This window comes from Procambarus clarkii, chromosome 49, assembly GCF_040958095.1.
Source record: "Procambarus clarkii isolate CNS0578487 chromosome 49, FALCON_Pclarkii_2.0, whole genome shotgun sequence".
NCBI classification, from domain to species: domain Eukaryota; kingdom Metazoa; phylum Arthropoda; class Malacostraca; order Decapoda; family Cambaridae; genus Procambarus; species Procambarus clarkii.
This window is the reverse complement of record NC_091198.1, coordinates 37219572-37291182: the sequence shown is the minus strand read 5'-3', so window position 1 is coordinate 37291182 and position 71611 is coordinate 37219572. Positions and strand designations below refer to the sequence as shown.

General features: G+C 45.5%; 5 non-coding genes across 5 annotated transcripts; all 5 read right to left on the bottom strand.

Moving 5' to 3' along the window:
* Positions 1-2755: 2755 nt before the first annotated feature.
* Positions 2756-2874, bottom strand: LOC138351488 (5S ribosomal RNA). Its single transcript, XR_011222463.1, has one exon. It is a non-coding gene; the product is annotated as a 5S ribosomal RNA (ribosomal RNA).
* An 8148-nt stretch (positions 2875-11022) lies between these two features.
* LOC138351487 (5S ribosomal RNA) lies at positions 11023-11141 on the bottom strand. Its single transcript, XR_011222462.1, has one exon. It is a non-coding gene; the product is annotated as a 5S ribosomal RNA (ribosomal RNA).
* A 20095-nt stretch (positions 11142-31236) lies between these two features.
* On the bottom strand, positions 31237-31355 carry LOC123750407 (5S ribosomal RNA). The gene has a single exon (XR_006772001.2). It is a non-coding gene; the product is annotated as a 5S ribosomal RNA (ribosomal RNA).
* Positions 31356-54170: 22815 nt separating this feature from the next.
* On the bottom strand, positions 54171-54289 carry LOC138351486 (5S ribosomal RNA). Its single transcript, XR_011222461.1, has one exon. It is a non-coding gene; the product is annotated as a 5S ribosomal RNA (ribosomal RNA).
* A 13038-nt stretch (positions 54290-67327) lies between these two features.
* LOC123752945 (5S ribosomal RNA) lies at positions 67328-67446 on the bottom strand. Its single transcript, XR_006772247.1, has one exon. It is a non-coding gene; the product is annotated as a 5S ribosomal RNA (ribosomal RNA).
* Between the last annotated feature and the right edge of the window lie 4165 nt (positions 67447-71611).

Here is a 71611-nt window from a genome sequence, read left to right as displayed (position 1 = left end):
AAACCCACAACAGCAGCAGCAATGTCAGGACGCGGCAAGGGAGGCAAGTGAAGGGCAAGTCAAAGTCTCGCTCCAGCAGGGCCGACTTCAGTTCCCCGTGGGCAGAATTCACCGTCTGCTGCGTAAAGGCAACTACGCCGAACGCGTCGGTGCTGGCGCTCCTGTCTACCTGGCAGCCGTCATGGAATACCTCGCTGCCGAAGTTCTGGAGCTCGCCGGTAACGCCGCACGTGACAACAAGAAGACCGTATCATCCCACGTCACTTGCAGTTGGCCATCCGCAACGACGAAGAACTCAACAAACTTCTGTCTGGCGTAACCATTGCACAGGGAGGTGTTCTTCCAAACATTCAGGCAGTTCTTTTGCCAAAGAAGACGAGAAGAAGTAAGCACTTCTGCCACCCACCACGACAAATACCATAACCAGGCTCCATCCGGAGCCACACACACTTTAATAGGAGATTCAAGTAGACAATCAACTTTCAAACATTAATATAACATTTATATTGATTTCATGTGAAATGTGTACATAACAAACAAACAAAACAAAATTATAGGGATATTCAGCATCACTTGAATATTAACCAATCATATAAATCCATATATATTTTATATTTTACTTTAAGCGAGGAATTCATATTCTCAATTTTTAATCATACAATGAACAAATTCTTCATAGACGTAATGAATAAATGTCAAGGTTTTAATGTGTTTCATGAATATATATATATATATATATATATATATATATATATATATATATATATATATATATATATATATATATATATATATATAATATAATATAATATAATATCTAATACTTGTGAACCAGAATATGTTTGAGCAGCAGCGATCGTGCCATTGGCCGAAGTGCAACAATTCAAATAATTTAAAGGGCCTGCTCGGGTATATAAGAGAGGCTGGGAGACTGGGGCCGGTGGTGGGTGATGGGTGATGAGTGATGGTGTGGTGTGGTGTGGTGTTGTTAAGAGTTGATTTACGGCCAGCCAGCCAGCTGCAGCCAAGGCAGGGCAGGGCAAGGCAAGGCAAGGCAAGGCAAGGCAATAACAGGACAGGACAGGCAAGGCAAGGCAAGGCAAGGCAAGGCAAGCAGGCGGGCGGGCGGGCGGGCGGGCGGGCGGCGGCCAGCCAGCCAGCCAGCCAGCCAGCCCCCACTTTGTATTTATATGCATTCAATTTATATTCAAACATTATATATGTTAAGGGCCTAGTTTTAGTGTTTATTTTAAAAATGACAAACATCGAGTCGTTTTACCAGTCCTTTAGCGTTAACGGTGATGCATTTTAAAACTGAACAGAAATCACCTTTTCTGGATATATCAAATATCGAATCCGCTTAATGTGCCTACAATTCAATCATTCAAAAAATACATAATTTACATCATGCCTTTTCATAGAACAGACAATAAGATTTGAGACAATAAGAACTTTAGTTTTATAACTAAAGTTGCACAATTATACCAACTCTATGGTGGCTGGGTGGTAAGGTGTGTGGCTGGTGTTTTGGAAGTCGCGAGTTCAAACGACCCAATGGGAGTACTTTTTTTTTTTTTATGCCATACAATCTTCCTAGTACTATTATGTAGGTGTGTGTGTGTGTTTTATTCATTCTTTGGTTTTATAGATGACATACATATTGACTCCTTTTACCGGTCCTTAATTAGGCTCTGGGGAAGCAATGGTGGTGGTGGTGGTGCATTTAAAACTAAACCAAAAATCACCAGTTCTGGACGCGTCAAATATCATATCCGCTTAATGTGTCTACAACCTAATTACTTAAAACTACACTATTTAATTCATTCATATCATGTGCATATTGGTCATTATGCTCATACAACCGACATAACAATTTATTTTCATTATTAGAATCATACATTTCATCAAGTAATACAGATACAAAGAGATTTTCTTTCTGAGAAGACCGTTAGTATTGGCTGGCTGGCAGGCAGGCAGGCATTTGAGGGTTATTATTTCGCCTGTTGATTGGGGGGAGGGTTGATGTGTTAGGGGGTTTTCGGTTAGGTGTGTGGTGGTGATTGGTGGTGATTGGTGGTGGTGGTGATTGGTGGTGAGTAGTGGTGGTGGTGGTGGTGGTGGTGGTGGTAGTGGTGGTAGTAGTGGGAGGGGGGGGGGGGGGAAGGGGAATGATGGTCTGTGGATTCCTTCTCCGTACCCCCTTACATATAAGCAAAAACATGCCTTCCTGTGGGTATAGAAACATTAACACAAATTATATCAGTAACTGATATTGTAGCCTTTTAAACAGAAAAGATTTGTACATACAAATACTTTTAAATTATCATTTATTTGTGGAAATGGCATTTACGTCATTAAATTGATACCTCAGCATCAAGTGTCCTGCAGTGGTCCAGTGGTAAAGTGTATATAAGTGATGCGTATTCTTGGAGTTGCGAGTTCAAACCCGGATTAAGCTATATATATATATATATATATATATATATATATATATATATATATATATATATATATTATATATATATATATATAATTATATATATATATATTTTGTTTTGTTTTGGTTGTTTGTTTTTGTATAAAGCCTCACACACTATATTAAGCGAGTTTGTTTTAAACATGACATACATATTAATTCATTTTACCAGGCCTTATTCCACACAACTCCGTGAATTTCCCGTGGAGCCAGCCAGCCCCAGCCAGCCATTCAAACAAAAACAAACGAAACAAAACAAAACAAAACAAAAAACATTATTGCCAACAGCATTTGGTGTTCCCAGGCGGTCACCCATCCAAGTACTAACCAAACCCAACGTTGCTTAACTTCGCTGATCGGACGAGAAGCGGTGTTCTCAACGTGGTATGGCCGTTGGCATGAGACTGCCTACACATTGTGGCTAATAACCAACTCTTTTTAGTCATCACGGCAGGATACGGACCTTCTTGTGGTGTCTTAATGGTAATTGTATCCTAACATATTTTTGTCTCCTTGGCATGGATATTTAACATCGTTTATTCAGTCTTGGGTTTATGTTCTTTCGCCATTTACAGACATTTTACATCTACCTACTTCCTCAGCCTACCCTGCCAATTTCTAATGAATTTGTGGATTTTCTTTTGTAATACATACATGTGTGTGCTCATCTGCTCTTCAGTTTTTATGATATTTGTCTCATCTGTCCTGCTTTATGATACTTTTACAAAGAACATGAACAAATGCTTCTATTTTAGAGAAGATATGGGATCCAGGTTTCGGAGCCGTAAAACCAACCGTCGTGATTGGTGGACGAGTTGCCAGGTTGCAGCTTCTGTACCGTGCCGGCACATAAATAGGTTCGGCTCAAGCGGCGGCAGCATCATTCCCCCGTGACTGTCTGAGCGTCTCTCATCACCTTGGTTATCTCATCATCATCATGGTAGAAGCAAAGCCTACCAAGAAGGCTGCGGCTGCTGCTGCTGTGGTGGCCACCACCAGGAAACCTCGCGTCCAGGTTGCTCACCCGAAAACTAGTCAAATGGTTCTAGCCGCGGTCGCAGCACTCAAAGACCGTAAGGGCTCGTCTCTACAAGCAATCAAGAAGTACGTTGTTGCCAACAACAAAGTCGAGGCTGCCAAGATCGCCATTTACATCCGAAGATTTCTCAAGAAAGCAGTGGCTGACGGCATTCTTGTTCAGACCAAGGGAAGTGGAGCTAGTGGATCATTCAAGCTGGCCGTAGCAGAGAAGAGGGCCGTTCTAACTCCCAAGAAAGCCACCACAACCAAGAAACCATCTACAGCAGCAAAGAAGGCCGTGGTAACTCCCAAGAAAGCCGCCACAAGCAACAAACCACCTACAGCCTTGAAAAAGAAGCAGCAGCAGCAGCTTGTTGTTGGGAACAAAAAGCCCAAAATAAAGAGAGCTTCAAAATCTCCCAAACCACCCAAGGCAAAGAAAGCTGTCAAGAAAACAACAAAGGCAAAATAAACGACGACATGCAAGCAGCATGAATACACATGACAATAAACATCCAGGCCTCCCCCCTCAGTGGAGGGGCCTCATATGATTCCAAAAAGAGTTTAGTTTTGTAGACAAATAAATCATTACTTTTGGGGTAGATTTACTCTGTATATTATATATATATATATATATATATATATATATATATATATATATATATATATATATATATATATATATATATATACACATATACATGGGTGAGGTGATATGGTACCAAAGTTTTGGGTGAGGTGATTGACATTTACACAAGATAAAACACGAACCAATGGGAATAAAAACATAAGAATGGAAGTAACTGCAGAAGGCCTATTGGCCCATAACACAAGCACTTCCTCTTGATGCTTCTATATTGGTTCGGAGTCTTGAAGCTATAATATATATATATATATATATATATATATATATATATATATATATATATATATATATATATATATATATATATATATATATATATATATATATATGCACACAAAACTAAATAGTCTTGTTAGACAAATTGCCCCTATTAGAGGCAAGTTGACTAACAAGCCGAATGACTGCAATTGTTTTGAATTTGAGTTAAATCTAACATAGAAATGTAATCAAACCTAACCTAACCTATGCTAACCCAAGCTAAGCTAACCTAACCTAACCTAAGCTAACCCAAGCTAAGCTAAGCTAACCTAACCTAACCTAAGCTAAGCTAACCTAACCTAACCTAACCCAGCAATTCATGATCTTAATATAATACTGTTAATTGGATAAACCAATTTGGAAAGAAATGTTCGAAAATAACAAAATTAACTGTGCTTGTTAGGAAAATTGGGCCTTGCATACTTGTCCCAATAGTGTGGTTCTCGCTTTTAGGTACGACATAAACGTATACCTAAGTTGAGAGAGAAAAAGATTCGCACTCAAACATGCATATCGATTGCCAGTCCTGAATTCTGGGTAGATATTCGTGTCCTCCCTTTTCATTTACCATCATTTGGATACTATCAAAACAGCTCTGAGAAGGATAAAATGAATAAAACGGGTAGCTCACTCATGTAAAAAGGAAGAGTTGGGAAAGATCTCTCTCTCTCTCTCTCTCCCTCACCCCCCCCCCCCCACCACCACCAATGATCCTGCTCTGCTAGTATATAACGGAACAAACCTTCCCCCCCCCCCCCACCCCCCTCCCCAATCAGAGTCCCTTTAAGCATGCGAGGATAAAAAATAGATTTCATAAGACCCAATGTGCTAGCTGATATCAAAACAATTTATGTTATCGTCTATTAAGCCCTTCAGTAAAAAAGTATAGGGACCTAATTAGGTCCCGTTTTGAGGTGGTGGTGGGTGGAATCGATGGATTAGCCAAGCTCTTATCCGCCGAATCCGTAGAGGGTACGACCCTGGCGCTTCAGAGCGTACACCACGTCCATGGCAGTGACGGTCTTCCTCTTGGCGTGTTCCGTGTAGGTTACAGCATCACGGATGACGTTCTCGAGGAACACCTTCAGGACGCCACGGGTCTCTTCGTAGATGAGACCCGAAATACGCTTCACGCCGCCACGACGAGCTAAGCGACGAATAGCGGGCTTGGTGATGCCCTGGATGTTGTCACGTAGCACCTTACGATGACGCTTGGCGCCACCCTTTCCGAGTCCCTTGCCTCCCTTGCCGCGTCCAGTCATGGTGTTGAAGTTGTGTGAATAATAATAAAATTTCGGCACGATTTCCCCAGACTATATCCCGTCAAGCGGACGTACTTGTAGCATGGCAACTCCTAACTCCTGCCTGTCCTTACTTTATGCTTGTACTCGAGCAGAAACACGGCTTTCTCACAACGCTTTCAAAACTGCAGTTGCCTACTCGTCTGTTTCACGTCTCTGTGAAATGACTTTTGCACAAATCCAAAAAATAGAGCAAAATCAGCGATAATAGTGTTTGAGGTGAGCTGCCTGTTGGCTGCAGCCAGAGGAAGGAGGGGAGGGGCAACGGGGTGACGTAGGCGAGTCGAGCAGCCAATGGCGCTCGAGCAAGCGCCTCGAGACGGCGTATATAAGCAAAAATTTTTCGGCGCCGGCCATCACAAACCACAGTTGTTCACCATGGCTCGCACCAAGCAGACTGCTCGCAAGTCCACGGGAGGCAAGGCTCCTCGTAAGCAGCTGGCCACCAAGGCAGCACGCAAGTCTGCTCCTGCCACAGGGGGCGTGAAGAAGCCTCACCGTTACAGGCCCGGAACGGTCGCCCTGCGTGAGATCCGTCGTTACCAGAAGAGCACAGAGTTGCTCATCAGGAAACTTCCCTTCCAGCGTCTGGTGCGCGAGATTGCCCAGGACTTCAAGACCGATCTTCGCTTCCAGTCGTCTGCCGTCATGGCTTTACAGGAGGCATCCGAGGCTTACCTGGTCGGTCTCTTCGAGGACACTAACCTCTGTGCCATCCACGCCAAGCGTGTCACCATCATGCCAAAGGACATTCAGCTTGCTCGCCGTATCCGTGGAGAGCGTGCATAAGCTAAAACGACCACCCTAGTATACACCAAACTCGGCCCTTCTCAGGGCCAAAATATCCTTCTAAGGTTTCAGACATTCCTAGCATCAGTCATATGAATTAACCTTCATCTATACATATAATAAATAAATAAATACAATAATTTAGGTGTCATACATACACTGTACACGTGATATCAATAAATCAAGTCATTTGTAGTACAACCTGTCCTCTTACAAACAAAATGCCGTCGCTTTTCATTCTTATGCACTGCCAAGGATCCTCCCCCCCCCCCCCCCTCCAAAAAAAAAAAAAAAAATTGTCATACTGTACTAGAAATAAAAGCAGCTTGTATAAGTGACATACTGTCCTGTCCTGTTTTATTCTGTTTTTGGTCCTCTGGCTTAATCTGTTAAGTTAGGAGATGACATTTTAAATTAACCGTTTTCTTGACATTTTCAAACCTTAAGAGGGTGGCCTGCATAGTAATCCTAATGTGGAACATAACAATGAATCTCTAATCTCTAGAAAAAAGATACCGAGTGTTTATATGTGTGTTGAGAGAGAGAGAGAGAGAGAGAGAGAGAGAGAGAGAGAGAGAGAGAGAGAGAGAGAGAGAGAGAGAGAGAGAGAGAGAGAGAGAGACATGCAGAGACAGAGACAGAGACAGACAGACAGACAGACAGACAGACAGACAGACAGACAGACAGACAGACAGACAGACAGAGACTGAGAGAGAGAAACACACACAGACAGTTTCATAAATATTCTCATTTTATAGCTATTTGCTTTCAGTGACAGAGGTTTTTGTTATAATAGTATTGGTGTCTAACACTCACAATCTCTTTAGAAATTAAAGTGTGGCTCCAATGGAGCCGAGTTTGTTGGTTTGAGGCCAAGCCACCACCACAGGGCAGTAAGTAAGCCGTTTACTTGGAGGAGGTGTACTTGGTGACGGCCTTAGTGCCCTCAGAGACGGCGTGCTTGGCCAGTTCTCCGGGCAACAGGAGCCTTACAGCCGTCTGGATCTCCCGACTGGTAATGGTGGAACGCTTGTTGTAGTGGGCCAGGCGAGAAGCCTCGGCGGCGATGCGCTCGAAGATGTCGTTCACGAACGAGTTCATGATCGACATGGCTTTGGAAGAGATACCAGTGTCGGGGTGGACCTGCTTCAGCACTTTGTAGATGTAGATGCTGTAGCTCTCCTTCCTCCTGCGCTTCTTTTTCTTATCGCCCTTGGCAATGGCCTTCTGGGCCTTTCCGGCCTTCTTGGCAGCCTTTCCAGATGCCTTGGGTGGCATGATGATGCTCGTGCTGGCTGGCGTTGCGATACAATAATGAACTTTTGCGCGAGTCGAGCTTTCCTTTTATATCCCGCTCGCGACTCAGCTCAGAGCGGGTCGCGTGGCGGAGCGCGCTGATTGGTCAGTGGCGGACTCCCTTGATCCTGAGCGGGGTATATAACACGAAGCTCGATCTGCGGGCCGGCATAAAACACCACAAACCCACAACAGCAGCAGCAATGTCAGGACGCGGCAAGGGAGGCAAAGTGAAGGGCAAGTCAAAGTCTCGCTCCAGCAGGGCCGGACTTCAGTTCCCCGTGGGCAGAATTCACCGTCTGCTGCGTAAAGGCAACTACGCCGAACGCGTCGGTGCTGGCGCTCCTGTCTACCTGGCAGCCGTCATGGAATACCTCGCTGCCGAAGTTCTGGAGCTCGCCGGTAACGCCGCACGTGACAACAAGAAGACCCGTATCATCCCACGTCACTTGCAGTTGGCCATCCGCAACGACGAAGAACTCAACAAACTTCTGTCTGGCGTAACCATTGCACAGGGAGGTGTTCTTCCAAACATTCAGGCAGTTCTTTTGCCAAAGAAGACAGAGAAGAAGTAAGCACTTCTGCCACCCACCACGACAAATACCATAACCAGGCTCCATCCGGAGCCACACACACTTTAATAGAGAGATTCAAGTAGACAATCAACTTTCAAACATTAATAATAACATTTATATTGATTTCATTTGGAATGTGTACATAACAAACAAACAAACAAAACAAAATTATAGGGGATATTCAGCATCACTTGGAATATTAACCAATCATATAAATCCAATATATATTTTATATTTTACTTTAAGCGAGGAATTCATATTCTATCAATTTTTAATCATACAAATGAACAAAAGCAATTCTTCACTAGACGTAACGAATGAATAAATGATCAAGGTTTTAATGTGTTTCATGAATAAATATATATATATATATATATATATATATATATATATATATATATATATATATATATATATATATATATATATATATATATATATATATATATATATATAATATAATATAATATATTATAATACTTGTGAACCAGAATATGTTTGAGCAGCTGCGATCGTGCCATTGGCCGAAGTGCAACAATTCAAATAATTTAAAGGGCCTGCTCGGGTATATAAGAGAGGCTGGGAGACTGGGGCCGGTGGTGGGTGATGGGTGATGAGTGATGGTGTGGTGTGGTGTGGTGTTGTTAAGAGTTGATTTACGGCCAGCCAGCCAGCTGCAGCCAAGGCAGGGCAGGGCAGGGCAGGGCAAGGCAAGGCAAGGCAAGGCAAGGCAAGGCAAGGCAAGGCAATAACAGGACAGGACAGGCAAGGCAAGGCAAGGCAAGGCAAGGCAAGGCAAGCAGGCGGGCGGGCGGGCGGGCGGGCAGCCAGCCAGCCAGCCAGCCAGCCAGCCAGCCAGCGAGCCAGGCAGGCAGGCAGGCAGCCAGGCAGCCAGCCAGCCAGCCAGCCAGCCAGCCAGCCAGCCAGCCAGCCAGCCAGCCAGCCAGCCAGCGAGCCAGGCAGGCAGGCAGGCAGCCAGGCAGCCAGCCAGTCAGCCAGCCAGCCAGCCAGCCAGCCAGCCAGCCAGGCAGGCAGGCAGGCAGGCAGGCAGGCAGGCAGGCAGGCAGCCAGCCAGCCACTCCCACTTTGTATTTATATGCATTCAATTTATATTCAAACATTATATATGTTAAGGGCCTAGTTTTAGTGTTTATTTTAAAAATGACAAACATCGAGTCGTTTTACCAGTCCTTTAGCGTTAACGGTGATGCATTTTAAAACTGAACAGAAATCACCTTTTCTGGATATATCAAATATCGAATCCGCTTAATGTGCCTACAATTCAATCATTCAAAAAATACATAATTTACATCATGCCTTTTCATAGAACAGACAATAAGATTTGAGACAATAAGAACTTTAGTTTTATAACTAAAGTTGCACAATTATACCAACTCTATGGTGGCTGGGTGGTAAGGTGTGTGGCTGGTGTTTTGGAAGTCGCGAGTTCAAACGACCCAATGGGAATAATACTTTTTTTTTTTTGCCATACAATCTTCCTAATACTATTATGTAGGTGTGTGTGTGTGTGTTTTTATTCATTCTTTGGTTTTATAGATGACATACATATTGACTCCTTTTACCGGTCCTTAATTAGGCTCTGGGGAAGCAATGGTGGTGGTGGTGGTGCATTTAAAACTAAACCAAAAATCACCAGTTCTGGACGCGTCAAATATCATATCCGCTTAATGTGTCTACAACCTAATTACTTAAAACTACACTATTTAATTCATTCATATCACGTGCATATTGGTCATTATGCTCATACAACCGACATAACAATTTATTTTCATTATTAGAATCATACATTTCATCAAGTAATACAGATACAAAGAGATTTTCTTTCTGAGAAGACCGTTAGTATTGGTTGGCTGGCAGGCAGGCAGGCAGGCAGGCATTTGAGGGTTATTATTTCGCCTGTTGATTAGGGGGAGGGTTGATGTGTTAGGGGGTTTTCGGTTAGGTGTGGTGGTGGTGATTGGTGGTGATTGGTGGTGGTGGTGATTGGTGGTGAGTAGTGATGGTGGTGGTGGTGGTGGTAGTAGGTGGGAGGGGGGGGGGGGAAGGGGAATGATGGTCTGTGGATTCCTTCTCCGTACCCCTTACATATAAGCAAAAACATGCCTTCCTGTGGGTATAGAAACATTAACACAAATTATATCAGTAACTGATATTGTAGCCTTTTAAACAGAAAAGATTTGTACATACAAATACTTTTAAATTATCATTTATTTGTGGAAATGGCATTTACGTCATTAAATTGATACCTCAGCATCAAGTGTCCTGCAGTGGTCCAGTGGTAAAGTGTATATAAGTGATGCGTATTCTTGGAGTTGCGATTTCAAACCCGGATTAAGCTATATATATATATATATATATATATATATATATATATATATATATATATATATATATATATATATATATATATATATATATATATATATATATATATATACAACATGTTTTGTTTTGGTTGTTTGTTTTTGTATAAAGCCTCACACACTATATTAAGCGAGTTTGTTTTAAACATGACATACATATTAATTCATTTTACCAGGCCTTATTCCACACAACTCCGTGAATTTCCCGTGGAGCCAGCCAGCCAGTCATTCAAACAAAAACAAACGAAACAAAACAAAACAAAACAAAAAACATTATTGCCAACAGCATTTGGTGTTCCCAGGCGGTCACCCATCCAAGTACTAACCAAACCCAACGTTGCTTAACTTCGCTGATCGGACGAGAAGCGGTGTTCTCAACGTGGTATGGCCGTTGGCATGAGACTGCCTACACATTGTGGCTAATAACCAACTCTTTTTAGTCATCACGGCAGGATACGGACCTTCTTGTGGTGTCTTAATGGTAATTGTATCCTAACATATTTTTGTCTCCTTGGCATGGATATTTAACATCGTTTATTCAGTCTTGGGTTTATGTTCTTTCGCCATTTACAGACATTTTACATCTACCTACTTCCTCAGCCTACCCTGCCAATTTCTAATGAATTTGTGGATTTTCTTTTGTAATACATACATGTGTGTGCTCATCTGCTCTTCAGTTTTTATGATATTTGTCTCATCTGTCCTGCTTTATGATACTTTTACAAAGAACATGAACAAATGCTTCTATTTTAGAGAAGATATGGGATCCAGGTTTCGGAGCCGTAAAACCAACCGTCGTGATTGGTGGACGAGTTGCCAGGTTGCAGCTTCTGTACCGTGCCGGCACATAAATAGGTTCGGCTCAAGCGGCGGCAGCATCATTCCCCCGTGACTGTCTGAGCGTCTCTCATCACCTTGGTTATCTCATCATCATCATGGTAGAAGCAAAGCCTACCAAGAAGGCTGCGGCTGCTGCTGCTGTGGTGGCCACCACCAGGAAACCTCGCGTCCAGGTTGCTCACCCGAAAACTAGTCAAATGGTTCTAGCCGCGGTCGCAGCACTCAAAGACCGTAAGGGCTCGTCTCTACAAGCAATCAAGAAGTACGTTGTTGCCAACAACAAAGTCGAGGCTGCCAAGATCGCCATTTACATCCGAAGATTTCTCAAGAAAGCAGTGGCTGACGGCATTCTTGTTCAGACCAAGGGAAGTGGAGCTAGTGGATCATTCAAGCTGGCCGTAGCAGAGAAGAGGGCCGTTCTAACTCCCAAGAAAGCCACCACAACCAAGAAACCATCTACAGCAGCAAAGAAGGCCGTGGTAACTCCCAAGAAAGCCGCCACAAGCAACAAACCACCTACAGCCTTGAAAAAGAAGCAGCAGCAGCAGCTTGTTGTTGGGAACAAAAAGCCCAAAATAAAGAGAGCTTCAAAATCTCCCAAACCACCCAAGGCAAAGAAAGCTGTCAAGAAAACAACAAAGGCAAAATAAACGACGACATGCAAGCAGCATGAATACACATGACAATAAACATCCAGGCCTCCCCCCTCAGTGGAGGGGCCTCATATGATTCCAAAAAGAGTTTAGTTTTGTAGACAAATAAATCATTACTTTTGGGGTAGATTTACTCTGTATATTATATATATATATATATATATATATATATATATATATATATATATATATATATATATATATATATATATATATATATATATATACACACATACATGGGTGAGGTGATATGGTACCAAAGTTTTGGGTGAGGTGATTGACATTTACACAAGATAAAACACGAACCAATGGGAATAAAAACATAAGAATGGAAGTAACTGCAGAAGGCCTATTGGCCCATAACACAAGCACTTCCTCTTGATGCTTCTATATTGGTTCGGAGTCTTGAAGCTATAATATATATATATATATATATATATATATATATATATATATATATATATATATATATATATATATATATATATATATATATATATATATATATATATATATGCACACAAAACTAAATAGTCTTGTTAGACAAATTGCCCCTATTAGAGGCAAGTTGACTAACAAGCCGAATGACTGCAATTGTTTTGAATTTGAGTTAAATCTAACATAGAAATGTAATCAAACCTAACCTAACCTATGCTAACCCAAGCTAAGCTAACCTAACCTAACCTAAGCTAAGCTAACCTAACCTAACCTAACCCAGCAATTCATGATCTTAATATAATACTGTTAATTGGATAAACCAATTTGGAAAGAAATGTTCGAAAATAACAAAATTAACTGTGCTTGTTAGGAAAATTGGGCCTTGCATACTTGTCCCAATAGTGTGGTTCTCGCTTTTAGGTACGACATAAACGTATACCTAAGTTGAGAGAGAAAAAGATTCGCACTCAAACATGCATATCGATTGCCAGTCCTGAATTCTGGGTAGATATTCGTGTCCTCCCTTTTCATTTACCATCATTTGGATACTATCAAAACAGCTCTGAGAAGGATAAAATGAATAAAACGGGTAGCTCACTCATGTAAAAAGGAAGAGTTGGGAAAGATCTCTCTCTCTCTCTCTCTCTCTCTCCCTCACCCCCCCCCCCCCACCACCAATGATCCTGCTCTGCTAGTATATAACGGAACAAACCTTCCCCCCCCACCCCTCCCTCCCCAATCAGAGTCCCTTTAAGCATGCGAGGATAAAAAATAGATTTCATAAGACCCAATGTGCTAGCTGATATCAAAACAATTTATGTTATCGTCTATTAAGCCCTTCAGTAAAAAAGTATAGGGACCTAATTAGGTCCCGTTTTGAGGTGGTGGTGGGTGGAATCGATGGATTAGCCAAGCTCTTATCCGCCGAATCCGTAGAGGGTACGACCCTGGCGCTTCAGAGCGTACACCACGTCCATGGCAGTGACGGTCTTCCTCTTGGCGTGTTCCGTGTAGGTTACAGCATCACGGATGACGTTCTCGAGGAACACCTTCAGGACGCCACGGGTCTCTTCGTAGATGAGACCCGAAATACGCTTCACGCCGCCACGACGAGCTAAGCGACGAATAGCGGGCTTGGTGATGCCCTGGATGTTGTCACGTAGCACCTTACGATGACGCTTGGCGCCACCCTTTCCGAGTCCCTTGCCTCCCTTGCCGCGTCCAGTCATGGTGTTGAAGTTGTGTGAATAATAAAATTTCGGAATCAGAATCAGAATAATACAGGAGAAGATGCCCATGGGGCGAGCTGGGAAGTGGGGACAGAAGAAGATAAGGGGGTGTGAGAGGAAGAAGATTTGTAAGAGAAAAAGTGCCAGGGCTAAACCCAGCTGCGTGTCGTTAGGTTGCGGCTTTCGAGGCAGGGACTCAGTCGGGTGTTTTCAGTGACAACATCGGGACATCACAAACTCACAACATCACAGTGATTGGCTCAAGAGCGTCAGGGCTGAACTTTTTTACGGATTGTTTGTGCTGGTTGTTGAGAGCTGAATATGTAATGATAGTGGATGCTGGGTGTTGAGAGCTAAAGTTTAACGAAATACAGAGTTAGGAAGAGGATCATGGATGGTAGAGAAGAGGTCATGATTGTTTCGTGGTAGTCTGAGAGTGTGTAGGAGAAAATCAATGTGTTGTTCATGATGAGTGAGTAGTCTATCGATTTGTTTGTCTGATAGAGTTTTCCAGTAGGTATTTAGGGCAGGAATGTTAGTACTTTCATGGAGACTTTGACTGGTATTTAACTCTTGCCATCGGGTGTTGAGTACCCATCTTAGTGCTCTGTTCTGTATTCTTTGAAGTTTTATTTTGTTAGTGCGTGCAGATAGAGAAAGAGCTAGTGGAGCGTATGTTAGGAGAGGTCTAATAAGTGCTTTGTAAAGGTGCATTTTTGTGTCAGGTTTTGCAAATCTAAGTCTGTATAGTTTCTTCATGGCTTGAAGAGCTATTGCATGTTTCTGTGTTATGTGTGTGTGAAAGAGTAGTTGTCGATCAAATGTGAGTCCCAGGACTGTGGAGGAGGGAGATACAGAGATATAAGTAGGATTTTGAGTGTATGAATAGAGTTTGAGAGGAATTGGGCGAATAGTTCTTTTACAGAAAAAGTAGGTGATTTTAGATTTGCTGGAGTTGGTTTTTATACGCCATTTGTACTCCCACTCAGTGACAACATCAAGTTCTGTTTGTGCTCTGTTTGTTAGTGTATCAATGGTGTTGCTGGTGACAAGGTGAGAGACATCATCAGCATAACATATGGTTAATGAAGTGTGATGAACAGGGTCAGGAATGTCGTTTATGTATAGGATGTAGAGTGTTGGGGCAAGAACAGAGCCTTGGGGAACACCGGCGTGTAAGTTGAAGTAGTCAGAGTGTTGTTGGAGGAACTTAATTCTCATTGTCCTATTGTCTAAGTAGTTCGAAAGAAGTTTGGTGGTGATAAGAGGAAGATTAAAGTTGTTGCATAGTTTGAATTTTAAGCCGTCATGCCAAACAGTGTCAAAGGCCTTCTCAACGTCCTTAGTGATGAGTGCAGTCTTAAGTCTTTGGTGCTGATTGATACTGAGGTAGTTAGTCATGATGTTTAAGGCGTCGTGAGTGGACCGGTGAGGCCGAAATCCAAACTGTTTGTTAGTGAGTAAGTCATTGTGTTCAAGGTGGGTTCTAAGTCTCTGGTTGATCAGCCTTTCAAAGACTTTGCCAAGTGTCTCTAGAAGGCTGATGGGTCTATAGTTCTTTGGGTCAGTGTGGGGTTTCCCAGGTTTTGGAATAAGAACGGCTGTGGCAGACTTAAAGTTGAGTGGAAAGTACCCAGAGGCAAGGGAGGCGTTGAATAGGTTAGTGATAGCAGTAATGATAGAAGCAGGGAGTTGTCTAAGAAGGATATGTCCAATGCCAGACGCACCAGGGGCTCTACGACGAGTGCCCATGAGAGCTGTCTTGACATCAGCTAGAGTTAGGGGAGTCTGTAGTTCAGTGTTTGAATTGAGATTTTCAAGGTGAATGAGGTCGTCTGGTGTAGTTGCTTGTCTATTTTGGTGTATCCAGTCTTCGACTATTTCAATGTTGGGGCGTGCAAATGGTTCAGGAGGATGTGGGTGAAAGATTTGTTCCCAGTGGTGTTTAAAAATGTTGAGAACTGCTTCAGGATCAGTGATTTTGTTGTTATTATGTAGAAGGTATTTAAACGGTGTGTGAGTTGATCCTTGTAGTCGTTTGATTCGTTTCCAGAATTCTTGAGGTGTCAGTTTTCTGTATTGTTCTGCTTGTTCTATAAGGTGTTTCCAATGTTTTGTGTGATCTTCATCTAGGCTGTTAAGGATATGGTTTTTTAATGCTGTTAGGTCCCATAGTATTTGTCCATGACGATGTATGTTTTGTAAGAATCTAGTGTGATAGCAAGCTAAGAGGCGTTTGGAGCGAATGGAGGGGGTGAAAGTGAAATGTGGTTTGTGTGCTGTTTTAGGAATGGAGATGTTTGCTGCATGAATGATGGTGTCTTGTATGTTGCGTGCTTGTGTGTCGATGTCAGTGTGATGTTTGTCATTGTATTCATAAGTGAGATCAGTGTCATCAATGTGTTGTTTGAACATGTCCCAGTTTGCCCTATGGTATGAGAATTGAGGAGTGCTGGGGATGAGAATAGGATTTGTGGAGACTGTGAGAATTAAGGGAATATGATCAGAGCCCGTAATGGGCCCTGGTGAAATGAAGTGTTGCAAGTTGCTGCCGTGTCTGTTGGTGAATATGATATCAGGCCGGCCAGAACCTGTATGTGTGAAACAAGTAGGGAAATCAGGGCCAAGAAAGAATAGATGTTTTTGGGTGTATATTTGGTGAAGCTGTCTGCCATGCTGATTTGTGGTATTGTGGTGGAATGTAGGGTGTTGTGCATTGAGGTCTGCAAGCAGAAAAACAGGCAAGTGAGAGTTGTTGAAGAGAGTTATGAAATCTTGCATGGGAATGTCGGTGTTAGGACGGGTGTAGGTTGTGCAGATGATGAGAGACCCCATTTGTGTATGAACTTTAATGGCTAGGAAATGTTTGTGAAGCCAATGAGTGTGTAAGAGTTCGTGTTTGTATGAAGAACGAATGAGTATTGCAACTCCTTCATGTGCTTCATCTGGTGACTGGTAAGAGGAGTAGCCATAATGTTTGATTTTATATGAGTTCGTAATGTATGTGCTATTTAATAATAGCACATCAGGTCTCTCGATCTCAATAAAATCTGACACCATGTGTCTAATGTTGAAATATGCCCGCACATTAAACTGTATGATCTTTATGAATTTTTAGGTTTTGATGGGGTGCTGGTGGGGTTTTGTGCATGTACAAGAGCATGAGGGTTGCGTGATTCAATGAGTTGGGCAGTTATTGAGGAGGGTGCATCTTGGAGGATGGTGGTAGGAATTGTAGGATATTTACAGCGGGAGGTGGGAGTAAGACAACGGGTTGCTGAACGGGCTCGGGACGAGACAAGATGAGTTACAGAAGAAATGACTGAAGTTGTTGGGGGATGGAGGGAGACAGAAGGCTTGTTGACAGGGACCGGGTGAGAGGTATCAGAGGTTGTAGTGTTAGTAGTCAGATTGGAAGTGGAGAGGACAATGTTGGGAGAAGAGGTTGAAAGTGCCTTTGACATGGATGCTTCAGTTTGGGATAGTCCAGGATGTGCTGTTTGGTCAGTGGCACCGTTTTCTGTAGCAGTCAGGAGTGGGTTGGTAGGAGATTGTGGGGGAACTGTAGTATTTTCTTCAGCTGAAGTCTTGGTGTTTTGTGGAGTGAGGACTGTAGGCGAGAATGGAGCAGAGCGCAATAGTTGAGTAGGAGGAACAGAGATACTAGGAAGGCCGTTATGAGTGAGAAAGATTGGAAGATAGTCAGCAAAGTCACGGCCATCGTCCTTGGCCTTCAAGTAAGCAGCTTGTACACAGGCAGTGACTCGTTCATATGCAAGGTTCTGAAGAGGAGAATAAGGTGGAGGTGGTGGGTGAGGGAAGAGAGGTGGAGAGGACTGAGTTTGTTGTGCAGTATTATGATGATGTTGCTGGTGAGGTGAAGCATTAAGGACACTGGCATAGGACATTGAGGTGGCTGATGCTGTTTGGTGATGAGATAGGTTATGGGAGGTTGAAGAAGAGGAATGAGGGTGTGCTTGAGTGCGAGGTTGGTTATTGCGAAGAGATTTTAGGGTTTGCTTTCTCAAAGGGCAAGATTTGTCAACTGCTGAATGACCTCCTTGGCAATTGATGCATTTTAAAGTGTTGGCAGAGCACTGAGTGTAAAAATGGCCTTCTGCAGAACATTTTGAACAAATTTGTGGGCTTTTACATTTCCGGGTTTCATGACTGTATTTGTAGCATTTAAAGCATTGCAGCAAAGGAAGATAGTCAACTGGACTAATGAAATAGGGAGGAGTGCTGGTGTTGAGGATTTTAATTCCATGGTGCAAGAGTTTTTGAGCTTCTGTAGGGGAGGAACATTGGATCTTGAGGTGTTTTGTATTGGGCACTGGGTATATCTCCATTACAGTAATAGCATTCCTGTGAGAGATGTCTTGAGAGAGATTGATAGTAGTAGGTGCTGAAAGGACAGAGCTGTCGACATTTCTTACAAGTACAGAGCATTTAGTTTTTTGTTCAATAGTGAGAACAGGAGTAAGTGAAGCTTGTGTGAGTTTTCTGAAAGTAGGTTCCTTGAAACAGGCAAAAAGGTCGTCTTCAGAGGCAATGAGAAATTTGATTGTGTTTGTGTTGGCGTGTTTGATGTGGTTCGTGGCTGGTGTGCCAGTGGCATTGTAGAAGGTGGTGATGCAGTCAATAGTGTCTATGGGTGTATTCCCAGTGTAGGTCATCCGTAGACAGTGAGCCATTGTGACTCACTATCTACTGACAGTCCCGTGTCTTGTGCCAATCACTGTGATTCCATAGCTCAGTGGGGGTCAGTGTGTAGGCCAGGTCTAAGACCTGGCCTAAGGGTCTCACCACGAACAAACACCGTGTTCCGGAAGGTTGCACCCCCAGTTATGGTGGGCTCGCACGATCACGAGATTCCACAACTGGCTCGGCAGTGTCAGAAACGGAAGAATTTTAGGAGAGGAGAAAAAGAATGCACCTATGCCATGACGCAACTGCAAAAGGTGAACTTCCGTCTTCTCACCTGGGCCTGTTCTGGCTCGAAGTGGGGCTGTTCACCTAAATGCAGTCCGACCTGGACACAAGCACATTGGACAACACACAGAAGATGCCACGAGGAAGATGTCACTGCTTAGGACTAGATGCTGGCTGGGAAGCGCCTGGTTCTGCTCCAATAACTGCTGGCTGGAACTGGTTTTTGGCTGCACCGAAGTGCTCGTCGAGGCTGGAGATAACAGCTGCTGTAGTGACAGCGAGACGATGCTGGCTTGCTTTATGGCTGGCGAGCTGATCGATCCGTCCACTCACGCACTCTAAGGAATCAGACGTTGGTAGAGTGAGGTGCGTAGCGCTCAAGCAGAGGGCCGCCTAAGTCACACTGCGAGCGAGACGATGCTACTCTTGCAACGATGCTGATTGGTTTTTGAAAAATTTCGGCACGATTTCCCCAGACTATATCCCGTCAAGCGGACGTACTTGTAGCATGGCAACTCCTAACTCCTGCCTGTCCTTACTTTATGCTTGTACTCGAGCAGAAACACGGCTTTCTCACAACGCTTTCAAAACTGCAGTTGCCTACTCGTCTGTTTCACGTCTCTGTGAAATGACTTTTGCACAAATCCAAAAAATAGAGCAAAATCAGCGATAATAGTGTTTGAGGTGAGCTGCCTGTTGGCTGCAGCCAGAGGAAGGAGGGGAGGGGCAACGGGGTGACGTAGGCGAGTCGAGCAGCCAATGGCGCTCGAGCAAGCGCCTCGAGACGGCGTATATAAGCAAAAATTTTTCGGCGCCGGCCGCTCCACACGCTTCTCCAGCTGCTGCTGTCCCTTCACCCGTCTCAGTGGCGAATTTCGCTGCTATCGACCCTTGGTGTGACCCTATAGAGGGTACCGACTATGCAGCACCTTCTGCTGCAGTACCTACCGCTATTACACACCCTCCGAGAACTCTACCTTCAAGACATCAACCCTCAAGAACCCAACCTTCAAGAAATCTACCCCAGCGTGTCAACACCCCTGCTCCTCACTCATCTGATGAATCGGATGAGGACGTATCTGTCGGTACACCATCACCCCCAAGGAAAGATCACCTTCAAGCATCAACACGAACCGTGACCACCAAGACCGACAAGCCCAAAAAAAGAACAACGATCAAAGTTTGGTGAAATCAACAAGAAAGAAGACTCCTAACGAACTGACTTAACATCATCTGACATCAAACCTCCACTGCCAGCTGCTTGCGTTCCCGGCCTCTGTGTGTATTGCAAATGACACCCCACTCAATTCTACTTTCATCTGATCAAGCTCAAATCCACGGTGGTTGGGCCACCGATCTTTCATCTCCCCTCTTCACCTCATCTCCAGATCCTTGCTCAAGATTTCTGCAACCTCGCCCCGTTCTTCCATCCCCTGCTTGCCAGCTCTATGGACTTTTTAATCCGTTTAATAATCCGGCCATCACAAACCACAGTTGTTCACCATGGCTCGCACCAAGCAGACTGCTCGCAAGTCCACGGGAGGCAAGGCTCCTCGTAAGCAGCTGGCCACCAAGGCAGCACGCAAGTCTGCTCCTGCCACAGGGGGCGTGAAGAAGCCTCACCGTTACAGGCCCGGAACGGTCGCCCTGCGTGAGATCCGTCGTTACCAGAAGAGCACAGAGTTGCTCATCAGGAAACTTCCCTTCCAGCGTCTGGTGCGCGAGATTGCCCAGGACTTCAAGACCGATCTTCGCTTCCAGTCGTCTGCCGTCATGGCTTTACAGGAGGCATCCGAGGCTTACCTGGTCGGTCTCTTCGAGGACACTAACCTCTGTGCCATCCACGCCAAGCGTGTCACCATCATGCCAAAGGACATTCAGCTTGCTCGCCGTATCCGTGGAGAGCGTGCATAAGCTAAAACGACCACCCTAGTATACACCAAACTCGGCCCTTCTCAGGGCCAAAATATCCTTCTAAGGAGATTTCAGACATTCCTAGCATCAGTCATATGAATTAACCTTCATCTATACATATAATAAATAAATAAATACAATAATTTAGGTGTCATACATACACTGTACACGTGATATCAATAAATCAAGTCATTTGTAGTACAACCTGTCCTCTTACAAACAAAACGCCGTCGCTTTTCATTCTTATGCACTGCCAAGGATCCTCCCCCCCCCCCTCCAAAAAAAAAAAAAAAATTGTCATACTGTACTAGAAATAAAAGCAGCTTGTATAAGTGACATACTGTCCTGTCCTGTTTTATTCTGTTTTTGGTCCTCTGGCTTAATCTGTTAAGTTAGGAGATGACATTTTAAATTAACCGTTTTCTTGACATTTTCAAACCTTAAGAGGGTGGCCTGCATAGTAATCCTAATGTGGAACATAACAATGAATCTCTAATCTCTAGAAAAAAGATACCGAGTGTTTATATGTGTGTTGAGAGAGAGAGAGAGAGAGAGAGAGAGAGAGAGAGAGAGAGAGAGAGAGAGAGAGAGAGAGAGAGAGAGAGAGAGAGAGAGAGAGAGAGACATGCAGAGACAGAGACAGAGACAGAGACAGAGACAGACAGACAGAGACTGAGAGAGAGAAACACACACAGACAGTTTCATAAATATTCTCATTTTATAGCTATTTGCTTTCAGTGACAGAGGTTTTTGTTATAATAGTATTGGTGTCTAACACTCACAATCTCTTTAGAAATTAAAGTGTGGCTCCAATGGAGCCGAGTTTGTTGGTTTGAGGCCAAGCCACCACCACAGGGCAGTAAGTAAGCCTTTACTTGGAGGAGGTGTACTTGGTGACGGCCTTAGTGCCCTCAGAGACGGCGTGCTTGGCCAGTTCTCCGGGCAACAGGAGCCTTACAGCCGTCTGGATCTCCCGACTGGTAATGGTGGAACGCTTGTTGTAGTGGGCCAGGCGAGAAGCCTCGGCGGCGATGCGCTCGAAGATGTCGTTCACGAACGAGTTCATGATCGACATGGCTTTGGAAGAGATACCAGTGTCGGGGTGGACCTGCTTCAGCACTTTGTAGATGTAGATGCTGTAGCTCTCCTTCCTCCTGCGCTTCTTTTTCTTATCGCCCTTGGCAATGGCCTTCTGGGCCTTTCCGGCCTTCTTGGCAGCCTTTCCAGATGCCTTGGGTGGCATGATGATGCTCGTGCTGGCTGGCGTTGCGATACAATAATGAACTTTTGCGCGAGTCGAGCTTTCCTTTTATATCCCGCTCGTGACTCAGCTCAGAGCGGGTCGCGTGGCGGAGCGCGCTGATTGGTCAGTGGCGGACTCCCTTGATCCTGAGCGGGGTATATAACACGAAGCTCGATCTGCGGGCACCAACAAGGTCACAAACACTAGCCCCCCCAGCCAATGTACTGACAACCCAACATAACACACACGCAAACAAACAACACATACAAAAATGTCAACCCATGGTGGACAGGCCACCGAACTTTCAAACCTCCTCTCTCTCTACACCCGCATCCTCTTCCTGAATTTCATCTCCCCATCCCTCTACCTCCCCCATCCTTTCCATTCCCTATGGACATCAAAGCAAAGCCGGCACTCGCCAGCCAGCAGCCGCCGTGAGCAGACGTGCTCCCAGGAGCTCCCGCCACCTACAGGAGAAACTGAGCGTTGGCTCCGCCCACCTCACTCAGGATTGGTGCGCCAGCGAGCCAATCACAGCCGGCCGGCCGCGTAGCAGCCAGCCACACTCACTGCCAGTCGACTACAAGCTCTCTCGGCGTCAAGACACGCCGGGGCACCTGTACTGTGTCTCAACCTAGCTCTACTGACGCTTACAGCAGTATGATGTCCTAATAAAATAACTACCCATCCTCATCCTTCATCCCACACCCCCTCCCCCCCCCCCATTCCCCACCCTCTCCTCCCCATTCTCTCCCTGCCTGTACCAAGACACACCACACACACACTCACACAATACACAATGCATAAACTACTAATCATAGAATTAAGGAGTGAATAAGGCTGTCTTTCTAAACTGTTTCTACCTCTTGTATTTCGCCATTCCAAACGATCATTCCCGAGCGGTAGCCAAAACCGGGTTCTTGAAATTCTTGCGGAGGTTTGATCGGGCATCTAACAGCCTTGTAGCAGGCTTAGGCTATCGATAGGTTCAATTACCACCTTGTCTAGTAGCTCTAGTTGCCTAGCAACTAGAAGTTAGAGGCCTCGGCCTAACTAACACCCACCATCCACTTAGTCTACCTGGACACTTCACAGCACCCACCATAGTATAGATTAGATTAGGCTGCCTGGCCCACCAAGCTATGGCGACCAAAGTCAGATTCACAGACGAATCTGGCCGGGGCCGTACCCCAGCCCAACTACTTGAGGTGGTCTACGAGGTCACCCAGATTACCTACAAAAATGTGTTCAAAATAACGAATGGAGCCATCTTGTTGGTGCCCAATGCAAACCTCCCAGACCTCCTTTCGTCAGACACCATGAACAAACTAAGGGAGAAGAATATCACTGTCTACCCCCCTGCCGAATTCCAAGCCCAACGCACCATCTTTGTACATAGGATCCATGACATCATCATGGATCACTCAAATGATGAAATAATTGCAGAAATAGAGAGGAAAAACAGGGATGTCAAAATACTTCAGGCCCACAGATTCACAACCCAACGCAACAACCAAGTACTGAAACTTACTCTGGCTTCACCGGAGCAAGCAATGCAGGTCTGCACACAAGGCCTTTCTGCATTTGGCATCATGGCTGAACCTGACAAAATCAACCCACAGAGGTTTTACAAGCTCAAGCAATGCTTCAAATGCTTTCAGTATGACCATTATTCCAATGCATGTAACAATGGAACCCCCAAGTGCAGCAGGTGCACAGGGGAACACAGCTACAGGGAATGCACAAACCCTACACCCAAATGTGCTCTATGCAATGGTCCACACATTGCAATCTCGCATCTTTGTCCTCGCAGGCAAGAGGCAATCAAGCAATTGCATGAAACGGAGACAGCAGCCCGCCAACAGGCAGCTATTACCATCCCTGCCCCTCCTCCACCAGTAAATGCCTGGGGCATCCCTAACCAACAACAGGCCCAGTCGGTGGCCCAAGGGGGACACCAAAGCACCCAACACCCCCATAACCCCACGGTTATACCAGAGCAAACCCAGAATCAAACACAACAGGCCCCAACACCTAACTCTCTTGCAACAAACCCCGATCCCAAGCCCAGCTTAGGGGCCGAACTCCTAACATTTGCTCAAATCCAATTTCCAGACAACCCAGTGAAGCTCCTAGGTTTCTGGAACTCACTTAGGAAAGACAATGGCCTACCCCCTGTCCATATGTCCGAAGACTCGCTTGCCTACTTGACTCCTAACATCACAACAACCGCCGGCCAGGCCCAAGCACAACCCAACAACCCCAACCCTAGTACTCCTCGCCCCCAGGCCTCTACCAACGCCCATGAGACTCCAAACTCCCTGAACAACCCCGGCCCCTCCACCCCGACATTCTGGGAAACACCTATGTCCACCCTTCCTGGAACACTCCCACATCAGATCGCCCTCCAAGCTCTCACAAACTCCCTTGCCATACGGAACCCCATCCGGGGCACTAGGAAATTTCGCTTCAAACACCGCAGCCCCACAACAATATATTCCACACAACGCTGTACCAAGAGGCCTAGGACCAACACTTACAGCCGAACCCCATCCCCTGTGGACGGAGCAAGGGCAAGCAACCCCCACAACTCTTCACCAGAGAGCGACTCTAGCACCACGGATGTCGACATCATGAACAGCAGTGACACCGAAGACCCCCCAATGGCACAGCAACGTATGGTAAACCCCAACCCCAACCAATCCCCGACCGGAACCAGGAACAAGATACCTGGCTCAACAGCTTTACCCCCCTCCTCCACAAACAGAAGCGACCAAACCGAATGTAACAACATTGGCACTACAGCCAAACAAACACTTCCGTCCCATAGTCAATAATGGGGATCACAATCCTTCAGGTGAACATCAGACATTACTTCAACAACAAATACCTACTCACTCTGGAGGTAGCCAGACTTAACCCAGATGTTGTCTTACTCAATGAAACAGCGGCCAGACAAGACCAGCACATCTCCATCTGGGGTTATTCCACCAGGGAAGTCAACAGGGGTAGGTACAGTGGGGTGGCAATACTAATAAGAAGAGGGCTCTCCTACCGCCCCATCCTCATAGAAGACGACAACTTTCTTGCAATAGAACTCACCACTTCACACGGCCCCCTCATTGTCTGCACCGCATATCTACCACCTAGATTGGCCTACCTCCCCTCCATCCCTCTGAACAAGCTGCTCGACAGGAACCTCCCCACTATCATCGCAGGAGACCTGAATGCCCACCATCAGGCCTTATTCAACGCTCCTGACAGGCCAGACCTCAAGGGCAGGCAGCTCTTCAATCTAATGCAAAACCGGGACCTCTCCTTCCAAGGCCCCCACTTTAAGACGTTCTTTGCGGGCAACCATAGGGGCACCCCTGACATAGTGCTGACCAACAGAGATTGTGACCTGTTCCACTGCAGAGTAACCCCAGGCAAGAACGTGGGGTCGGATCACATCCCTGTGGTCACATCCCTCCAAGCAACCCCCTTCAGATATGTGGCACCATCCAGGCCCAGATTGGAAACCATACGTGCCCGTGACTATGACACCTTCCTTGCTGGCGACCCCATCCTTGAGTTCGACAACCTCCCAACCCAAACAATTGACCAAGCAGTAAACACCATCCACAACCGGATCCAGCTTGCAACCGAGGCCACTTGTGAAATATCCACCACTAGGACTTACCACCAATATAAGCCGACCCGAGAAATCAGAGGCAAAATGAATGTGTACCAGCGAGCCTGCCAAAGCCACTACCAAACTGGCCAGCCACCAGCGTTGACCCTACAAACACTCAGAAGGGAAACCATAGACCTTACGCTGACCCACAAGAGCCACATTTGGAGAACCCTAGTGAGACAGGCCAACCAGTACAAAAGGGAGCCGGGAACTTTCTGGCGCATGATCAGACAGCTCCTGGGATCGGTTAACCCCAGCCTCACCCACCTTGTACACACATTCCTTGACGAAGATGAAGAGGAGCAACAAGAAAAAATAGAAGACCCGCAGGATCAGGCTGACCTCATGGGCGCAGTTTGGAAAAAGACACTCACAGCTTCAAACAGCAGAGCCTTCAACAACACTCACTTTGAACGTGTCAACCAATGGACAACAGAAAATGCCGCCTCCCTTAACAGCACCCCTCTGATTGACCTGACAACCCTAGAAGACGACCACCCTTTAACAAGACCCATAACTATGCTAGAGATGAGAGGAGTCATCAAAAACACCAGAGATAAGGCCCCAGGACCATCAGGGATCAAAGAGCTGCAGATCAAACTTCTACCAGGCAATCTTATGCAATCCATACTCAACCTATTCAACGCTATGCTGGCATCGGGTCACATTCCTGTAGCATTCAAGTCAGCCAAGATGATATTCATTCCCAAACCCAAGAAAGACCCCCACCAACCTGGCAACTACCGACCAATCTCACTCTTAGACTCAATAGGCAAGTGCTTTGAAAAAATCATGTCAAACCGCCTTAACTACTACATGGAGTACAACAACCTCTTCACAGAAAAGCAGTTTGGCTTTCGAGCACATAGATCAACCCAGCACGCAATTAACATCATCTACGACGCCTTAAGCTCAATTCGCAAGCAAAAACAGGTAGCCTTGATTGCGACGAGGGACGTACACAAGGCCTTCGACAGCCTGTGGCACGATGGTCTGGTGTACAAACTAGCAGACTTACCAGCGCAAAACTGGACCCTCCTCAGGCTGATCAGTAATTTCCTTAAGAATAGGCAAGTCACCCCCAGCTTCAAGGCAAACGAGGCCGCAGCCTTCACCCCAACAGCTGGAGTCCCCCAAGGATCATGCTTGAGCCCGGTTCTCTTCAACATCTTTGTAAATGACCTGCCCCAACCAGAGTATAGGGACACCATTATCGTGCAATTTGCGGACGACGTAACGCACGTAATAACATCTAACCCTAGCAGCCAAGCGGCCAAACATGCAACTGCAACCCGTAAGGCAAACGTAGAACTAGCAAGGACTGCTAACTGGGAAAGGAAATGGAGAATCACCACTAACCCAGAAAAGATTCAATTAAGCACGGTCGGCTGTATGGCCTTCTCAATTGAAAATGAGGGGGGAATAAGAATCAGGGGTGAACCCATAGCCATCTCAAACTCCAACACAGTGCTCGGTTACAACTTCAACAGGCTACTCAACTCCTCCCAGTACGTATCCCAGAAGACAGCGATGGCCCGGGGCTCACTGGCGAGGCTCTTCCGTTTCAACCAAGCCCCATCCCACATCAAGCTCCACCTGTACAGAATGATCATAAGGCCTAGCTTGGAATACCCATACGTTCCCCTGAACCTCACCAACAAATCCAACATGTTGAAGATTCAACGAGTACAAAACAAAGCACTTCGCTTTGCAGAGGGCCTGACTCTGAGTGACAGGGTGAGAACCGACCTGATCCATGAGACGCTCAACATGAAGCCAATGAACATTAGGCTCAGCTACCTGGCCAGAAGACAGCTGTACCGTATGAAGAACATGTATGTCCCAGACCCAGAAGATCCCTTCGTAGCAGAAAACACCACCAGCGACTACGAGATCCATGAACCACCACACAGAACCAGAAGAATCACTCTCCAACAAAAAGTGATCAGACATATCCATGATGAGGCCTTCCCAAGCCCTCAGATACTAAGCGGTCTGCCAGACGATCCAGATGAGTGGCCCATCCCGGACCCAATCTACACCATATGAAGAATAAAGAAAGAAAGAAAAAAAAAAAAAATAATAAATATAAAAAAAAAAAAAAAATAAATAAATAAATAATAAAAAAAAAAAAAAAAAAAAAAAAAAAAAAAAAAAAAAAAAAAATATATATATATATATAAATAAAACACCTACAAAAAAAATATAAAACCAAAAAACCATTTGTCGTGGCGTCAGAAGTGTAACTACCCTGATGTTTCTAAGATTAGCCTCCTTCAGCCAACTCCATCGGCTCTAGTGCTTTAGGACACCAACAAGGTCACAAACACTAGCCCCCCCAGCCAATGTACTGACAACCCAACATAACACACACGCAAACAAACAACACATACAAAAATGTCAACCCATGGTGGACAGGCCACCGAACTTTCAAACCTCCTCTCTCTCTACACCCGCATCCTCTTCCTGAATTTCATCTCCCCATCCCTCTACCTCCCCCATCCTTTCCATTCCCTATGGACATCAAAGCAAAAGCCGGCATAAAACACCACAAACCCACAACAGCAGCAGCAATGTCAGGACGCGGCAAGGGAGGCAAAGTGAAGGGCAAGTCAAAGTCTCGCTCCAGCAGGGCCGGACTTCAGTTCCCCGTGGGCAGAATTCACCGTCTGCTGCGTAAAGGCAACTACGCCGAACGCGTCGGTGCTGGCGCTCCTGTCTACCTGGCAGCCGTCATGGAATACCTCGCTGCCGAAGTTCTGGAGCTCGCCGGTAACGCCGCACGTGACAACAAGAAGACCCGTATCATCCCACGTCACTTGCAGTTGGCCATCCGCAACGACGAAGAACTCAACAAACTTCTGTCTGGCGTAACCATTGCACAGGGAGGTGTTCTTCCAAACATTCAGGCAGTTCTTTTGCCAAAGAAGACAGAGAAGAAGTAAGCACTTCTGCCACCCACCACGACAAATACCATAACCAGGCTCCATCCGGAGCCACACACACTTTAATAGAGAGATTCAAGTAGACAATCAACTTTCAAACATTAATAATAACATTTATATTGATTTCATTTGGAATGTGTACATAACAAACAAACAAACAAAACAAAATTATAGGGGATATTCAGCATCACTTGGAATATTAACCAATCATATAAATCCAATATATATTTTATATTTTACTTTAAGCGAGGAATTCATATTCTATCAATTTTTAATCATACAAATGAACAAAAGCAATTCTTCACTAGACGTAACGAATGAATAAATGATCAAGGTTTTAATGTGTTTCATGAATAAATATATATATATATATATATATATATATATATATATATATATATATATATATATATATATATATATATATATATATATATATATATATATATATATATATATATATATATATAATATAATATAATATATTATAATACTTGTGAACCAGAATATGTTTGAGCAGCAGCGATCGTGCCATTGGCCGAAGTGCAACAATTCAAATAATTTAAAGGGCCTGCTCGGGTATATAAGAGAGGCTGGGAGACTGGGGCCGGTGGTGGGTGATGGGTGATGAGTGATGGTGTGGTGTGGTGTGGTGTTGTTAAGAGTTGATTTACGGCCAGCCAGCCAGCTGCAGCCAAGGCAGGGCAGGGCAGGGCAAGGCAAGGCAAGGCAAGGCAAGGCAAGGCAAGGCAATAACAGGACAGGACAGGCAAGGCAAGGCAAGGCAAGGCAAGCAGGCGGGCGGGCGGGCGGGCGGGCAGCCAGCCAGCCAGCCAGCCAGCCAGCCAGCCAGCCAGCCAGCCAGCCAGCCAGCCAGCCAGCCAGCCAGCCAGCCAGCCAGCCAGGCAGGCAGGCAGGCAGCCAGGCAGCCAGCCAGTCAGCCAGCCAGCCAGCCAGCCAGCCAGCCAGGCAGGCAGGCAGGCAGGCAGGCAGGCAGGCAGCCAGCCAGCCACTCCCACTTTGTATTTATATGCATTCAATTTATATTCAAACATTATATATGTTAAGGGCCTAGTTTTAGTGTTTATTTTAAAAATGACAAACATCGAGTCGTTTTACCAGTCCTTTAGCGTTAACGGTGATGCATTTTAAAACTGAACAGAAATCACCTTTTCTGGATATATCAAATATCGAATCCGCTTAATGTGCCTACAATTCAATCATTCAAAAAATACATAATTTACATCATGCCTTTTCATAGAACAGACAATAAGATTTGAGACAATAAGAACTTTAGTTTTATAACTAAAGTTGCACAATTATACCAACTCTATGGTGGCTGGGTGGTAAGGTGTGTGGCTGGTGTTTTGGAAGTCGCGAGTTCAAACGACCCAATGGGAGTACTTTTTTTTTTTTTTATGCCATACAATCTTCCTAGTACTATTATGTAGGTGTGTGTGTGTGTGTTTTTATTCATTCTTTGGTTTTATAGATGACATACATATTGACTCCTTTTACCGGTCCTTAATTAGGCTCTGGGGAAGCAATGGTGGTGGTGGTGGTGGTGCATTTAAAACTAAACCAAAAATCACCAGTTCTGGACGCGTCAAATATCATATCCGCTTAATGTGTCTACAACCTAATTACTTAAAACTACACTATTTAATTCATTCATATCACGTGCATATTGGTCATTATGCTCATACAACCGACATAACAATTTATTTTCATTATTAGAATCATACATTTCATCAAGTAATACAGATACAAAGAGATTTTCTTTCTGAGAAGACCGTTAGTATTGGCTGGCTGGCAGGCAGGCAGGCAGGCAGGCATTTGAGGGTTATTATTTCGCCTGTTGATTGGGGGGAGGGTTGATGTGTTAGGGGGTTTTCGGTTAGGTGTGGTGGTGGTGATTGGTGGTGATTGGTGGTGATTGGTGGTGAGTAGTGATGGTGGTGGTGGTGGTGGTAGTAGGTGGGAGGGGGGGGGGGAAGGGGAATGATGGTCTGTGGATTCCTTCTCCGTACCCCTTACATATAAGCAAAAACATGCCTTCCTGTGGGTATAGAAACATTAACACAAATTATATCAGTAACTGATATTGTAGCCTTTTAAACAGAAAAGATTTGTACATACAAATACTTTTAAATTATCATTTATTTGTGGAAATGGCATTTACGTCATTAAATTCAAGTGTCCTCAGCATCAAGTGTCCTGCAGTGGTCCAGTGGTAAAGTGTATATAAGTGATGCGTATTCTTGGAGTTGCGAGTTCAAACCCGGATTAAGCTATATATATATATATATATATATATATATATATATATATATATATATATATATATATATATATATATATATATATATATATATATATATATATATATATATATATATATATATATATATATATATACAACATGTTTTGTTTTGGTTGTTTGTTTTTGTATAAAGCCTCACACACTATATTAAGCGAGTTTGTTTTAAACATGACATACATATTAATTCATTTTACCAGGCCTTATTCCACACAACTCCGTGAATTTCCCGTGGAGCCAGCCAGCCAGTCATTCAAACAAAAACAAACGAAACAAAACAAAACAAAACAAAAAACATTATTGCCAACAGCATTTGGTGTTCCCAGGCGGTCACCCATCCAAGTACTAACCAAACCCAACGTTGCTTAACTTCGCTGATCGGACGAGAAGCGGTGTTCTCAACGTGGTATGGCCGTTGGAATGAAACTGCCTACACATTGTGGCTAATAACCAACTCTTTTTAGTCATCACGGCAGGATACGGACCTTCTTGTGGTGTCTTAATGGTAATTGTATCCTAACATATTTTTGTCTCCTTGGCATGGATATTTAACATCGTTTATTCAGTCTTGGGTTTATGTTCTTTCGCCATTTACAGACATTTTACATCTACCTACTTCCTCAGCCTACCCTGCCAATTTCTAATGAATTTGTGGATTTTCTTTTGTAATACATACATGTGTGTGCTCATCTGCTCTTCAGTTTTTATGATATTTGTCTCATCTGTCCTGCTTTATGATACTTTTACAAAGAACATGAACAAATGCTTCTATTTTAGAGAAGATATGGGATCCAGGTTTCGGAGCCGTAAAACCAACCGTCGTGATTGGTGGACGAGTTGCCAGGTTGCAGCTTCTGTACCGTGCCGGCACATAAATAGGTTCGGCTCAAGCGGCGGCAGCATCATTCCCCCGTGACTGTCTGAGCGTCTCTCATCACCTTGGTTATCTCATCATCATCATGGTAGAAGCAAAGCCTACCAAGAAGGCTGCGGCTGCTGCTGCTGTGGTGGCCACCACCAGGAAACCTCGCGTCCAGGTTGCTCACCCGAAAACTAGTCAAATGGTTCTAGCCGCGGTCGCAGCACTCAAAGACCGTAAGGGCTCGTCTCTACAAGCAATCAAGAAGTACGTTGTTGCCAACAACAAAGTCGAGGCTGCCAAGATCGCCATTTACATCCGAAGATTTCTCAAGAAAGCAGTGGCTGACGGCATTCTTGTTCAGACCAAGGGAAGTGGAGCTAGTGGATCATTCAAGCTGGCCGTAGCAGAGAAGAGGGCCGTTCTAACTCCCAAGAAAGCCACCACAACCAAGAAACCATCTACAGCAGCAAAGAAGGCCGTGGTAACTCCCAAGAAAGCCGCCACAAGCAACAAACCACCTACAGCCTTGAAAAAGAAGCAGCAGCAGCAGCAGCTTGTTGTTGGGAACAAAAAGCCCAAAATAAAGAGAGCTTCAAAATCTCCCAAACCACCCAAGGCAAAGAAAGCTGTCAAAAAAACAACAAAGGCAAAATAAACGACGACATGCAAGCAGCATGAATACACATGACAATAAACATCCAGGCCTCCCCCCTCAGTGGAGGGGCCTCATATGATTCCAAAAAGAGTTTAGTTTTGTAGACAAATAAATCATTACTTTTGGGGTAGATTTACTCTGTATATATTATATATATATATATATATATATATATATATATATATATATATATATATATATATATATATATATATATATATATATATATATATATATATATATATACATGGGTGAGGTGATATGGTACCAAAGTTTTGGGTAAGGTGATTGACATTTACACAAGATAAATTACGAACCAATGGGAATAAAAACATAAGAATGGAAGTAACTGCAGAAGGCCTATTGGCCCATAACACAAGCACTTCCTCTTGATGCTTTTATATTGGTTCAGAGTCTTGAAGCTATAATAATATATATATATATATATATATATATATATATATATATATATATATATATATATATATATATATATATATATATATATATATATATATATACACAAAACTAAATAGTCTTGTTAGACAAATTGCCCCTATTAGAGGCAAGTTAACTAACAAGCCGAATGACTGGCAATTGTTTTGAATTTGAGTTAAATCTAACATAGAAATGTAATCAAACCTAACCTAACCTATGCTAACCCAAGCTTAGCTAACCTAACCTAACCTAAGCTAACCCAAGCTAAGCTAAGCTAAGCTAACCTAACCTAACCTAAGCTAAGCTAACCTAACCTAACCTAACCCAGCAATTCATGATCTTAATATAATACTGTTAATTGGATAAACCAATTTGGAAAGAAATGTTCGAAAATAACAAAATTAACTGTGCTTGTTAGGAAAATTGGGCCTTGCATACTTGTCCCAATAGTGTGGTTCTCGCTTTTAGGTACGACATAAACGTATACCTAAGTTGAGAGAGAAAAAGATTCTCACTCAAACATGCATATCGATTGCCAGTCCTGAATTCTGGGTAGATATTTGTGTCCTCCCTTTTCATTTACCATCATTTGGATACTATCAAAACAGCTCTGAGAAGGATAAAATGAATAAAACGGGTAGCTCACTCATGTAAAAAGGAAGAGTTGGGAAAGATCTCTCTCTCTCTCTCTCCCCCTCACACCCCCCCCCCCCCCCACCAATGATCCTGCTCTGCTAGTATATAACGTAACAAACCTCCCCCCCCCCCCTCCCCAATCAGAGTCCCTTTAAGCATGCGAGGATAAAAAATAGATTTCATAAGACCCAATGTGCTAGCTGATATCAAAACAATTTATGTTATCGTCTATTAAGCCCTTCAGTAAAAAAGTATAGGGACCTAATTAGGTCCCGTTTTGAGGTGGTGGTGGGTGGAATCGATGGATTAGCCAAGCTCTTATCCGCCGAATCCGTAGAGGGTACGACCCTGGCGCTTCAGAGCGTACACCACGTCCATGGCAGTGACGGTCTTCCTCTTGGCGTGTTCCGTGTAGGTTACAGCATCACGGATGACGTTCTCGAGGAACACCTTCAGGACGCCACGGGTCTCTTCGTAGATGAGACCCGAAATACGCTTGACGCCGCCACGACGAGCTAAGCGACGAATAGCGGGCTTGGTGATGCCCTGGATGTTGTCACGTAGCACCTTACGATGACGCTTGGCGCCACCCTTTCCGAGTCCCTTGCCTCCCTTGCCGCGTCCAGTCATGGTGTTGTAGTTGTGTGAATCGAATTGACGAATGCCATTCATTCATTCATTTAAATATAGGTCAAGATACCCTTATGGGTGAGCGTGGAAGTGGGGATAGGGGAAGAATTAGTGGGGGTGAGAGGAAGGGTTTTCAGTATGAGGTAAAGTGCCAGGGCTAGACCCAGCTGCATGGCATTGAAATCGTTATGACCAGACTAGGCAGTGAAGGCAAGGAATCGGATCTGTGACAACATTTCGTCTTTTCTGAGCACCCACGGAGACAGCAGTCCTCAGCTGGGTGTGCCCTGGAGGCTCACACCAGATGTGGTCTTTGATCTGTCAATCAGCATCGCGGCCCACCCAAGGCACCAGAAAACGGGAGCTAGTTGGTCCCCCCCTAAAGAGGGGGGAGAAGAGTTAGGAGGTTATAGTTGGAAGTTTGGTGATTTGAGTAGTGATATTATAGGAGAGGGGTTATGTAAAGGACGGAGCAGGAGGTGGATCGTCGATCAGGTTAAAGAGGTTGTGCGTATGTCTGGGTCTGCTTAGGACGTTTCTGAGGAACGTGTCGTAGTTGTCATGATAGGTGAGAATTCTGTCAATCTGTTTCTTCCCCATAGTATCCCAGGTTATGTTCAGAGGTGGGATGTTCGCCCTCTCATGCAGGGCCTCACTGGTGGTGAAGTCCTGCCAATGGGTATCGAACACCCATCTCAGAGCCCTGTTCTGGGTACGCTGGAGTTTCTTCCTATTTGTTGGTGCTGCAAGTGTGAGTGGGATCGGTGCATATGTTAGGAGTGGGAGAATAAGGGTTTTGTATAAGTAGAGCTTGGTGGCTTGGGAGGCATGTTTAAGTGGGTAGAGTTTTGATAGGGCGTTTGAGGCTATAGCTTTCTTGGGTGTTATGTGTGTGTGAAAGCGAAGGTTAAAGTCTAGTGTGAGTCCAAGTACTGTGGTTTTGTTGACTCTTGGGATCTGGGTTGCATCTGGTGATTGAGAGTAGAGTTTTACTGGGTCAGGGTTACGTCGTTTGTTGTAGAAAAAGTATGTTATTTTTGACTTGTTGGGGTTTGTTTTTATTCGCCAGTCGTGTTCCCAGAGGGTGACTTTGTCTATTTCTTGTTGTGCTTTCCGTGTGAGGGCGTTAATCGTATAGTCTGTGATCAGTTGGGTTACGTCGTCAGCGTAGCAAAGGGTCATTGATGTCCAGTATACTGGGTCAGGGATGTCGTTTATATAGAGTATGTATAAGGTTGGTGAAAGAACTGAGCCCTGAGGGACACCTGCATTTAGGTTGAAATAACCCGACAGCTTGCTGAGGAACTTGATCTGCATCTTTCTATTTGTTAGAAAGCTGCAAAGTAGCCTCTGCATGTTATCAGATAGTTGAAACAGAGTGCAGAGTTTGTAACGCAGGCCGTCGTGCCATACGGTGTCAAAAGCTTTTTCGACGTCCTTTGCAATGAGGGCCGTCTTGGCCCTTTGGTGTTTATTTATGGAGAGGTAGTTTGTTATTATGTTCAGTGCGTCTTGTGTTGAGCGGTGTTGTCTGAAGCCAAATTGTTTGTCTGTCAATATGTTTTTGTGTTCTAGGTGATTCCTGAGTTTATGATTAATGAGTTTTTCGTATACTTTTCCTAATGTCTCTAGTAAGCTGATCGGTCTGTAGTTCTTAGGGTCTGTCGGGGATTTTTGGGGTTTTGGAATGAGGATTGCTGTGGCTTCTTTGAATGGGCTTGGGAAATATCCTGATGCTAGTGAGGCGTTGTAGACGTCTGTGAGTGCAAAGATTAGGGGGTCTGGAAGTTGCTTGAGGAGAGCTTGGCCAATGCCAGAGGCTCCTGGGGCTTTACGTCTGGTGTTCTTGAGCATGAGTTTAACTTCTTCAGGTAGTATTGATTCTGTGAGGTCACTTTCTAAGTCGTCTAGTGTCGTGAGGTCAATGGTAGGGTAGTGTGTGATGGCATGAGGGTTGTGTCGTATCCATGTTTCTACTCTGTTTATGTTTTGTATTGCTGTTGGTTGTGGGGGGTGGGGATTGAAGATGTCCTGCCAGTGTTGTTTGAATATGCCTATTACTTCTGAGGGATCGGTGTAGTTTTGATTGTTGTGAGTGATGTATGTAAAGGCAGAAGAGGAGGAGTTTCCTCTGATCCTCTTTATGAAGTTCCAGAATTGTTGTGGAGTTGTTTTTCTTTGTATTTCAGCTTTATGTATGAGTTTCTCCCAGTTGTTAGCATGGTCTTGGTCAAGGCTGTTGAGTATGTGGTTTTTGAGTATAGTGAGGTCTGTGTTTACTTGATTGTATCTGTGAAGGTTGTGGGTGAATCTGTTGTGATAGCAGGAGAGTAGCCTTTTTGTTCTGATCGAAGGAAAAAAGGAGTATCTAGTTTTGTGGGTTGTTTTTGGAATGGTAGCATCAGCTGCTTGTATGATGTTATTCTGGATGGTGAGGACTTGGGAATCTATGTCTGTGTGTGGTTTGTCTTGGAAGTTGTAGGGCTGTGTGCTGGCAGTTAGGTGTTGTTTGAAGGCTTCCCAGTCTGCATTTTGATAGTCATATTGTGGGGTGGCTGGGATGAGTATGGGGTTGCTGGAGAGTGTGAGTGATATGGGTATGTGATCTGAGCCAGTGAGGGGTCCGGGTGTGATGTAGTGTTGTAGGTGAGTGCCTGCTCTGTTGGTGAGGATTAGATCTGGTCTCCCAGTTCCATTGTGTGTGTAGGTTGTTTGGAAGTCAGGGCCAAGGAAGGTGAGGTGTTTGTTTTGGTGGAGTTGGTGTAGTTGTTGACCGTGCATGTTGTGTTGGCGATGGTTGAATGTTTGGTGTTTTGCATTTAGGTCTGCTAGGAGGAAGACTGGTATGTGTGTGTGGTTGAAGAGAGTGTTTAGGTCCTGGAGGGGGAGACCCAAGTTTGGACGAATGTATGTGGTACCAATGATCATCTGCCCGTGTTGAGTGTGAATGCGGACTGCTAGGAAGTGTTTGTGTTGCCAGTTGGTAGTGAGGAGGTCATGTTTATAGGTGTTCTTTATTAGAATAGCAACCCCTTCGTAAGCTTCATCAGGAGATTGGTATGTTGTGAAGCCAAAATGTCTAATTTTGTGAGAGTTCGTCACGCATGTGCTGTTTAGTAGCAGCACATCCGGTCTTTCATTCTCCACAAAGTTAGCAATTAGGTGTCTGATGTTGTAATATGCTCTAACGTTAAATTGTGTGATTTTCATATTTATTGACTTGTTGGGGGAGTGTTTGTGGCATTTGAACCGGAGGGGTTCTCCTTTGTGGATTGATTCGTTGTGTAGACAGATTTGGTAATTATAGATTTGGGTAGGAGATATGTATGGCGTCCGTTTTGCATGGTGTCTGGTATGAATTTAGGAAGTTTTGGTGTAGGGGTGAGGGAGTGGTCTGGGGAGGTGTTAGTCCTCTTGGCTGAGAAAGACACGTTTTGGGGCAAATTTTGTGGGATTTTGGGCTTTGTACCTGTGTGGTATTGGGTTAGGGGCGTGAGGTTGGCTAGCGTGTTGGGCGTGAGGTGAGTTGACGTGTTGGGCGTGTGGGCTAAGGTGAGGGAGGTTACATGTTTCTTGGTATCTGATTTCTTTTTAATTGATGGGTTGGTTTTCTTGTGTATTGGGGTTGTTCGTCTTGCATGCAGAAATTTTTTGTTTTGTTTAGGTGAGTTTGTTCTTTTCACTTGAAGAGTTGTTTTGTGTTTTGGTGAACTTGATCTTTTTGACTGAAGAGGGGTAGCTGTCATGGGGAGCATGGTCTGTGAGAAGCAGTTAGAGGCCTGGGTGTCAGGGGAGGGTGTAGATGGTTCTGTGTTTGGTGTTTGGGGGGTGATGGGGGGAGGGGGTGGTGTTGGGTTTGTTGTCTGTGAGGTGGTGAGGGGTGGGGGCGAGAGTAGGGGTGGTACTGGGTTTGATGCCTGGGGGGTGATGGGGGGTGGGGAAGAGAGTAGGGGTGGTGCTGGGTTTTCTGTCTGGGAGGTGATGAGAGGTGGGGGTTGTACTGGGTTTGTTGCCTGGGGTGTGATAGAAGGTGGGGAAGAGGGTGTGGGTGGTGCTGGGTTTTTTGTCTGGGAGGTGGTGAGGGGTGAGAGTGGTACTGGGTTTGATGCCTGGAGTGTGATAAGGGGTGGGGGTGATACTGGGTTTGGTGTCTGGGGAGTAATAAGGGGTGGTGGTGGTGTAAGTGCTTGTGGGGTGATGGGGGGAGGTGTTAGGGGTTGTACTGGTTGTGACGCCAAGCTGGGAGGGATGACTATTGGAGGGAGGTTGTTTGCTAGTAGGATTTGTTGGATGTTGGAAATTGCCTTCCTCGTGTCTCCTTGTGCTGATATCTGTGCTATTATGATAGCTGCCACTATTCTCGGGGTGTCGTCTGTTGTTGGGTGAGGGGGGGGAGGGGGGGCCTGAGTATGGTGGTTTGCGAGATGGTGTCCGCTGGTGGTGTGGGTTTGGAGAGGTGGGAAACCTGGGGGGGTGGGGAGCAGGGCACCTCTACCTTGAGGGTTGATGGGTATTGTTTGAGCATTTTGGGGAAGTGTGTTGGGGCGGTGAAGCTGGTTAGTGAGGTTTTGGGGATAAAGCTGGCGTGCTGTCTGGGCATGATATTGGGGTAGTGTGTTTTGGGTCTTATTCCTCATTGCCTTGATGAGTTGCACCCTGATTTTGCAATTGTGGTGGGTGGCAGGATGGTTTTCACCACAGTTTATACAGCATCGTGTTCCTTCTGTGCAATCTTTCCAGAAGTGTCCTTTGTTGGCGCATAAGGAGCAGGCTTGTTCCTTTTCCTTGCATTGCCTGGTGGTATGGTTGAATCCATAGCACCTGAAGCATTGTGTAATGGACTGGTATGTGCTCATCTTGAAGTTATAATGTGGGATGGAAATGTGGTCTGCTTTAAAGCCATGTGTGAGGAGGGATTCAGCTTCAGTGAGGGAGGAGCAACGGATTCTGAGGATCTTTGTGTTTGGTGGGTGGAAGAGATCTTCTTAAGCCCTTCAGTAAAAAAGTATAGGGACCTAATTAGGTCCCGTTTTGAGGTGGTGGTGGGTGGAATCGATGGATTAGCCAAGCTCTTATCCGCCGAATCCGTAGAGGGTACGACCCTGGCGCTTCAGAGCGTACACCACGTCCATGGCAGTGACGGTCTTCCTCTTGGCGTGTTCCGTGTAGGTTACAGCATCACGGATGACGTTCTCGAGGAACACCTTCAGGACGCCACGGGTCTCTTCGTAGATGAGACCCGAAATACGCTTGACGCCGCCACGACGAGCTAAGCGACGAATAGCGGGCTTGGTGATGCCCTGGATGTTGTCACGTAGCACCTTACGATGACGCTTGGCGCCACCCTTTCCGAGTCCCTTGCCTCCCTTGCCGCGTCCAGTCATGGTGTTGTAGTTGTGTGAATCGAATTGACGAATGCATTCATTCATTCATTTAAATATAGGTCAAGATACCCTTATGGGTGAGCGTGGAAGTGGGGATAGGGGAAGAATTAGTGGGGGTGAGAGGAAGGGTTTTCAGTATGAGGTAAAGTGCCAGGGCTAGACCCAGCTGCATGGCATTGAAATCGTTATGACCAGACTAGGCAGTGAAGGCAAGGAATCGGATCTGTGACAACATTTCGTCTTTTCTGAGCACCCACGGAGACAGCAGTCCTCAGCTGGGTGTGCCCTGGAGGCTCACACCAGATGTGGTCTTTGATCTGTTAATCAGCATCGCGGCCCACCCAAGGCACCAGAAAACGGGAGCTAGTTGGTCCCCCCCTAAAGAGGGGGGAGAAGAGTTAGGAGGTTATAGTTGGAAGTTTGGTGATTTGAGTAGTGATATTATAGGAGAGGGGTTATGTAAAGGACGGAGCAGGAGGTGGATCGTCGATCAGGTTAAAGAGGTTGTGCGTATGTCTGGGTCTGCTTAGGACGTTTCTGAGGAACGTGTCGTAGTTGTCATGATAGGTGAGAATTCTGTCAATCTGTTTCTTCCCCATAGTATCCCAGGTTATGTTCAGAGGTGGGATGTTCGCCCTCTCATGCAGGGCCTCACTGGTGGTGAAGTCCTGCCAATGGGTATCGAACACCCATCTCAGAGCCCTGTTCTGGGTACGCTGGAGTTTCTTCCTATTTGTTGGTGCTGCAAGTGTGAGTGGGATCGGTGCATATGTTAGGAGTGGGAGAATAAGTGTTTTGTATAAGTAGAGCTTGGTGGCTTGGGAGGCATGTTTAAGTGGGTAGAGTTTTGATAGGGCGTTTGAGGCTATAGCTTTCTTGGGTGTTATGTGTGTGTGAAAGCGAAGGTTAAAGTCTAGTGTGAGTCCAAGTACTGTGGTTTTGTTGACTCTTGGGATCTGGGTTGCATCTGGTGATTGAGAGTAGAGTTTTACTGGGTCAGGGTTACGTCGTTTGTTGTAGAAAAAGTATGTTATTTTTGACTTGTTGGGGTTTGTTTTTATTCGCCAGTCGTGTTCCCAGAGGGTGACTTTGTCTATTTCTTGTTGTGCTTTCCGTGTGAGGGCGTTAATCGTATAGTCTGTGATCAGTTGGGTTACGTCGTCAGCGTAGCAAAGGGTCATTGATGTCCAGTATACTGGGTCAGGGATGTCGTTTATATAGAGTATGTATAAGGTTGGTGAAAGAACTGAGCCCTGAGGGACACCTGCATTTAGGTTGAAATAACCCGACAGCTTGCTGAGGAACTTGATCTGCATCTTTCTATTTGTTAGAAAGCTGCAAAGTAGCCTCTGCATGTTATCAGATAGTTGAAACAGAGTGCAGAGTTTGTAACGCAGGCCGTCGTGCCATACGGTGTCAAAAGCTTTTTCGACGTCCTTTGCAATGAGGGCCGTCTTGGCCCTTTGGTGTTTATTTATGGAGAGGTAGTTTGTTATTATGTTCAGTGCGTCTTGTGTTGAGCGGTGTTGTCTGAAGCCAAATTGTTTGTCTGTCAATATGTTTTTGTGTTCTAGGTGATTCCTGAGTTTATGATTAATGAGTTTTTCGTATACTTTTCCTAATGTCTCTAGTAAGCTGATCGGTCTGTAGTTCTTAGGGTCTGTCGGGGATTTTTGGGGTTTTGGAATGAGGATTGCTGTGGCTTCTTTGAATGGGCTTGGGAAATATCCTGATGCTAGTGAGGCGTTGTAGACGTCTGTGAGTGCAAAGATTAGGGGGTCTGGAAGTTGCTTGAGGAGAGCTTGGCCAATGCCAGAGGCTCCTGGGGCTTTACGTCTGGTGTTCTTGAGCATGAGTTTAACTTCTTCAGGTAGTATTGATTCTGTGAGGTCACTTTCTAAGTCGTCTAGTGTCGTGAGGTCAATGGTAGGGTAGTGTGTGATGGCATGAGGGTTGTGTCGTATCCATGTTTCTACTCTGTTTATGTTTTGTATTGCTGTTGGTTGTGGGGGGTGGGGATTGAAGATGTCCTGCCAGTGTTGTTTGAATATGCCTATTACTTCTGAGGGATCGGTGTAGTTTTGATTGTTGTGAGTGATGTATGTAAAGGCAGAAGAGGAGGAGTTTCCTCTGATCCTCTTTATGAAGTTCCAGAATTGTTGTGGAGTTGTTTTTCTTTGTATTTCAGCTTTATGTATGAGTTTCTCCCAGTTGTTAGCATGGTCTTGGTCAAGGCTGTTGAGTATGTGGTTTTTGAGTATAGTGAGGTCTGTGTTTACTTGATTGTATCTGTGAAGGTTGTGGGTGAATCTGTTGTGATAGCAGGAGAGTAGCCTTTTTGTTCTGATCGAAGGAAAAAAGGAGTATCTAGTTTTGTGGGTTGTTTTTGGAATGGTAGCATCAGCTGCTTGTATGATGTTATTCTGGATGGTGAGGACTTGGGAATCTATGTCTGTGTGTGGTTTGTCTTGGAAGTTGTAGGGCTGTGTGCTGGCAGTTAGGTGTTGTTTGAAGGCTTCCCAGTCTGCATTTTGATAGTCATATTGTGGGGTGGCTGGGATGAGTATGGGGTTGCTGGAGAGTGTGAGTGATATTGGTATGTGATCTGAGCCAGTGAGGGGTCCGGGTGTGATGTAGTGTTGTAGGTGAGTGCCTGCTCTGTTGGTGAGGATTAGATCTGGTCTCCCAGTTCCATTGTGTGTGTAGGTTGTTTGGAAGTCAGGGCCAAGGAAGGTGAGGTGTTTGTTTTGGTGGAGTTGGTGTAGTTGTTGACCGTGCATGTTGTGTTGGCGATGGTTGAATGTTTGGTGTTTTGCATTTAGGTCTGCTAGGAGGAAGACTGGTATGTGTGTGTGGTTGAAGAGAGTGTTTAGGTCCTGGAGGGGGAGACCCAAGTTTGGACGAATGTATGTGGTACCAATGATCATCTGCCCGTGTTGAGTGTGAATGCGGACTGCTAGGAAGTGTTTGTGTTGCCAGTTGGTAGTGAGGAGGTCATGTTTATAGGTGTTCTTTATTAGAATAGCAACCCCTTCGTAAGCTTCATCAGGAGATTGGTATGTTGTGAAGCCAAAATGTCTAATTTTGTGAGAGTTCGTCACGCATGTGCTGTTTAGTAGCAGCACATCCGGTCTTTCATTCTCCACAAAGTTAGCAATTAGGTGTCTGATGTTGTAATATGCTCTAACGTTAAATTGTGTGATTTTCATATTTATTGACTTGTTGGGGGAGTGTTTGTGGCATTTGAACCGGAGGGGTTCTCCTTTGTGGATTGATTCGTTGTGTAGACAGATTTGGTAATTATAGATTTGGGTAGGAGATATGTATGGCGTCCGTTTTGCATGGTGTCTGGTATGAATTTAGGAAGTTTTGGTGTAGGGGTGAGGGAGTGGTCTGGGGAGGTGTTAGTCCTCTTGGCTGAGAAAGACACGTTTTGGGGCAAATTTTGTGGGATTTTGGGCTTTGTACCTGTGTGGTATTGGGTTAGGGGCGTGAGGTTGGCTAGCGTGTTGGGCGTGAGGTGAGTTGACGTGTTGGGCGTGTGGGCTAAGGTGAGGGAGGTTACATGTTTCTTGGTATCTGATTTCTTTTTAATTGATGGGTTGGTTTTCTTGTGTATTGGGGTTGTTCGTCTTGCATGCAGAAATTTTTTGTTTTGTTTAGGTGAGTTTGTTCTTTTCACTTGAAGAGTTGTTTTGTGTTTTGGTGAACTTGATCTTTTTGACTGAAGAGGGGTAGCTGTCATGGGGAGCATGGTCTGTGAGAAGCAGTTAGAGGCCTGGGTGTCAGGGGAGGGTGTAGATGGTTCTGTGTTTGGTGTTTGGGGGGTGATGGGGGGAGGGGGTGGTGTTGGGTTTGTTGTCTGTGAGGTGGTGAGGGGTGGGGGCGAGAGTAGGGGTGGTACTGGGTTTGATGCCTGGGGGGTGATGGGGGGTGGGGAAGAGAGTAGGGGTGGTGCTGGGTTTTCTGTCTGGGAGGTGATGAGAGGTGGGGGTTGTACTGGGTTTGTTGCCTGGGGTGTGATAGAAGGTGGGGAAGAGGGTGTGGGTGGTGCTGGGTTTTTTGTCTGGGAGGTGGTGAGGGGTGAGAGTGGTACTGGGTTTGATGCCTGGAGTGTGATAAGGGGTGGGGGTGATACTGGGTTTGGTGTCTGGGGAGTAATAAGGGGTGGTGGTGGTGTAAGTGCTTGTGGGGTGATGGGGGGAGGTGTTAGGGGTTGTACTGGTTGTGACGCCAAGCTGGGAGGGATGACTATTGGAGGGAGGTTGTTTGCTAGTAGGATTTGTTGGATGTTGGAAATTGCCTTCCTCGTGTCTCCTTGTGCTGATATCTGTGCTATTATGATAGCTGCCACTATTCTCGGGGTGTCGTCTGTTGTTGGGTGAGGGGGGGGAGGGGGGGCCTGAGTATGGTGGTTTGCGAGATGGTGTCCGCTGGTGGTGTGGGTTTGGAGAGGTGGGAAGCCTGGGGGGGTGGGGAGCAGGGCACCTCTACCTTGAGGGTTGATGGGTATTGTTTGAGCATTTTGGGGAAGTGTGTTGGGGCGGTGAAGCTGGTTAGTGAGGTTTTGGGGATAAAGCTGGCGTGCTGTCTGTGCATGATATTGGGGTAGTGTGTTTTGGGTCTTATTCCTCATTGCCTTGATGAGTTGCACCCTGATTTTGCAATTGTGGTGGGTGGCAGGATGGTTTTCACCACAGTTTATACAGCATCGTGTTCCTTCTGTGCAATCTTTCCAGAAGTGTCCTTTGTTGGCGCATAAGGAGCAGGCTTGTTCCTTTTCCTTGCATTGCCTGGTGGTATGGTTGAATCCATAGCACCTGAAGCATTGTGTAATGGACTGGTATGTGCTCATCTTGAAGTTATAATGTGGGATGGAAATGTGGTCTGCTTTAAAGCCATGTGTGAGGAGGGATTCAGCTTCAGTGGGGGAGGAGCAACGGATTCTGAGGATCTTTGTGTTTGGTGGGTGGAAGAGATCTTCTATGATGATGTTGTTGGCTTTTCCGATGTCGGCAGTACGTTGTTTGTCTAAAGTTGTAATCGTGGAGAGGAGGGTGGTGTCTACGTTGAAGGCAACAGCAGTGCAATTATGTTTCTGTTCCAGTGTCAGTGCAGGGGTGAGTCCAAGTGTCTGTAGTCCTGTTCGGGCTTTGGGGGTGAGGCAAGCATAGAGGTCAGATTCAGAGGGTAGAAAGAGCTTTATTCCTTTGTCAATGGGGGTGATGGAGGTGTAAGGAGTCTGGGTGATCATGTAGATTTTCTGTCCTATTCCGTCAGGGTCAAGGGGAGGATCAAGAGCATAGATGAGGCGAAGGCAGTGCATTTTAGGTGAGGTAGTGGTCTGGTGGAGGAGGTGGTGGTGGGTTGACTCAGCTGGGTAGCTGCGATCTCCGTGGAGCTGTGGATCTTAGGCTCGTGAGCTGTGGGTTGGAGCTCGGTTGTCAGAGGCGTAATTCCGGGTTCTTAGCAGGCTAATTGAACCCGGTTCGGCACAAATACAAAGTATTTGTGAGTCCTGAAGGTGTTACTCAAGGGCAACCCCCACTGCTAGTTGACTCGCACTATCACGAGGTTCTAGCAGTGGATCGGCATAGCAAACAAGCCAGGCAGGGAGACACAGGGCGCAAGCACGTGCTGTGGCCCCACCTGGGAGGAAAGGACGAATACCCCACTGCACTTTCACCGCACAGGGGGTAGGTCCCGGCCTGAAGAGGAAGAAATGTTTAGCAGAGGAGAGAAAGAGTGCTATATACGGCAATACACATTACGTAAGTTAGGCCATCCAGCTGTCCCTGGTTTTATTCAGGGTGGCAGTACGGGTTGGCCCACTAGGGTAATGTATCTTTGCACGTTATATCACTGATAGAGCTGTAACATAAACCGTGAACACGCCGAGAGGAAGAGCCGTCGTTGCCTGAAAAAGAGGTGTGTGCCAGTTTGCCTGGGTGTTGCCTTGGATGGAAGATGGCTGTGATAAGGATGTGGCCCCAGGTAGGGTTACCACGAGAGTATGCTCGTCTGGGCCGACCAAGCGGCCCTGACGAATGCCATTCATTCATTCATTCATTTAAATATAGGTCAAGATACCCTTATGGGTGAGCGTGGAAGTGGGGATAGGGGAAGAATTAGTGGGGGTGAGAGGAAGGGTTTTCAGTATGAGGTAAAGTGCCAGGGCTAGACCCAGCTGCATGGCATTGAAATCGTTATGACCAGACTAGGCAGTGAAGGCAAGGAATCGGATCTGTGACAACATTTCGTCTTTTCTGAGCACCCACGGAGACAGCAGTCCTCAGCTGGGTGTGCCCTGGAGGCTCACACCAGATGTGGTCTTTGATCTGTTAATCAGCATCGCGGCCCACCCAAGGCACCAGAAAACGGGAGCTAGTTGGTCCCCCCCTAAAGAGGGGGGAGAAGAGTTAGGAGGTTATAGTTGGAAGTTTGGTGATTTGAGTAGTGATATTATAGGAGAGGGGTTATGTAAAGGACGGAGCAGGAGGTGGATCGTCGATCAGGTTAAAGAGGTTGTGCGTATGTCTGGGTCTGCTTAGGACGTTTCTGAGGAACGTGTCGTAGTTGTCATGATAGGTGAGAATTCTGTCAATCTGTTTCTTCCCCATAGTATCCCAGGTTATGTTCAGAGGTGGGATGTTCGCCCTCTCATGCAGGGCCTCACTGGTGGTGAAGTCCTGCCAATGGGTATCGAACACCCATCTCAGAGCCCTGTTCTGGGTACGCTGGAGTTTCTTCCTATTTGTTGGTGCTGCAAGTGTGAGTGGGATCGGTGCATATGTTAGGAGTGGGAGAATAAGTGTTTTGTATAAGTAGAGCTTGGTGGCTTGGGAGGCATGTTTAAGTGGGTAGAGTTTTGATAGGGCGTTTGAGGCTATAGCTTTCTTGGGTGTTATGTGTGTGTGAAAGCGAAGGTTAAAGTCTAGTGTGAGTCCAAGTACTGTGGTTTTGTTGACTCTTGGGATCTGGGTTGCATCTGGTGATTGAGAGTAGAGTTTTACTGGGTTTAGGGTTACGTCGTTTGTTGTAGAAAAAGTATGTTATTTTTGACTTGTTGGGGTTTGTTTTTATTCGCCAGTCGTGTTCCCAGAGGGTGACTTTGTCTATTTCTTGTTGTGCTTTCCGTGTGAGGGCGTTAATCGTATAGTCTGTGATCAGTTGGGTTACGTCGTCAGCGTAGCAAAGGGTCATTGATGTCCAGTATACTGGGTCAGGGATGTCGTTTATATAGAGTGCCCGCACGATTTCCCGACTATATCCCATCAAGCGGACGTACTAGTAGCATTGCAACTCCTGCCTGCCCTTACTTTACGCTTGTGGTCGAGTAGACACGGCTTTCTCACAACGCTTTCAAAACTGCAGTTGCCTACTCGTCTGTTTCACGTCCCTGTGAAATGACTTTTGCACAAATCCAAAAAATAGAGCAAAATCAGCGATAATAGTGATTGAGGTGAGCCGCCTGTTGGCTGCAGCCAGAGGAAGGAGGGGAGGGGCAACGGGGTGACGTAGGCGAGTCGAGCAGCCAATGGCGCTCGAGCAAGCGCCTCGAGACGGCGTATATAAGCAAAAATTTTTCGGCGCCGGCCATCACAAACCACAGTTGTTCACCATGGCTCGCACCAAGCAGACTGCTCGCAAGTCCACGGGAGGCAAGGCTCCTCGTAAGCAGCTGGCCACCAAGGCAGCACGCAAGTCTGCTCCTGCCACAGGGGGTGTGAAGAAGCCTCACCGTTACAGGCCCGGAACGGTCGCCCTGCGTGAGATCCGTCGTTACCAGAAGAGCACCGAGTTGCTCATCAGGAAACTTCCCTTCCAGCGTCTGGTGCGCGAGATTGCCCAGGACTTCAAGACCGATCTTCGCTTCCAGTCGTCTGCCGTCATGGCTTTACAGGAGGCATCCGAGGCTTACCTGGTCGGTCTCTTCGAGGACACTAACCTCTGTGCCATCCACGCCAAGCGTGTCACCATCATGCCAAAGGACATTCAGCTTGCTCGCCGTATCCGTGGAGAGCGTGCATAAGCAAAATCGACCACCCTAGTATACACCAAACTCGGCCCTTCTCAGGGCCAAAATATCCTTCTAAGGAGATTTCAGACATTCCTAGCATCAGTCATATGAATTAACCTTCATCTACACATATAATAAATAAATAAATAAATAAACAAATACACTAATTTAGGTGTCATACATACACGTGATATCAATAAATCAAATCATTTGTAGTACAACCTGTTCTCTTACAAACAAAACGCCGTCGCTTTTCGCTCTTATGCACTGTCAAGGATCACCCCCCCCCCCCAAAATAAAAATTGTCATACTGTACTAGAAATAAAAGCAGCTTGTATAAGTGACATACTGTCCAGTCCTGTTTTATTCTGTTTTCGGTCCTCTGGCTTAATCTGTTAAGTTAGGAGATGACATTTTAAATTAACCGTTTTCTTGACATTTTCAAACCTAAGAGGGTGGCCTGCATAGTAATCCTAATGTGGAACATAACAATGAATCTCTAATCTCTAGAAAAAAAAAAGATACCGAGTGCTTATATGTGTTGAGAGAGAGAGAGAGAGAGAGAGAGAGAGAGAGAGAGAGAGAGAGAGAGAGAGAGAGAGAGAGAGAGAGAGAGAGAGAGAGAGAGACACAGACAGACAGACAGACAGACAGACAGACAAGACAGAGACAGACAGACAGACAGACAGAGAGACAGACAGAGACTGAGAGAGAGAAACACACACAGACAGTTTCATAAATATTCTCATTTTATAGCTATTTGCTTTCAGTGACAGAGGTTTTTGTTATAATAGTATTGGTGTCTAACACTCACAATCTCTTTAGAAATTAAAGTGTGGCTCCAATGGAGCCGAGTTTGTTGGTTTGAGGCCAAGCCACCACCACAGGGCAGTAAGTAAGCCGTTTACTTGGAGGAGGTGTACTTGGTGACGGCCTTAGTGCCCTCAGAGACGGCGTGCTTGGCCAGTTCTCCGGGCAACAGGAGCCTTACAGCCGTCTGGATCTCCCGACTGGTAATGGTGGAACGCTTGTTGTAGTGGGCCAGGCGAGAAGCCTCGGCGGCGATGCGCTCGAAGATGTCGTTCACGAACGAGTTCATGATCGACATGGCTTTGGAAGAGATACCAGTGTCGGGGTGGACCTGCTTCAGCACTTTGTAGATGTAGATGCTGTAGCTCTCCTTCCTCCTGCGCTTCTTTTTCTTATCGCCCTTGGCAATGGCCTTCTGGGCCTTTCCGGCCTTCTTGGCAGCCTTTCCAGATGCCTTGGGTGGCATGATGATGCTCGTGCTGGCTGGCGTTGCGATACAATAATGAACTTTTGCGCTGAACTGAATTGAATAATACAGGAGAAGATGCCCATTGGGGCGAGCCTTGAAGTGGGGACAGCTGAAGAGTAGTCGGTGAGAGGAAATGCTGAAGTTGAAGAAAAAGTGCCAGGGCTAAACCCAGCTGCGTGGCAATACGTCGATGCTGCAAACAACCCAACAACTGGCTAGGCTTGGAGGCGGGTCTGGAAGGCGGCGGTGGCAGTGCTTCAGCATTCAAGGTGGAAACAGTCAGTCTTCATGTGGTGTCTTCTTCTTCTTCAATTTGGTGTTTCTTCTTTCTTCTTGCTTCGAGTAATCATTTGATGTTTGTAATCGGCGTAGTCTGGTGGGAAAAGGTCCTTTGACAATGTGGTTTCGTCGCATTCAACGAAGATTACTTCGTTCCTTAGTGTGTACTTTGAGTTTGGATCATTCAGCAGGCATTCCGCATACCTTGTGTTGAGTATTTTGCTGGAGAGGCGTCTGTATTCGGGAGTTCCAAGTGTAAGTTGTTCACGTTGATCATATAGTGCGGAGACTCTTGGAGACTCCTGTGTTGCTGGAGATGGTGATTGTGTTTCAACGTCAATCGAGGCAGTAGAGTCATCATCGGAAAACAAGTGTTGGTTTTCAGAAGCATCAGGTGTAGGTACCTGTGAAGCTGGTGTAGTCTCGGGTGCGGCTGGTGTATTTTCTGGTGAAGCTGGTGAAGTTGGTGCAGTCTCAGGTACCACTGGAGAAGTAGATGGTTCGTCTGGAGTAGTAGCAGTGTGCAAGGATGTTGCAGAGTCTGTAGCAGGTTGCACAGGGTGGGCGTCAGCAGACTGGATATCTGCTAATGCAGTTGAAGAGATGGTGATGTTGATGTTAGAAGCAGAAGCGGTATTTGTTGCTGAAGTCGTAGTATTGGTGTTGGCTGAGGCTGTTGTTGTGAAGAGCTCGTCACGAACAGTAAATGTTGGTAAACCGTTGTCAGCGTACATAATGTTCAGAATTCGTACAAATTCCTTGGTGTTCGTGCCTGCAATCATTTCAGCAGTGCGGATGAGTCCCATTATGACGTTATGGTTCCTGTTAGGGAGCAGCATCTGGTGTGGTGAGGGCTGGCTTGTTGATTCAGCAGAGTAAAGTTGTGGCTGTTGCTGCTGCGTCGATGATTGGTTGGCGGACTGGGACCCAGGGCCCCAATGGGATGCAGTCTGTGCAGAAGCTCCGCCCCCTCCCGGAAGCAGAGGAAAGTTGGCGGCTTGCACGTTGAATGTTGACGGTTCTCGTCGTGTGGTGTTGGCTTGCCTGGCTTCGGTCATCTTCTGTATTTCTTGACGTCTTTTTGGACACTCAGCAGAGACGGCAGTATGGTGATCTTGGCAGAGAAGGCATTTGAGGAAGTCGCTGGTGCATTGTTTGAAGTGGTGACTCTCGGCGCACTTGCTGCACCGTTGGTCCTGAGATGGGCAATTTTTAGTGAAGTGCTCATAACTATAGCACTTAACACACTGTCGTAGCTGGTAGTAATGTTCCCTTGTTATTTGTCGGGGTGTACAAGCGAGGCCGAAGCACCGGAAGCCGTTGGTGGTAGCAGAGGTAGCTTCCTCAGGCGAGGTGAAGGTGACCTTCATAGTGGAGAGGTGGCTGTCCTGCACAGGGATGAATTTTACGGTGACTGCAGTCAAGGAAGGGTTGTCTTCGGTTATGCTGGTGGCGACGTCAGTGGTAGCTTTTTCGGAGATGAGGGAGCTCACTCTCCTTACGAAAACAGTCCTGGCTGCGAGGTAGTGTCGTGGTGGGGTGAGGAACATGTGCGCCTCCTCGAGAGCAGTGAGGTGAATAGGGTTAAAGAGGCGTTGTACGGCCTCGGCACTGCTGAACAGCAGTTGAGGGAGTCCATCATCGTTGAGTACGACGTCCAGGGGTGCAACATTGGTTGTAGTGGTGATCAAATCCGATATCTCTGATCGAGTAAGGTTCTGGTTCCCTCTGAATCGTACCTTGATTCGGTAGATCATGGCTCTAATCGTTGCTGCCTAATGTTTACCCACCCGGCAGTGCTGGGTGCAGGAGAGCCTGATCTAGAGGGTTGCACTTTCCTTAAGAGGTCTCCCGTCTCTTACCGGTTTAATGCACCGGATCAGGGTGGGGTCTGACCTCTTAAAGCAAAGTACTCTGTGAACTTTTGCGCGAGTCGAGCTTTCCTTTTATATCCCGCTCGCGACTCAGCTCAGAGCGGGTCGCGTGGCGGAGCGCGCTGATTGGTCAGTGGCGGGCTCCCTTGATCCTGAGCGGGGTATATAACACGAAGCTCGATCTGCGAGACCACAAACCCACAACAGCAGCATCAATGTCAGGACGCGGCAAGGGAGGCAAAGTGAAGGGCAAGTCAAAGTCTCGCTCCAGCAGGGCCGGACTTCAGTTCCCCGTGGGCAGAATTCACCGTCTGCTGCGTAAGGGCAACTACGCCGAACGCGTCGGTGCTGGCGCTCCTGTCTACCTGGCAGCCGTCATGGAATACCTCGCTGCCGAAGTTCTGGAGCTCGCCGGTAACGCCGCACGTGACAACAAGAAGACCCGTATCATCCCACGTCACTTGCAGTTGGCCATCCGCAACGACGAAGAACTCAACAAACTTCTGTCTGGCGTAACCATTGCACAGGGAGGTGTTCTTCCAAACATTCAGGCAGTTCTTTTGCCAAAGAAGACAGAGAAGAAGTAAGCACTTCTGCCACCCACCACGACAAATACCATAACCAGGCTCCATCCGGAGCCACACACACTTTAATAGAGAGATTCAAGTAGACAATCAACTTTCAAACATTAATAATAACATTTATATTGATTTCATTTGGAATGTGTACATAACAAACAAACAAAACAAAATTATAGGGGATATTCAGCATCACTTGGAATATTAACCAATCATATAAATCCAATATATATTTTATATTTTACTTTAAGCGAGGAATTCTTATTCTATCAATTTTTAATCATACAAATGAACAAAAGCAATTCTTCACTAGACGTAATAAATGAATAAATGATCAAGGTTTTAATGTGTTTCATGAATATATATATATATATATATATATATATATATATATATATATATATATATATATAAATATATATATATATATATATATATATATATATATATATATATATATATATATTATAATATATATATTTTAATACTTGTGAACCAGAATATGTTTGAGCAGCAGCGATCGTGCCATTGGCCGAAGTGCAACAATTCAAATAATTTAAAGGGCCTGCTCGGGTATATAAGAGAGGCTGGGAGACTGGGGCCGGTGGTGGGTGATGGGTGATGAGTGATGGTGTGGTGTGGTGTTGTGTTGTTAAGAGTTGATTTACGGCCGGCCGGCCAGCCAGACAGACAGCCAGCCAGCCAGCCAGCCAGCCAGCCAGCCAGCCAGCCAGCCAGCCAGCCAGCCAGCCAGCCAGCCAGCCAGCCAGCCAGCTGCAGCCAAGGCAGGGCAAGGCAAGGCAAGGCAATAACAGGACAGGACAGGACAGGACAGGACAGGACAGGACAGGCCAGGCCAGGCAAGGCAAGGCAAGGCAAGGCAAGGCAAGGCAGGCAGGCAGGCAGGCAGGCAGGCAGGCAGGCAGGCAGCCAGGCAGGCAGGCAGGCAGCCAGGCAGGCAGGCAGGCAGGCAGGCAGGCAGGCAGGCAGGCAGGCAGCCAGCCAGCCAGCCAGCCAGCCAGCCAGCCAGCCAGCCAGCCAGCCAGCCACTCCCACTTTGTATTTATATGCATTCAATTTATATTCAAACATTATATATGTTAAGGGCCTTGTTTTAGTGTTTATTTTAAAAATGACAAACATCGAGTCATTTTACCAGTCCTTTAGCGTTAACGGTGATGCATTTTAAAACTGAACATAAATCGCCTTTTCTGGATATATCAAATATCGAATCCGCTTAATGTGCCTACTATTCAATCATTCAAAACAAAAAAAAAAAATACATAATTTACATCAAGCCTTTTCATAGAACAGACAATAAGATTTGTACATGCAAAAAAAAAAAAAAATCCTTTAAGTTATCAATACAATGTGAGAAAACTTTACTTTTATAACTAAAGTTGCACAATTATACCAACTCTATGGTGGCTGGGTGGTAAGGCGTGTGGCTGGTGTTTTGGAAGTCGCGAGTTCAAACGACCCAATGGGAATAATACTTTTTTTTTTTTGCCATACAATCTTCCTAATACTATTATGTAGGTTTGTGTGTGTGTTTTTTTATTCATTCTTTGGTTTTATAGATGACATACATATTGACTCCTTTTACCGGTCCTTAATTAGGCTCTGGGGAAGCAATGGTGGTGGTGGTGGTGGTGGTGGTGCATTTAAAACTAAACCAAAAATCACCAGTTCTGGACGCGTCAAATATCATATCCGCTTAATGTGTCTACAACCTAATTACTTAAAACTACACTATTTAATTCATTCATATCATGTGCATATTGGTCATTATGCTCATACAACCGACATCAAAATTTATTTTCATTATTAGAATCATACATTTCATCAAGTAATACAGATACAAAGAGATTTTCTTTCTGAGAAGACCGTTAGTATTGGCTTGCAGGCAGGCAGGCAGGCAGGCATTTGAGGGTTATTATTTCGCCTGTTGATTGGGGGGAGGGTTGATGTGTTAGGGGGTTTTCGGTTAGATGTGGTGGTGGTGATTGGTGGTGATTGGTGGTGATTGGTGGTGGTGGTGGTGGTGGTGGTAGTAGGTGGGAGTTGGGGGGGGGGGGGGAGGGAAGGGGAGGGGAATGATGGTCTGTGGATTCCTTCTCCGTACCCTTTACATATAAGCAAAAATATGCCTTCTTGTGGGTATAGAAACATTAACACAAATTATATCAGTAACTGATATTGTAGCCTTTTAAACAGAAAAGATTTGTACATACAAATACTTTTTAATTATCATTTATTTGTGGAAATGGCATTTACGTCATTAAATTGATACCTCAGCATCAAGCTTGTGTCCTGCAGCAGTGGTCCAGTGGTAAAGTGTATATAAGTGATGCGTATTCTTGGAGTTGCGAGTTCAAACCCGGATTAAGCTATATATATATATACAACATGTTTTGTTTTGGTTGTTTGTTTTTGTATAAAGCCTCACACAATATCTATATTAAGCGAGTTTGTTTTAAACATGACATACATATTAATTCATTTTACCAGGCCTTATTCCACACAACTCCGTGAATTTCCCGTGGAGCCAGCCATTCAAACAAAAACAAACGAAACAAAACAAAACAAAAAAACATTATTGCCAACAGCATTTGGTGTTCCCAGGCGGTCACCCATCCAAGTACTAACCAAACCCAACGTTGCTTAACTTCGCTGATCGGACGAGAAGCGGTGTTCTCAACGTGGTATGGCCGTTGGCATGAGACTGCCTACACATTGTGGCTAATAACCAACTCTTTTAAGTCATCGCGGCAGGATACGGACCTGCTTGTGGTGTCTTAATGGTAATTGTATCCTAACATATTTTTGTCTCCTTGGCATGGATATTTAACATCGTTTATTCAGTCTTGGGTTTATGTTCTTTCGCCATTTACAGACATTTTACATCTACCTACTTCCTCAGCCTGCCCTGCCAATTTCTAATGAATTTGTGGATTTTCTTTTGTAATACAAACATGTGTGTGCTCATCTGCTCTTCAGTTTTTATGATATTTGTCTCATCTGTCCTGCTTTATGATACTTTTACAAAGAACATGAACAAATGCTTCTATTTTAGAGAAGATATGGGATCCAGGTTTCGGAGCCGTAAAACCAACCGTCGTGATTGGTGGACGAGTTGCCAGGTTGCAGCTTCTGTACCGTGCCGGCACGGTACAATAGGTTCGGCTCAAGCGGCGGCAGCATCATTTCCCCGTGACTGTCTGAGCGTCTCTCATCACCTTGGTTATCTCATCATCATCATGGTAGAAGCAAAGCCTACCAAGAAGGCTGCGGCTGCTGCTGCTGTGGTGGCCACCACCAGGAAACCTCGCGTCCAGGTTGCTCACCCGAAAACTAGTCAAATGGTTCTAGCCGCGGTCGCAGCACTCAAAGACCGTAAGGGCTCGTCTCTACAAGCAATCAAGAAGTACGTTGTTGCCAACAACAAAGTCGAGGCTGCCAAGATCGCCATTTACATCCGAAGATTTCTCAAGAAAGCAGTGGCTGACGGCATTCTTGTTCAGACCAAGGGAAGTGGAGCTAGTGGATCATTCAAGCTGGCCGTAGCAGAGAAGAGGGCCGTTCTAACTCCCAAGAAAGCCACCACAACCAAGAAACCATCTACAGCAGCAAAGAAGGCCGTGGTAACTCCCAAGAAAGCCGCCACAAGCAACAAACCACCTACAGCCTTGAAAAAGAAGCAGCAGCAGCAGCAGCAGCTTGTTGTTGGGAACAAAAAGCCCAAAATAAAGAGAACTTCAAAATCTCCCAAACCACCCAAGGCAAAGAAAGCTGTCAAAAAAACAACAAAGGCAAAATAAACGACGACATGCAAGCAGCATGAATACACATGACAATAAACATCCAGGCCTCCCCCCTCAGTGGAGGGGCCTCATATGATTCCAAAAAGAGTTTAGTTTTGTAGACAAATAAATCATTACTTTTGGGGTAGATTTACTCTGTATATTATATATATATATATATATATATATATATATATATATATATATATATATATATATATATATATATATATATATATATATATATATATATATATATATATATATATATATACATGGGTGAGGTGATATGGTACCAAAGTTTTGGGTAAGGTGATTGACATTTACACAAGATAAAACACGAACCAATGGGAATAAAAACATAAGAATGGAAGTAACTGCAGAAGGCCTATTGGCCCATAACACAAGCACTTCCTCTTGATGCTTTTATATTGGTTCAGAGTCTTGAAGCTATAATAATATATATATATATATATATATATATATATATATATATATATATATATATATATATATATATATATATATATATATATATATATATATATATATATATACACACAAAACTAAATAGTCTTGTTAGACAAATTGCCCCTATTAGAGGCAAGTTGACTAACAAGCCGAATGACTGGCAATTGTTTTGAATTTGAGTTAAATCTAACATAGAAATGTAATCAAACCTAACCTAACCTATGCTAACCCAAGCTTAGCTAACCTAACCTAACCTAAGCTAACCCAAGCTAAGCTAAGCTAAGCTAACCTAACCTAACCTAAGCTAAGCTAACCTAACCTAACCCAGCAATTCATGATCTTAATATAATACTGTTAATTGGATAAACCAATTTGGAAAGAAATGTTCGAAAATAACAAAATTAACTGTGCTTGTTAGGAAAATTGGGCCTTGCATACTTGTCCCAATAGTGTGGTTCTCGCTTTTAGGTACGACATAAACGTATACCTAAGTTGAGAGAGAAAAAGATTCTCACTCAAACATGCATATCGATTGCCAGTCCTGAATTCTGGGTAGATATTCGTGTCCTCCCTTTTCATTTACCATCATTTGGATACTATCAAAACAGCTCTGAGAAGGATAAAATGAATAAAACGGGTAGCTCACTCATGTAAAAAGGAAGAGTTGGGAAAGATCTCTCTCTCTCTCTCTCCCCCTCACACCCCCCCCCCCCACCAATGATCCTGCTCTGCTAGTATATAACGTAACAAACCTTCCCCCCCCCCCCTCCCCAATCAGAGTCCCTTTAAGCATGCGAGGATAAAAAATAGATTTCATAAGACCCAATGTGCTAGCTGATATCAAAACAATTTATGTTATCGTCTATTAAGCCCTTCAGTAAAAAAGTATAGGGACCTAATTAGGTCCCGTTTTGAGGTGGTGGTGGGTGGAATCGATGGATTAGCCAAGCTCTTATCCGCCGAATCCGTAGAGGGTACGACCCTGGCGCTTCAGAGCGTACACCACGTCCATGGCAGTGACGGTCTTCCTCTTGGCGTGTTCCGTGTAGGTTACAGCATCACGGATGACGTTCTCGAGGAACACCTTCAGGACGCCACGGGTCTCTTCGTAGATGAGACCCGAAATACGCTTGACGCCGCCACGACGAGCTAAGCGACGAATAGCGGGCTTGGTGATGCCCTGGATGTTGTCACGTAGCACCTTACGATGACGCTTGGCGCCACCCTTTCCGAGTCCCTTGCCTCCCTTGCCGCGTCCAGTCATGGTGTTGTAGTTGTGTGAATCGAATTGACGAATGCCATTCATTCATTCATTTAAATATAGGTCAAGATACCCTGATGGGTGAGCGTGGAAGTGGGGATAGGGGAAGAATTAGTGGGGGTGAGAGGAAGGGTTTTCAGTATGAGGTAAAGTGCCAGGGCTAGACCCAGCTGCATGGCATTGAAATCGTTATGACCAGACTAGGCAGTGAGGCAAGGAATCGGATCTCTGTGACAACATTTCGTCTTTTCTGAGCACCCACGGAGACAGCAGCCCTCAGCTGGGTGTGCCCTGGGGGCTCACTCCAGATGTGGTCTTAGATCTGCTAATCAGCATCGCGCCCCACCCAAGGCACCAGAAAACGGGAGCTAGTTGGTCCCCCCCTAAAGAGGGGGGAGAAGAGTTAGGAGGCTATAGTTGGAAGTTTGGTTATTTGAGTAGTGATATTATAGGAGAGGGGTTATGTAAAGGACGGAGCAGGAGGTGGATCGTCGATCAGGTTAAAGAGGTTGTGCGTATGTCTGGGTCTGCTTAGGACGTTTCTGAGGAACGTGTCGTAGTTGTCATGATAGGTGAGAATTCTGTCAATCTGTTTCTTCCCCATAGTATCCCAGGTTATGTTCAGAGGTGGGATGTTCGCCCACTCATGCAGGGCCTCACTGGTGGTGAAGTCCTGCCAGTGGGTATTGAACACCCATCTCAGAGCCCTGTTCTGGGTACGCTGGAGTTTCTTCCTATTTGTTGGTGCTGCAAGTGTGAGTGGGATCGGTGCATATGTTAGGAGTGGGAGAATAAGTGTTTTGTATAAATAGAGCTTGGTGGCTTGGGAGGCATGTTTGAGTGGGTAGAGTTTTGATAGAGCGTTTGAGGCTATAGCTTTCTTGGGTGTTATGTGTGTGTGAAAGCGAAGGTTGAAGTCTAGTGTGAGTCCAAGTACTGTGGTTTTGTTGACTCTTGGGATCTGGGTTGCATCTGGTGATTGAGAGTAGAGTTTTACTGGGTCAGGGTTACGTCGTTTGTTGTAGAAAAAGTATGTAATTTTTGACTTGTTGGGGTTTGTTTTTATTCGCCAGTCGTGTTCCCAGAGGGTGACTTTGTCTATTTCTTGTTGTCATTCATTCATTTAAATATAGGTCAAGATACCCTTATGGGTGAGCGTGGAAGTGGGGATAGGGGAAGAATTAGTGGGGGTGAGAGGAAGGGTTTTCAGTATGAGGTAAAGTGCCAGGGCTAGACCCAGCTGCATGGCATTGAAATCGTTATGACCAGACTAGGCAGTGAAGGCAAGGAATCGGATCTGTGACAACATTTCGTCTTTTCTGAGCACCCACGGAGACAGCAGTCCTCAGCTGGGTGTGCCCTGGAGGCTCACACCAGATGTGGTCTTTGATCTGTTAATCAGCATCGCGGCCCACCCAAGGCACCAGAAAACGGGAGCTAGTTGGTCCCCCCCTAAAGAGGGGGGAGAAGAGTTAGGAGGTTATAGTTGGAAGTTTGGTGATTTGAGAAGTGATATTATAGGAGAGGGGTTATGTAAAGGACGGAGCAGGAGGTGGATCGTCGATCAGGTTAAAGAGGTTGTGCGTATGTCTGGGTCTGCTTAGGACGTTTCTGAGGAACGTGTCGTAGTTGTCATGATAGGTGAGAATTCTGTCAATCTGTTTCTTCCCCATAGTATCCCAGGTTATGTTCAGAGGTGGGATGTTCGCCCTCTCATGCAGGGCCTCACTGGTGGTGAAGTCCTGCCAATGGGTATCGAACACCCATCTCAGAGCCCTGTTCTGGGTACGCTGGAGTTTCTTCCTATTTGTTGGTGCTGCAAGTGTGAGTGGGATCGGTGCATATGTTAGGAGTGGGAGAATAAGTGTTTTGTATAAGTAGAGCTTGGTGGCTTGGGAGGCATGTTTAAGTGGGTAGAGTTTTGATAGGGCGTTTGAGGCTATAGCTTTCTTGGGTGTTATGTGTGTGTGAAAGCGAAGGTTAAAGTCTAGTGTGAGTCCAAGTACTGTGGTTTTGTTGACTCTTGGGATCTGGGTTGCATCTGGTGATTGAGAGTAGAGTTTTACTGGGTCAGGGTTACGTCGTTTGTTGTAGAAAAAGTATGTTATTTTTGACTTGTTGGGGTTTGTTTTTATTCGCCAGTCGTGTTCCCAGAGGGTGACTTTGTCTATTTCTTGTTGTGCTTTCCGTGTGAGGGCGTTAATCGTATAGTCTGTGATCAGTTGGGTTACGTCGTCAGCGTAGCAAAGGGTCATTGATGTCCAGTATACTGGGTCAGGGATGTCGTTTATATAGAGTATGTATAAGGTTGGTGAAAGAACTGAGCCCTGAGGGACACCTGCATTTAGGTTGAAATAACCCGACAGCTTGCTGAGGAACTTGATCTGCATCTTTCTATTTGTTAGAAAGCTGCAAAGTAGCCTCTGCATGTTATCAGATAGTTGAAACAGAGTGCAGAGTTTGTAACGCAGGCCGTCGTGCCATACGGTGTCAAAAGCTTTTTCGACGTCCTTTGCAATGAGGGCCGTCTTGGCCCTTTGGTGTTTATTTATGGAGAGGTAGTTTGTTATTATGTTCAGTGCGTCTTGTGTTGAGCGGTGTTGTCTGAAGCCAAATTGTTTGTCTGTCAATATGTTTTTGTGTTCTAGGTGATTCCTGAGTTTATGATTAATGAGTTTTTCGTATACTTTTCCTAATGTCTCTAGTAAGCTGATCGGTCTGTAGTTCTTAGGGTCTGTCGGGGATTTTTGGGGTTTTGGAATGAGGATTGCTGTGGCTTCTTTGAATGGGCTTGGGAAATATCCTGATGCTAGTGAGGCGTTGTAGACGAATGCCCGCACGATTTCCCGACTATATCCCATCAAGCGGACGTACTAGTAGCATTGCAACTCCTGCCTGCCCTTACTTTACGCTTGTGGTCGAGTAGACACGGCTTTCTCACAACGCTTTCAAAACTGCAGTTGCCTACTCGTCTGTTTCACGTCCCTGTGAAATGACTTTTGCACAAATCCAAAAAATAGAGCAAAATCAGCGATAATAGTGATTGAGGTGAGCCGCCTGTTGGCTGCAGCCAGAGGAAGGAGGGGAGGGGCAACGGGGTGACGTAGGCGAGTCGAGCAGCCAATGGCGCTCGAGCAAGCGCCTCGAGACGGCGTATATAAGCAAAAATTTTTCGGCGCCGGCCATCACTAGCAACCGTCGCGGTCGGACGTGCTCGCGTTGCTCCAGCTCTTCTCTCTCGCACCTAGTACTGCAGGGTGGATAAACAATTGGCAGCAGACTTGCGTCTCTCTAGATGGTCAGACCCCACTCCTAACTTGGTATTTTATGCCGGGTAGAGACGGGAGGCCATCTTCAGTGACGTGTAGTCTTTGAGAGAGATCCATCGGCCTCCAGGAAGCTCATTATGCGTCACAAACGCTTCAAGATCAGGGGTACGCCCCTCAACGAACATCCATTCTCCAAGACATCTCTCCTGAAGCTCTTTAAAGACGTTGCAGGAGTAACACCCAACGACATCAAGCAGGAAGGCACGGACATCCTTTTCTTCTTTTATAGTGAGGAGGAAGTCGACAAACTTCTGTCTTACAGCGCTAACTTCTCCAACCAACACCTTCGTCTCAACTTCCCACGCCAGTACCTGGCTGAACACTCTGTCGTTATTCACGATCTCAGTCAATGGATCGTGGAACAAGATGACGCTGATGATAGTGCGTTCATGCACGACTTCAAGGCATCAAACCCGGACCTACGGCTTCACCAAGCTCAATTCTTCAATTCAAGTCGCTCCCTGAAGCTGACCTTCGAGACGGTAGCTTCGGCTACTATGGCTACCAGAAATGGAGTTTACAGCTTTGGAATTCACATTCCGCCTTTCCGTGTGAAGATGGAACGTTTTCACATCGTCAACCAGTGCCTCCGATGCTACGAGTACACCCACTCCACCAGCAAATGTACCCAGCGGATTCAGAAGTGTAGCCTCTGCTCAGCTGACCACCATTACTCCATCTGCAAGTCTGAAACACTATGCTGCTTGCTGTGCAAAGGCGATCATCCAGCAATCTCCATACATTGTCCTCACAGACAAAACGCTATTAAAAACATGGAGAAATCCACATCTTCAACCGGAGCCAGTACCTCTGAAGCAACAAGCCAATCAGCGACCACCTCTACTTCAGGTTTCAACGCCCAAGCCGCCATCTTCCCGGAGCTCCCGGGAGGACGTCCCACTGCTACTACCAGCCAATGGGGAGCCAGCTCCCAAACGCCAACCAGCGATTCGTCGAGCCAGCCATCGCCACCGGCCCAACCAAAGACAAAGCTAATTGGGCAGAGCACAGTAAAAGCTCTGATATCAACAGCCAGAATTACTGCTGGCAATAACCCTCGAGAATTCGTGAGGCTTCTGAAAATTCTGTACAAGGCGAACGGTCTCCCTACCTTCATTGTTCCTGAGGAAGTTTTCAACGCTCCGCGTTCATCTCCAACAACTGACCCTGTAGAGGAGGATGCTGACTCTACATCCGACGACGACGATTCCGCCACTGCAATGCAGCCCTCAGATCCTGTTCGGGTACCTACAGCTCACAAGACTCTGCCTCATGTGACCCCCACTTCTGCATCAGTTCCCGTTACCAACCATGACATCACTGTGAACGCAGCCACGCTTTCTGACATACTGTCAGCTCCTGCTCCACACGCTTCTCCAGCTGCTGCTGTCCCTTCACCCGTCTCAGTGGCGAATTTCGCTGCTATCGACCCTTGGTGTGACCCTATAGAGGGTACCGACTATGCAGCACCTTCTGCTGCAGTACCTACCGCTGTTACACACCCTCCGAGAACTCTACCTTCAAGACATCAACCCTCAAGAACCCAACCTTCAAGAAATCTACCCCAGCGTGTCAACACCCCTGCTCCTCACTCATCTGATGAATCGGATGAGGACGTATCTGTCGGTACACCATCACCCCCAAGGAAAGATCACCTTCAAGCATCAACACGAACCGTGACCACCAAGACCGACAAGCCCAAAAAAAAGAACAACGATCAAAGTTTGGTGAAATCAACAAGAAAGAAGACTCCTAACGAACTGACTTAACATCATCTGACATCAAACCTCCACTGCCAGCTGCTTGCGTTCCCGGCCTCTGTGTGTATTGCAAATGACACCCCACTCAATTCTACTTTCATCTGATCAAGCTCAAATCCACGGTGGTTGGGCCACCGATCTTTCATCTCCCCTCTTCACCTCATCTCCAGATCCTTGCTCAAGATTTCTGCAACCTCGCCCCGTTCTTCCATCCCCTGCTTGCCAGCTCTATGGACTTTTTAATCCGTTAATCCGGCCATCACAAACCACAGTTGTTCACCATGGCTCGCACCAAGCAGACTGCTCGCAAGTCCACGGGAGGCAAGGCTCCTCGTAAGCAGCTGGCCACCAAGGCAGCACGCAAGTCTGCTCCTGCCACAGGGGGTGTGAAGAAGCCTCACCGTTACAGGCCCGGAACGGTCGCCCTGCGTGAGATCCGTCGTTACCAGAAGAGCACCGAGTTGCTCATCAGGAAACTTCCCTTCCAGCGTCTGGTGCGCGAGATTGCCCAGGACTTCAAGACCGATCTTCGCTTCCAGTCGTCTGCCGTCATGGCTTTACAGGAGGCATCCGAGGCTTACCTGGTCGGTCTCTTCGAGGACACTAACCTCTGTGCCATCCACGCCAAGCGTGTCACCATCATGCCAAAGGACATTCAGCTTGCTCGCCGTATCCGTGGAGAGCGTGCATAAGCTAAATCGACCACCCTAGTATACACCAAACTCGGCCCTTCTCAGGGCCAAAATATCCTTCTAAGGAGATTTCAGACATTCCTAGCATAATTTAGGTGTCATACATACATGTGATATCAATAAATCAAGTCATTTGTAGTACAACCTGTTCTCTTACAAACAAAACGCCGTCGCTTTTCACTCTTATGCACTGTCAAGGATCACCCCCCCCCCCAAAATAAAAATTGTCATACTGTACTAGAAATAAAAGCAGCTTGTATAAGTGACATATACTGTCCAGTCCTGTTTTATTCTGTTTTCGGTCCTCTGGCTTAATCTGTTAAGTTAGGAGATGACATTTTAAATTAACCGTTTTCTTGACATTTTCAAACCTAAGAGGGTGGCCTGCATAGTAATCCTAATGTGGAACATAACAATGAATCTCTAATCTCTAGAAAAAAGATACCGAGTGCTTATATGTGTTGAGAGAGAGAGAGAGAGAGAGAGAGAGAGAGAGAGAGAGAGAGAGAGAGAGAGAGAGAGAGAGAGAGAGAGAGAGAGAGAGAGAGAGAGAGAGAGAGAGAGAGAGAGAGAGAGAGAGAGACACACACAGACAGACAGACAAGACAGACAAGACAGACAGACAGACAGACAGACAGACAGACAGACAGACAGACAGACAGGCAGGCAGGCAGGCAGACAGACAGACAGACAGACAGACAGACAGACAGACACTGAGAGAGAGAAACACACACAGACAGTTTCATAAATATTCTCATTTTATAGCTATTTGCTTTCAGTGACAGAGGTTTTTGTTATAATAGTATTGGTGTCTAACACTCACAATCTCTTTAGAAATTAAAGTGTGGCTCCAATGGAGCCGAGTTTGTTGGTTTGAGGCCAAGCCACCACCACAGGGCAGTAAGTAAGCCGTTTACTTGGAGGAGGTGTACTTGGTGACGGCCTTAGTGCCCTCAGAGACGGCGTGCTTGGCCAGTTCTCCGGGCAACAGGAGCCTTACAGCCGTCTGGATCTCCCGACTGGTAATGGTGGAACGCTTGTTGTAGTGGGCCAGGCGAGAAGCCTCGGCGGCGATGCGCTCGAAGATGTCGTTCACGAACGAGTTCATGATCGACATGGCTTTGGAAGAGATACCAGTGTCGGGGTGGACCTGCTTCAGCACTTTGTAGATGTAGATGCTGTAGCTCTCCTTCCTCCTGCGCTTCTTTTTCTTATCGCCCTTGGCAATGGCCTTCTGGGCCTTTCCGGCCTTCTTGGCAGCCTTTCCAGATGCCTTGGGTGGCATGATGATGCTCGTGCTGGCTGGCGTTGCGATACAATAATGAACTTTTGCGCGAGGCGAGCTTTCCTTTTATATCCCGCTCGCGACTCAGCTCAGAGCGGGTCGCGTGGCGGAGCGCGCTGATTGGTCAGTGGCGGGCTCCCTTGATCCTGAGCGGGGTATATAACACGAAGCTCGATCTGCGGGGCGGCATAAAACCACCACAAACCCACAACAGCAGCAGCAATGTCAGGACGCGGCAAGGGAGGCAAAGTGAAGGGCAAGTCAAAGTCTCGCTCCAGCAGGGCCGGACTTCAGTTCCCCGTGGGCAGAATTCACCGTCTGCTGCGTAAGGGCAACTACGCCGAACGCGTCGGTGCTGGCGCTCCTGTCTACCTGGCAGCCGTCATGGAATACCTCGCTGCCGAAGTTCTGGAGCTCGCCGGTAACGCCGCACGTGACAACAAGAAGACCCGTATCATCCCACGTCACTTGCAGTTGGCCATCCGCAACGACGAAGAACTCAACAAACTTCTGTCTGGCGTAACCATTGCACAGGGAGGTGTTCTTCCAAACATTCAGGCAGTTCTTTTGCCAAAGAAGACAGAGAAGAAGTAAGCACTTCTGCCACCCACCACGACAAATACCATAACCAGGCTCCATCCGGAGCCACACACACTTTAATAGAGAGATTCAAGTAGACAATCAACTTTCAAACATTAATAATAACATTTATATTGATTTCATTTGGAATGTGTACATAACAAACAAACAAACAAAACAAAATTATAGGGGATATTCAGCATCACTTGGAATATTAACCAATCATATAAATCCAATATATATTTTATATTTTACTTTAAGCGAGGAATTCATATTCTATCAATTTTTAATCATACAAATGAACAAAAGCAATTCTTCACTAGACGTAACGAATGAATAAATGATCAAGGTTTTAATGTGTTTCATGAATAAATATATATATATATATATATATATATATATATATATATATATATATATATATATATATATATATATATATATATATATATATATATATATATAATATAATATAATATAATATATTATAATACTTGTGAACCAGAATATGTTTGAGCAGCAGCGATCGTGCCATTGGCCGAAGTGCAACAATTCAAATAATTTAAAGGGCCTGCTCGGGTATATAAGAGAGGCTGGGAGACTGGGGCCGGTGGTGGGTGATGGGTGATGAGTGATGGTGTGGTGTGGTGTGGTGTTGTTAAGAGTTGATTTACGGCCAGCCAGCCAGCTGCAGCCAAGGCAGGGCAGGGCAAGGCAAGGCAAGGCAAGGCAAGGCAAGGCAATAACAGGACAGGACAGCCAAGGCAAGGCAAGGCAAGGCAAGGCAAGGCAAGGCAAGCAGGCGGGCGGGCGGGCGGGCGGGCGGGCGGGCGGGCGGGCAGCCAGCCAGCCAGCCAGCCAGCCAGCCAGCCAGCCAGCCAGGCAGGCAGGCAGGCAGGCAGGCAGGCAGGCAGGCAGGCAGGCAGGCAGGCAGGCAGCCAGGCAGCCAGCCAGTCAGCCAACCAGCCAGCCAGCCAGCCAGCCAGCCAGCCAGGCAGCCAGCCAGCCAGCCACTCCCACTTTGTATTTATATGCATTCAATTTATATTCAAACATTATATATGTTAAGGGCCTAGTTTTAGTGTTTATTTTAAAAATGACAAACATCGAGTCGTTTTACCAGTCCTTTAGCGTTAACGGTGATGCATTTTAAAACTGAACAGAAATCACCTTTTCTGGATATATCAAATATCGAATCCGCTTAATGTGCCTACAATTCAATCATTCAAAAAATACATAATTTACATCATGCCTTTTCATAGAACAGACAATAAGATTTGAGACAATAAGAACTTTAGTTTTATAACTAAAGTTGCACAATTATACCAACTCTATGGTGGCTGGGTGGTAAGGTGTGTGGCTGGTGTTTTGGAAGTCGCGAGTTCAAACGACCCAATGGGAGTACTTTTTTTATTTTTTTATGCCATACAATCTTCCTAGTACTATTATGTAGGTGTGTGTGTGTGTGTTTTTATTCATTCTTTGGTTTTATAGATGACATTACATATTGACTCCTTTTACCGGTCCTTAATTAGGCTCTGGGGAAGCAATGGTGGTGGTGGTGGTGGTGGTGCATTTAAAACTAAACCAAAAATCACCAGTTCTGGACGCGTCAAATATCATATCCGCTTAATGTGTCTACAACCTAATTACTTAAAACTACACTATTTAATTCATTCATATCACGTGCATATTGGTCATTATGCTCATACAACCGACATAACAATTTATTTTCATTATTAGAATCATACATTTCATCAAGTAATACAGATACAAAGAGATTTTCTTTCTGAGAAGACCGTTAGTATTGGCTGGCTGGCAGGCAGGCAGGCAGGCATTTGAGGGTTATTATTTCGCCTGTTGATTGGGGGGAGGGTTGATGTGTTAGGGGGTTTTCGGTTAAAGTGGTGGTGGTGATTGGTGGTGATTGGTGGTGGTGGTGATTGGTGGTGATTGGTGGTGAGTAGTGGTGGTGGTGGTGGTGGTGGTGGTAGTAGGTGGGAGGGGGGGGGGGGGAAGGGGAATGATGGTCTGTGGATTCCTTCTCCGTACCCCTTACATATAAGCAAAAACATGCCTTCCTGTGGGTATAGAAACATTAACACAAATTATATCAGTAACTGATATTGTAGCCTTTTAAACAGAAAAGATTTGTACATACAAATACTTTTAAATTATCATTTATTTGTGGAAATGGCATTTACGTCATTAAATTGATACCTCAGCATCAAGTGTCCTGCAGTGGTCCAGTGGTAAAGTGTATATAAGTGATGCGTATTCTTGGAGTTGCGAGTTCAAACCCGGATTAAGCTATATATATATATATATATATATATATATATATATATATATATATATATATATATATACAACATGTTTTGTTTTGGTTGTTTGTTTTTGTATAAAGCCTCACACACTATATTAAGCGAGTTTGTTTTAAACATGACATTACATATTAATTCATTTTACCAGGCCTTATTCCACACAACTCCGTGAATTTCCCGTGGAGCCAGCCAGCCAGCCAGCCATTCAAACAAAAACAAACGAAACAAAACAAAACAAAACAAAAAACATTATTGCCAACAGCATTTGGTGTTCCCAGGCGGTCACCCATCCAAGTACTAACCAAACCCAACGTTGCTTAACTTCGCTGATCGGACGAGAAGCGGTGTTCTCAACGTGGTATGGCCGTTGGCATGAGACTGCCTACACATTGTGGCTAATAACCAACTCTTTTTAGTCATCACGGCAGGATACGGACCTTCTTGTGGTGTCTTAATGGTAATTGTATCCTAACATATTTTTGTCTCCTTGGCATGGATATTTAACATCGTTTATTCAGTCTTGGGTTTATGTTCTTTCGCCATTTACAGACATTTTACATCTACCTACTTCCTCAGCCTACCCTGCCAATTTCTAATGAATTTGTGGATTTTCTTTTGTAATACATACATGTGTGTGCTCATCTGCTCTTCAGTTTTTATGATATTTGTCTCATCTGTCCTGCTTTATGATACTTTTACAAAGAACATGAACAAATGCTTCTATTTTAGAGAAGATATGGGATCCAGGTTTCGGAGCCGTAAAACCAACCGTCGTGATTGGTGGACGAGTTGCCAGGTTGCAGCTTCTGTACCGTGCCGGCACATAAATAGGTTCGGCTCAAGCGGCGGCAGCATCATTCCCCCGTGACTGTCTGAGCGTCTCTCATCACCTTGGTTATCTCATCATCATCATGGTAGAAGCAAAGCCTACCAAGAAGGCTGCGGCTGCTGCTGCTGTGGTGGCCACCACCAGGAAACCTCACGTCCAGGTTGCTCACCCGAAAACTAGTCAAATGGTTCTAGCCGCGGTCGCAGCACTCAAAGACCGTAAGGGCTCGTCTCTACAAGCAATCAAGAAGTACGTTGTTGCCAACAACAAAGTCGAGGCTGCCAAGATCGCCATTTACATCCGAAGATTTCTCAAGAAAGCAGTGGCTGACGGCATTCTTGTTCAGACCAAGGGAAGTGGAGCTAGTGGATCATTCAAGCTGGCCGTAGCAGAGAAGAGGGCCGTTCTAACTCCCAAGAAAGCCACCACAACCAAGAAACCATCTACAGCAGCAAAGAAGGCCGTGGTAACTCCCAAGAAAGCCGCCACAAGCAACAAACCACCTACAGCCTTGAAAAAGAAGCAGCAGCAGCAGCAGCTTGTTGTTGGGAACAAAAAGCCCAAAATAAAGAGAGCTTCAAAATCTCCCAAACCACCCAAGGCAAAGAAAGCTGTCAAGAAAACAACAAAGGCAAAATAAACGACGACATGCAAGCAGCATGAATACACATGACAATAAACATCCAGGCCTCCCCCCTCAGTGGAGGGGCCTCATATGATTCCAAAAAGAGTTTAGTTTTGTAGACAAATAAATCATTACTTTTGGGGTAGATTTACTCTGTATATTATATATATATATATATATATATATATATATATATATATATATATATATATATATATATATATATATATATATATATATATATATATATATATATATATATATATATATATATACACACATACATGGGTGAGGTGATATGGTACCAAAGTTTTTGGTGAGGTGATTGACATTTACACAAGATAAAACACGAACCAATGGGAATAAAAACATAAGAATGGAAGTAACTGCAGAAGGCCTATTGGCCCATAACACAAGCACTTCCTCTTGATGCTTCTATATTGGTTCGGAGTCTTGAAGCTATAATATATATATATATATATATATATATATATATATATATATATATATATATATATATATATATATATATATATATATATATATATGCACACAAAACTAAATAGTCTTGTTAGACAAATTGCCCCTATTAGAGGCAAGTTGACTAACAAGCCGAATGACTGCAATTGTTTTGAATTTGAGTTAAATCTAACATAGAAATGTAATCAAACCTAACCTAACCTATGCTAACCCAAGCTAAGCTAACCTAACCTAACCTAAGCTAACCCAAGCTAAGCTAAGCTAACCTAACCTAACCTAACCTAACCTAAGCTAAGCTAACCTAACCTAACCTAACCTAACCTAACCTAACCTAACCCAGCAATTCATGATCTTAATATAATACTGTTAATTGGATAAACCAATTTGGAAAGAAATGTTCGAAAATAACAAAATTAACTGTGCTTGTTAGGAAAATTGGGCCTTGCATACTTGTCCCAATAGTGTGGTTCTCGCTTTTAGGTACGACATAAACGTATACCTAAGTTGAGAGAGAAAAAGATTCGCACTCAAACATGCATATCGATTGCCAGTCCTGAATTCTGGGTAGATATTCGTGTCCTCCCTTTTCATTTACCATCATTTGGATACTATCAAAACAGCTCTGAGAAGGATAAAATGAATAAAACGGGTAGCTCACTCATGTAAAAAGGAAGAGTTGGGAAAGATCTCTCTCTCTCTCTCTCTCCCCCTCACCCCCCCCCCCCCACCAATGATCCTGCTCTGCTAGTATATAACGTAACAAACCTTCCCCCCCCCCCTCCCTCCCCAATCAGAGTCCCTTTAAGCATGCGAGGATAAAAAATAGATTTCATAAGACCCAATGTGCTAGCTGATATCAAAACAATTTATGTTATCGTCTATTAAGCCCTTCAGTAAAAAAGTATAGGGACCTAATTAGGTCCCGTTTTGAGGTGGTGGTGGGTGGAATCGATGGATTAGCCAAGCTCTTATCCGCCGAATCCGTAGAGGGTACGACCCTGGCGCTTCAGAGCGTACACCACGTCCATGGCAGTGACGGTCTTCCTCTTGGCGTGTTCCGTGTAGGTTACAGCATCACGGATGACGTTCTCGAGGAACACCTTCAGGACGCCACGGGTCTCTTCGTAGATGAGACCCGAAATACGCTTCACGCCGCCACGACGAGCTAAGCGACGAATAGCGGGCTTGGTGATGCCCTGGATGTTGTCACGTAGCACCTTACGATGACGCTTGGCGCCACCCTTTCCGAGTCCCTTGCCTCCCTTGCCGCGTCCAGTCATGGTGTTGAAGTTGTGTGAATCGAATTGACGAATGCCCGCACGATTTCCCGACTATATCCCATCAAGCGGACGTACTAGTAGCATTGCAACTCCTGCCTGCCCTTACTTTACGCTTGTGGTCGAGTAGACACGGCTTTCTCACAACGCTTTCAAAACTGCAGTTGCCTACTCGTCTGTTTCACGTCCCTGTGAAATGACTTTTGCACAAATCCAAAAAATAGAGCAAAATCAGCGATAATAGTGATTGAGGTGAGCCGCCTGTTGGCTGCAGCCAGAGGAAGGAGGGGAGGGGCAACGGGGTGACGTAGGCGAGTCGAGCAGCCAATGGCGCTCGAGCAAGCGCCTCGAGACGGCGTATATAAGCAAAAATTTTTCGGCGCCGGCCATCACAAACCACAGTTGTTCACCATGGCTCGCACCAAGCAGACTGCTCGCAAGTCCACGGGAGGCAAGGCTCCTCGTAAGCAGCTGGCCACCAAGGCAGCACGCAAGTCTGCTCCTGCCACAGGGGGTGTGAAGAAGCCTCACCGTTACAGGCCCGGAACGGTCGCCCTGCGTGAGATCCGTCGTTACCAGAAGAGCACCGAGTTGCTCATCAGGAAACTTCCCTTCCAGCGTCTGGTGCGCGAGATTGCCCAGGACTTCAAGACCGATCTTCGCTTCCAGTCGTCTGCCGTCATGGCTTTACAGGAGGCATCCGAGGCTTACCTGGTCGGTCTCTTCGAGGACACTAACCTCTGTGCCATCCACGCCAAGCGTGTCACCATCATGCCAAAGGACATTCAGCTTGCTCGCCGTATCCGTGGAGAGCGTGCATAAGCTAAATCGACCACCCTAGTATACACCAAACTCGGCCCTTCTCAGGGCCAAAATATCCTTCTAAGGAGATTTCAGACATTCCTAGCATAATTTAGGTGTCATACATACATGTGATATCAATAAATCAAGTCATTTGTAGTACAACCTGTTCTCTTACAAACAAAACGCCGTCGCTTTTCACTCTTATGCACTGTCAAGGATCACCCCCCCCCCCCAAAATAAAAATTGTCATACTGTACTAGAAATAAAAGCAGCTTGTATAAGTGACATATACTGTCCAGTCCTGTTTTATTCTGTTTTCGGTCCTCTGGCTTAATCTGTTAAGTTAGGAGATGACATTTTAAATTAACCGTTTTCTTGACATTTTCAAACCTAAGAGGGTGGCCTGCATAGTAATCCTAATGTGGAACATAACAATGAATCTCTAATCTCTAGAAAAAAGATACCGAGTGCTTATATGTGTTGAGAGAGAGAGAGAGAGAGAGAGAGAGAGAGAGAGAGAGA